This window comes from Talpa europaea (assembly GCF_964194135.1).
Source record: "Talpa europaea genome assembly, chromosome: 5".
NCBI classification, from domain to species: Eukaryota; Metazoa; Chordata; class Mammalia; order Eulipotyphla; family Talpidae; genus Talpa; species Talpa europaea.
Genome location: NC_140071.1, coordinates 130770938 through 130843026, shown reverse-complemented (window position 1 = coordinate 130843026; position 72089 = coordinate 130770938). Strand labels below are relative to the sequence as shown.

The 72089-nt window shown below is 41.8% G+C and overlaps 1 protein-coding gene across 1 annotated transcript; it reads right to left on the bottom strand.

The window, feature by feature from the left end:
* Positions 1–25799: 25799 nt before the first annotated feature.
* On the bottom strand, positions 25800–52266 carry SEPSECS (Sep (O-phosphoserine) tRNA:Sec (selenocysteine) tRNA synthase; the record flags this gene model as incomplete). The annotated part of the gene is made up of 11 exons (XM_084233020.1): positions 52135–52266; positions 51158–51312; positions 49381–49499; positions 48898–49056; positions 46156–46309; positions 43188–43290; positions 40628–40757; positions 40402–40493; positions 29753–29846; positions 28101–28191; positions 25800–26079 (listed from the first exon to the last, which is right to left on the bottom strand). Exons 1-11 carry the CDS (start codon positions 52246–52248, stop codon positions 25800–25802), a joined length of 1491 nt encoding a protein of 496 aa, XP_084089146.1. The 5' UTR covers positions 52249–52266.
* Positions 52267–72089: the final 19823 nt, after the last annotated feature.

Genomic DNA, 72089 nt, shown 5'->3' with positions numbered 1-72089 from the left:
TGTGAATGGCGGGTGCTGTTCCAGAGGCGCCTGAGAGTCGGGGAGCCTGCTTGGAATTTTGAGGCCCCTTAAATTTAACCTGTTGGAGCCAAGCAAGTTGGCTGAGGCTGACCTGGAGGCAGGTAGAAGAGCAGTTACGGGCATGAACTGTGGGGTGAGTCCCAGAGCCCCCACTTATGAGCCAGATAACTTGGACAACCTCCTTATCCTCTTGCTCCATGTGGAACATGGGGGTAACTATAGGGTAACTTCTCCTGGAGGCACAGTGAGAACTCTGAGCTGATTTGTGTAATGGACTCATTACAGAGGCCTGGCTCACACGTGCTATACGCTATACGTATCAACAGTCAGTACTCTCCAGGAACCCTGCTGGGAACCAGCCCCCCCAACCCCCAGGGGCTGCCTCTGGACGATTCTGCCCTGTTAACCCTCAACCCAACCCATGACTGTGCCGAGGCTTCCTCACCAGGCCCACAGCATTTCCAGGTGACTCCTGGCTCTGAGTCCTGGGAGTCAGCTGGCACTCCCGAGTCACAGAATGGATCAGTGGACAGATAGGGAACACGCCCTGTGCACCCAGTAGGAGCTGTCCCCTGAGGTGTCCCCTTGGTCCTCAGGGACACAGTTCCAGAGGGCCTGGGGGGCCAGAGGTGGGCTGTGTGTCCCCCCGCAGTGGCGCCCTCTGTGAGCATTTCCAGAATCAGGGCTTGCAGCCAAGACAGAACACAGCTTCTGAAGAAATCTCTGACCCCCAGGATATTTCCTCAGAGGGGAGAGCTACAGCTTCTTAATCAGGGTGGAGACGGGGGTGGGGGAGCTACACTGGTCCTCTGTGGGGTTTCTGATCACCCCACAGTGAGATGAGACCCCTTTCTCAGCATCCAGGGGGCCGCCCAGCCTGTCCCCTGCATCTCTCCAGGTCGAACGTCCAGCAGTGGGTCCTAGGGGCCGAAGCTCACATTTCCTGCACCAGGAATGAACAAGATTTCCCCTCCCTACCTTCTGAGGGCCCTCAGGAAGGGAGTGGGGAGGGTGAGACCCCTCACACAGCTCCACCTCCCAAGCAGGAAGGGCATTTTCTGAAGCAGCAACCTTGAGCTTCAGCACATCTGCTCCTGGCGTGCGCATTCCACAGCGCGCAGACACGCCGGGATGGGTCCCAGTCATTAACTGGCTGTCAGGTTCTTCAGATGATGGAGCTAAAAATAGCGCGCTATAGATAGAACCTTCTCCCACGCAGGCAGGCTCAGGCTGCAAATGGAAGCGGGGAGAGGGGCTGGAAGGCTCTCCCTCCCCTAAAGGGAATCGTGCCCATGCCAGCCCCCCTTCGCTCTCTGGGGGGGCCCCTCCCTGCCTCCTCCCGCAGTGTCCCTCCTCCGGAGCCCGCAGATGCGCCCAAATATTCCAAATGCGAACTGCAGGGCCCTGTGCACGGTGCACACCAGCGGGTGCATTTGTATGCCGCACCCTGAATAAAAGTGATAAGGCCCCAAACACTCCAAGGAGACCGCGCAGATGAAACCCGGCGCTGCTAGCTTGGGAGGCGAGCTATTTATAGAATCCAAATATCAGCATTTTCCACCCATTTACACAAAGCAATTTCAGCCTTTTCAGATGAGAAAAGAGCGGCCCTGGCCGTCATTCATTCCGTGCGGGAACCACATTGGGGGCCAGGAAGCCCTGATTTTATAGGAAACCTCGAGGCAGCCTCGGATTAAAGATCAATGGCGACATAAAATGTAGGCTGTCATATTTTCGCAGCGAACATGTCCTGGTAATAAAAAATGTTGTTTTAGTAAATAAACTCTGGGAGATGCATTGCCGCTGCTGTTTATCCCCTGGCCTCACCCTGAGAGCTTGGAGCAGTGGCTGTAGAGAGAGAAAAAAATGCAGAGTCATGTCGTGGGAATGCCACCAGCCTGGGACACCCTGGGCCGTCCGCGCCGGTGCCACCATGTGTGGGTATTTCTCTGCTGAGAGGCTCACTGTGCTGCTTCTTTAAGAAATGAGTCCAGATTTCGGGGATCCTGGCAGCTGGGCTAGCTGGCCACCAGCACAGCCCTAAGCACAGCCCCAAGCACAGCTCCAGGGGACCAAGAGACTGGGGGGTGGGAGTGGGTCAAAGCAGAGCTGGGCAGAGCCTTGCTTGGTGTCTTCAGAAGCTACCAAATCCGGCTAAAGCTCAGTTTCTCATCTATTTAATGGGGATGGGGTAGGGTCTCCCTTTGGGCACTGGTCCTGTGTATTCAGATGCAATCCTGTGTGGCACATGTCAAGACATCCCTGATTCTGACCAAAGCAAGCACAGAGGGAGCTGCCTCACTCCCCAGATCCCGTGCCCTCAGCCCCTGCATCTCTGCCCCCTGCACTTACTCACCTTTCTCCTCACTGTCCAGAGCTGCGGTTCTCAAGCTTCCATGTCTTCAGCATCAAGGGATAGCTCATAGCTTGATAAACCCCAGAGGGCTGAACGCCATCCCCAACGTTTCCCAATTAGTAGGACTGGGAGGACCCAAGAATTTACATTTCTAGCCAATTCCCAGATGACTCTGGTCCCATCCCATGGGACACACTTTGAGAACCACTGATCTAGAGAACGGCACAAAGAAGTGAGGGACGAGGAAGTTCTGCTTCTACTCATCATGTCTGATGCATAAGCTCTTCAGGTTTGGCTGAGCCTGGACGGTTGAAACACAGAAACAGTGATTCAAGATGGAGATGAGTGTTATGTAGGAAAATCCAGCATACCTTGAGAGAGCCGGCAGGTGCCCTGGCTTGGGATACAAAAGGGCTTCTCTGAGGACAGCACCACAGAAGCTGAGCATGGGGCTGTTGCACTAATAACAATGACTATTATATATGTTAGAGGATCTATTATTATAAACAATATATACTATTTATCTACAATATATTAGCTGTGGCATATAATGTATGTATTGTCAAATAACAATAATCCAACAGCTAATGGTAAAGATCTAATTGCTTTTATTAAATGATTCATGGGCTTGGCAGCATCCCATCTAGCAAGCAGCAAGGGAGCAACAATGTCATTCAAAATGGAAGGTTTTTACAACCACGAAGAGGATGAGATGAGGTTATTACCAAAGGAAAAGAATTACTACAGGTAAAGCCTGGCAGGGGAGTCCAGTCACACAACGATCTGAAGAGGCAGAAGGCGCAGCCAGGGTGGGAGTAAGTCTTGGTGGGCCCGGCACGAGCCACTTCATTTCGGGCATGTTTCTTTAACAGTATGCAGTATTATATTTGACCTATAATATGTACATTGTATGTTTTATATATATATATCTATAGAACATGTGTGTTGGATGCAGCACAGTTACTAGGTATAATGCATATTCCATGTAAACTTCTACACTCTTTGCTTATTAATTCATCCATCTTCCTAGCAGCCCTGAGGTTTGCCCCGGGCCCTGGAGTCAGTATAAAAAGAACTAGAATTCTAGCACTGCAGCTGTCTGGATTTAAAGGTACATTCTGAGAAAAAGTTTTGGCTATTTGGGTTTGTAAATCCAAACAGGTGGGGGTAGATTCCTGTTATTTATTTGTTTTTATAAAGATTTATTTATTTATGCATACAAGAACTGGGGTACAGGCCAGAGGTGTGAGGGGTGAGAGGATTCACCAGAGACAGAGTGGGGAACAGAACAGGCAGATTGATCGAAGTACACTGCTGAGGGGAGCAGAGGGTGAGTCAGGAGAGGTCTGCTGCGCCATGTGGGTAGCTCCCTGGCCAGGGATGGAACTCGTGCTGCAGCGGCTGCGGACAGTTTCATAGGTTGTGTCTTAACCTCTTGCGTCACCAGGGAGGCCTGATTCCTGTTATTTAAAGGAGGCCCGATTCCTGTTATTTATGTTTTCATGGTGAGAGCAGCAGGAGAAAAACCAGAAAGAGTAGGAGATCCATGGGCCAAGCCATTTGCCCTTTCTCTTTTCTGACTCATCTGGTTTTAAGTCAGTGAACTTGAAAGAGTTATTTATTTGGCTCCAGGAAAGATGGTTCCACTGAACCTCATCCTGATATGCATCCTCACTGCTGCAAAAGGTGCCTGGTTTCACATTCCAGATCTTTCGAAAGAGTCTATGGTCAGCTGTCAAGGTGCATTTGTGGTCTGCAGTCCACACTAGCCACAGGCCTTCTCCATCTGCATAACTCCCGGCGCTGTCCGTCGGCGTGACAGGTGTGCACTGAACCTCTCGCCGCCATCTGGCAGCCTCTTTGAAATCACAGCTCCCCCTGGGCCCCCCGCCCCATCCTCTACCAGGAGTGGGGTCCTGAGCCAAGACTGTCGTAGAGCAAGATCAGGTCATATGGAGGCCTGCATGGACAGACGTGATTCAGCTGCGTCCATTGCTTTCTGGCATTTCTGTAGCTCTTCCTGGCTTTACCTCTGCACTGGCCAGTACAGAGCTGCAGGAGGCAACAAGCAGAAATTGAATTCTCCACAGGACTGTCAGAGGGGAGGCTCATTTCTCAGTCCACAGGCTGCTACCTGGGAAGGTTCCAAGGCTGACCACATACTCTGCTCTGGTTAACTCCTAGGGGCGTCTGCCCCCACCCAGAAAGGGACACCTGGCTGGAGGACTGCAGGGGGATAAGAGTGTGCCTTTCTGTATAGCTACTGGAGAGAGCTGCAGGGGACCTGGCTGGGTGTCCTGAGAAACCCCAAGTGAATTTCCGATTCTGCAGACACCAGAGCCACACAGAGGTTCCCAAGGGTGCTGTGGTGAATGTGATTGTGGGAAAGACTCATCCGCACCCATACTTAGCACATCAGCACCTATACCTGGCCAACTCTCTAAAGCTTCAGATGAGGAGCCTCCCTGGTGGTGCAGGGGTTAAGTCTCAGTGCTATCAAGCTATCACCAGCCACTGCAGCCTGAGTTTGATCCCCAGCCAGGGAACTGACCCACATGGCACAGCAGACCTCTCCTGTCTCCCCACTGCTCCCCTCAGCAGTGTATTTCAGTAGACCCACCTGTTCTGCTCCCCACTCTGTCTCTGGTGAATCCTCTTACCCCCCCCCACACACACACACCTCTGGCTTACACCCCAGTTCTTGTGTGCATAAATAATTAAAACAAATCTTTAAAATAAATAAAAAAGTAAAGCTGCAGATGAAAGAAACTTCTCTCATGGTGAGTTACACAACCACAACCACAGGGAAGTGGGAAAGAGGTTGCCTTTCCTGTCTGCTTGACACCAGAACAGTGGTGAGGGTGTGCGGGAAGCAGGGGTGCCAGACAAACTGGTTATTTGCTTTTGTGTGAACCCTAAATCCTCTTTCTCTGGGCATTTCACTCTAACAAATACTGGGGGGGTGTGGTCCTGAGAAAGGAATTCCCTCGTTGGCAGGTTGAGACCTGCCAGGCCCCAGAGATTCTGCCTTATTTGCTCTGAGATGGAGCCAGGGAAATGCCTTTTGAACAAAGCAGTCTGTGGGGTGCCTTGTAGGTGGTTCTCAGCTGTCGTCTGGGTTGCAGTCTCCCCTGTGGGCCAAGGATGCCCATCGGGGTGTCTGGTGCTCCCTTCTTCCTGTGCTCAGACACAGTCCCACATGAGGTCCCCATGTGGGCAGCAGCAGAAACAACATCACATCCCTCCTCGCATCCGAGGGTGCCCAGCATGGTCATGGCCTTTGTAAATATTCTTGAGCAATTGCATTTCATATGTGCTAAATATATACCTTGCTTCAGGCCCGAGGCTAGCATATCATGGGAAGAAAGCAGACAAATCATTGCAACTCACACTGATAAATGAAGCTTAAAGTATAAATCACCAAACCTATTGGATTGGTAAAGCTTGAAAAAAAGGAAAAGACCTCTTGGCTGCAGTGATGAGAAGCTCTGACAATGTGTGTAGGTTTGTAAATCGGTTTGACGGTTCTGTGATACGTGACTAAAATCAAAATGTCTATTCGCTTTCATCCTACAATTCTAGTTCAGGGAACTTTTCCTTAGGAGATACAGAATGAGGACACAAAACTGTTCATTTGGGATATTCCCCCCAACACCTACTGAGAACCTACCCCACACATGCCTGGAGCTAGTGGGGGGCAGGCAGGAGGATGTCAGGGTGTGCAGGGGGCAGAGAGGGGGCACTTCGTGGGGTTTATCACAGCAAAAGTCTGGCAGCAAGTTCAACGTCCACCCAGAAGGTCGAGAGAGCATCTTGACAGTCACGTCACAGAATCCGAAGCAGCCGTTCCCATGCTGACGGGCGCCGGCAGTTGCTGAAGGAAGCTCCCGTGACATTGTTGAGTGAAAAAAAATGCAAATTGGGAAACAGAAAAAGTCTTATTATGTCGAGTGACACGTCAATGTCTACATGGGTGTCTACACAGAGAGAGATGTCGAAAACCTCACTGTCACATGTCAGACTGCTCTAAGGATTTGTTTCTGGTTGATGGAGAGTTTCATGTTCTTCCATCTCTCTGTATTGAAATGTTCTACAAGAGCGTGGACCCAGAATGTAAATATTCTCTTCGCAAACTGGATGAACGAACAAATGAATGAATGAACGAATAGGAGAGCAAGGGGAAAATTAAACCAGCATCAAAGCTCAGCCGAGGACCTAAGTGCCTTGGCTGAAGGCCTGGCTCTCCCTCGCCCTTTGACCCCAGGGGGCCAGGACGCCAGGCCTACATGACTTTTGTGTGGCTGCTGCCTCCCCTGTGTCTGCAGGTGAAACACTCTCAGCCCAGACAGCCTCACGGCTCTCCTCTCACCCAACAAATGTTGGGCTCCAGATCCTTCCTGGCTATCTCCCAATTTGGATGCTGTCGTGAGACTACACGGGTGGAGGGCAAGTAAGAAAGCGTCAGGCTTTTCTGCCCTCCCGCCATTAGAATTGCTGATAGATCCTTGAGGTCCCGAATGCATGCCTGATGGCGGGCACCTGGAACAGGGTGTGGGCATAGGTAGATGGGATTCACCTGGGCTGAGACTGGGCTTTTAAGGGTGGCATCACGGGGACGCCAAGAGAAGCTGAGAGCAGAGAAGAAGCAGAACGAATGGAAGAGAAGAGCAGCAGAGACCACCAGAGAAGGCCAGACAGCCCAGAAAGAGTGAAGACTTGCTGGGGGCTGGGAGGCCTGCCAGCCTCCCGGCCCCCTTGGCACCCCTGCCTGCTGTGTACCCAGTAAAATCCCAATAAAAGCCTGAAAAGCCACCGGGGGCTCCAGGACTCCTCCTTTGCTCCGTCTGCTCGGGTCATAGGGATCCGGCTCCGTGTCCTCCTGCCCCTACAACGGGAAATCAGTCCCGGCCCGCGTCGTCTGGCCCCGGCCTGGGCTGTTGCTTTTCGTCTGCTGAGGCGCCGTTGAACTGGCCCAATCACAAGGCACAGCTGGGGCAGTGAAATCTTCCCTGACAAAGCCTGTGCTGTCAGGATTACTCACAGTAGCTTGAGTCCCCTGCCTAAAACCTCTTTTCCCCAAAGATACCCTTCCAAGCCTGACTTCTGGCCAAGAAGCCCATACCCAAATTGACCTCACAGCTGTTCTGTCAACGAGGTGCCAGCGCTCGCCTCTGAGCCAAGCTATTTGGACGTGCACTGTATCGCGGGGTTTGTCGTTGGTTTCTGAAACTGGTCACATTCAGAAAAAGCTTTCTTCTCGTAAAGACTTAAAGACTTTATTTTGCTGAGAGCAGATTGGCGGTTACAGTAAAAGTGAGAGGAAGGCACCGAGATCCCCTCTCTGCCCCCTGCCCGACACATGCAGAGCTTGCCTTAAATCCCTCCCCCAGTGGTGCATTTGTTACCAAGAATGAAGCTGCTTGGACACATCATAATCATCCAAAGTCCACGGTTTACCTACAGGCTCAGGCGCGGTGTTGGCCATTCAGGAGGTTTGAACAAATGAATGAAGACATCTGTCATCACGACAGCACACGGGAATCTTCCCTGCCCTAAACATCTGGGCTTTGCCTAGTTACTCCCACTCCTACTGGTGACCACCGATCATTTGAGGCCTCCATAGTTTCAGTAAAGGCTTTTTGATGGAGACAATAACACATCGTGGCAACATCATGAGTTCAGTGAAATGACTTTCTCCGACAACCAGGTCTACTGGCTAAAAGACCTAGTTGTCTACACAGTTCAGTTCTTCTGTGGCTGCATGTGCCTATAAGAAGGGGGACAATGAATGCATCGTCTCCCCCTCCCAACCTGGCCTTTGTCCCTCAAGTCGATATACAACCTCAAACAACATGGCCCGGATGTGAGAGAGAGGCAGGAAATTAAACACCTGCTGTGTATCCAGACAGGGGTAGCCAACTGGGGAAAAAGGAGAGGGGTAGTTATTTGGAACAAGATACCTGGTGGCTCTCGAGGGCAAAGGCAGCAGACACTCTAAGGCACACAGTGTGTCAAGGTCTAGAACCACCGCCATGGTGGTGGTGACGGCAGTGAGGGGAGAGGTAACCCTTGTAATAAGAGACAACTGCGTGGAGTTTGGCCCTTTGGAAAGTGTGTTTCCACGTGTAATCTCATAAGATACATTTGAAAATATGGATTTTCCCTGAGAAGCACAGCACCAGTGGCCACATAGTCTCTATCTATTTGTTCGCTCGCTTATTCACAAACACTAATTGAGCTCCTACTATTGTCCAATCACTCCACTGGGTAATTTTATTTGCAGAGTTGTCCAGAAATGGAATCGACAGGAGGTGCATACATAAAGGGAAGAGGCTAATTTTAAGACAGTCACTCACAGGATCATAGAGGCCAGCGAGTGCAAAATCTGCAGGGTGGGCCAGCAGGCTGAAGGTCCAGGAAGAGCTAATGTTGCAATGCAAGTCCAAAGACCACCTGCTGGCAGAATTCCCTTCTTGCTCAAGGGAAGTGAGTCTTTTGTTCTACTTAAGCCTTCAACTGATGGGATGAGACCCACCTACAATGAAGGGCAATCTGCTTCACTCCCTGCCAATTAATTTAAACCTTAATCTCACCCAAAATCACTTCACAGAAACCTCCAGAATTTGACCTGCTATCTAGGCACTGTAATCCAGACAAATGGATAGGTAAAATTAACTGTTTCATAGTAACAAAGGCACTAAACTAAATAAACCAAATCCTTGAGAACATCACAGACTAGTGGGAACAGAGCTAATATGTACTAGAAGAACTATACAAGATAGAAAGTGATTCATCTGTAAATGCAGGGCTAGAAATTTGAATACATAGCCTTCTGCCATGTGGAAAAAGGAGCAAAGAGCTTTCTGGAGGGGGTGATTTGAAGAAGGATGGGTAGAATATGGATAGGCACATATAGAAGGAAAAACATGGCACCAGGTAGATGGAAGGATATGAGCAAAAAGAGAGATGAGAATCTGGACAGGATGAGGACCTGTCCAGGAAGGTCCTGTCATTGTGCAAAAACTAACAAGCGATAAGGCAGCCAACAGAATAAAAGAAGGTCATCGCACCCTATTTGAATGTTCTTTCTTACTCCTTCCACTTTCCTCTTCACAGTGGTCTTATTTCTTTGCACAGTGATATTTAGCTTTGAGTAAAACAGGAATGGGGGGGGGCATGTGTCTACTGTACTTGCATAACATCCACTAAACCCTGCGTGATGTCTCTGGGGCACCACCCCCTGCCCAGTCTTACCACTACAGTGATTGGTCAAGGATGGACATGTGACACCATCAAAGTCTGTTACACTCTGTGAGCTGGATTTTCATTGGTTTACACTCCAATAAGAGGTGACAGGAGCAAAGCCATGTCCCCCAGGGGTCTGAGACTGAAGGTCATACATTGGTGAGCAGAGCAGAGCAGGGAGAGGTGACAGAAACCAGTGCCTTCAACACACACCAGAGGCCGTGGAGGAGGCTATGGTGAGAGAGAGCCCAGCATCCGCAAGCATCCAGCGTGATGAAGACCCTGGAAATAATATTAAGAAGCGCCACATGCTGCATGTTTACTTTGAGTCAAGCACTAACACGTGACATCTCATTTAATCCTCTCAACCTCAAAAGAAACATGATCCCCCATATTAGAGCTGAGAACAGGGCTTCAGCAAAGTTAAGAAACCTTCTCAAGGATACTCTCAAAAGGCAGTGGTAAAATCTAGTTTTGAGCCCTGGTTCAGCCCTGATGTTGAATCCTGACATTGAACCCTGAGCCCTTGCATCTCAGTAGCTCAGAAACAGCTGATTAGATTTTAAGAAATTACAGAAATCCAACCTCTAGGGATTTGGTTGCAGTAGGCAGCAGACTTTGCTATTTTCCCCAAGTCCCCAGTGCTGTACCCGGCCATGTGGGATGCAGTTCCCATTTCTCTGAAGTCGTTTCAGTCACTTGCACAAACCATGGGACCCCAACTTCCCAAGTCCCAGCAGCTCAGGGCAACCCTACGTTCGACTAAACAGCTCCACCGGGACCATCTCCGCCAGTCTGCTCAGTCTCTGGCCGATGGGCCGTGATCTGATTTAGAGGGTGCAAGGGAGGGGTGGGCTGGGCAAGGCAAAACAGGAGACTGAGACTTCTCTTTTTTAACTGCTGTTTTTAGAAAACATGCTTTAGAGTACTATTAAGGCCCCAAAAGCCGCTGTGGTCGGGAACGCTGGGGGGCGGTGGCTCCTGGTGGTCACGGCTTGTGTTCTGTTCCACACACTTCGGGACCAGACCAGGACGGAGCCAGATGCCACATCGGGGGTGTAGGGCCAGGAATGGATACAGGGCAGGTTTTCTGATCCAGCAGACCGGGTGAAGGAGGAGTCAGAGTCCTCAGTGGTTTTTGCAGGTTTTTATTGGGATCACCAGGTACACTGCAGGCAGGGGTGCTGGGGGGCCGGGAGGCTGGCAGGCCTCCAAGGCCCCAGCAAATCCTCACTCTATCTGGGCTCTCTAGCGTTTTCTGCTTCTCTCTCGGCTTCTCTTTCGGCTTCTGCTGCTGCTGCTGGCGTCCCCGTGATGCCGCCCTTAAAAGTCCAGTCTCTCAGCCCAGGTGTACCCACTCCAGGTGCCCGCCATCAGGCATGTGTTCAGGACCACAGGGTTCCCTCATTTGTCCTGATGGCGGGAGGGCAGAAAAGCCTGATACCTTTCACCTTACCCTACAGGGGGCTATTTGGTTTTGTAGCTGTTTGGAGTGGTGCAGGTGCGGGTGAAGGTAAGATTGGGGTGGTTTGCTTGTTTTCTGGGATTGGTTAAATATTATCAGGAATTTCTTTCCAAACATTTGTCTTATGTAAAAAAAAACAAAAAACCCTGAATTGCAATTTTGCTTTCATGGCCTCTCCCGTGAGATCAGTTTTTATTTCAAAAGTAAAACCCCAGCAGAGGGTAAAGAAGATTGCAATGTTTTGGGGAAGACGATACAACACAGGTTTTTATTAAAATGCTTCTGCGACTCATTTGCTACCGGAAAATGCCTTCTGGGTGTCTAAAAAAATCACCAGATTCCTTCTGATTTTTTTGTGATCCTGTGATTCTCGGTTGTCCAGCACAGTGCCTGGAAAAAGTTGCTGTTAAGCAATGTCTTTTAGAGAACAAGAGCAGGAAAGAATGCTCATTCACCAGCTAGCTTCCTTCTTCCCTAGCAAAAAGAGGCTTCCAGGGTCATAAGAATTATATGAAATGTGTTATGATGACCAAACTTTGAATTTTAAATTTTGTTTTTAATCCCATTGGTTCACAACACTGTGTATGATTTAGGGGTACAGGTTCATACTTCTTCAGACATAGTTACCACCCCATGTCCATCACCAAGGTACCCATAGTCCTCCACCATCATGCAACAATGAGGCTGACCCATGCAGTGGGGACAGCTGAAGACAGGGCCGACCTTTTTCTTTTGCACGTCACCCCAGTACTTCACCTGTTATTGATGGCTCTGGATGGTTCTTACCATCCAGCACTGCAGGCTGCAAGGGTCACCTTGCACTTGGGCAGAGGAATCAGCACTCCTCTGGCAGGTGCAGAGATTCCAGCTGATGATCGGGGAACTGCAGGCCAAAAGGGGCAGGTGCCCCACTGGCATCTTGGGTCCCAAGAGTCCAGCTCTTACCTCTGGACTTCATCTTCCCCTGCTCAAGGGTGTGGGACCATCTGAGAAGGTCTCTGGAGGGTTCCGGAAACAGTGCCAAGTCATAAGCATCTTCTTCAGATAGTGGGGAGCAGGGAGTCAGATTTGGGCAAATCTAGGCCAGGTTCACCCATGCTGAGTGGACAGACACAGTACTTTTTCCAGCACTCAGCTCCTTGGCAGCCTGTGCTCACAGATGTCTTCTACTTCCACCTCAGTGTCTTCTGGTGTTGCCAGAGATCCAAAGACCACGGTCCTAACCTGGGCTGAATTTTTTGGGTGCTAAGAATAGAGTTTCTGAAGTTCAGTCTCTTGGTCCTCAGGAAGAAAGGCTACATATTTGACTGACAGACAATTTCCCATCACACACCACCATCACTTCCACCACCACCAACATCAACATGGCATCACCATCAGTTCCTTGCTGCCACCATCAACACTGGCTTCTCCAGAACCTGAGCATGGAGGTGGGCACTGCTGATGTGCAAGACAGGAAGTTCATCTGCTCAGAAGTGTGCTGAGCCCATACTAAGCACTGTGTGTGCCCTTAACACCAACGATCCTATTTCATCTTCTCCCCAGTTCTCTGAGGTAGAGACTATTGTTACATGCCCATTTTACAGACGAGAAACTGAGGTCAGAAAGCAGACTCTTCTCTTGATTTCAAGTCAGCAGATCAACTATGCAGCCTGTTTTCATTAATGAGGACTTTCTGGTCACTGACAAGTTATTACTTTTTAAAAATTTACCTTTGGTTTAAAAAAAAACAACATTCTGTCCTGTGGGCATGTCTGGATTTCTCTTCAACACACAAGTTTTCATTTGCCCCATGTTTAAAAAAGGCTGAAGTTGTTTTAAAGTGACTCAAACCCCCAATTGATATATGTTGGGAGGATAAACAATTACCCAAGCTTAGCACCATGGAAAGATGCTACCTCCTTTCTACCGAGGCTGTGTAGCGACGGTGATGCTAATCCTTTTACAGCAGTGTTTCTGCCTTCAGTCCCTGGGTGTGAAAATCATCCTACTTTTGGGATCTTGTAGTCAATGACACTGAGGCTGATCTGTTACAATTACATACTTAAATAACAGAACCAACTTCCAAATTGGATCGGCAAACCACAGTCTGTGAGCAAAATCCAACCAGCCCCCTATTTTTGTATAAGTGATAGTTTTGACATTTCTAAATGATTTGAAAAGTTATTTCACAACTCATGAAAATTTTGATGAAATTCACATTTCAGGGTCCATAAAGTGTTGTTGAAACCCAGCCACGCCTGTTTATTTACATATCATCTGTGGTTACTCTTGAGTAGTTGCAAGTGACACCATAAGGCCTGCAAGGCTAAAATACTTACTGCTTAGCCCTTTGCAGGAAAGATGTGCCTGTCCCTGCTCCAAAGCACAGGACCTTAACTCCTGTCCCAAAGTTCCCAAGAACATCCAGAGACCAGCGTCAGATCCTTACACCCAGGCTTTCTAGACCCTACCCCTTGGAATGAGGCCAGCAGAGCTGTAGAAGTCAGCAAAGCTCTCTGGGGCTTAATGGCAAAATCAGGATTATCATCATCACGCCCTGCCAGACTTCAAAGGCTTTCAGAAGATGCAGACGAGATAATGTACATGAAGGCATCTTATAATTCTGGAAAGCCCTCTATAGAAATGGGAAGGATTACTGTATTATTGGATTGAAAGAGAGGTGATTGGTGTGAGACAAATAATGGAACAGCCCCTTGGGTGGAGGGAGGGATTTCGCGTTGCTTTGGCGTGATTCATGAATGAAACAGACCAAACCTGCTAGAAATGGCCTTTGTCATCAACCACCCCTGGACCTCGCTCACGTAGTTTCTGGGCCCTGAAAAACGGAATCAGCCCCTATGTTCCAAGTTGGGGCCAGGCTTGTGGGGTCTCCCCAGGCTTGGCTTTCTTCACAAGGATCGTGGGTTCTTCCTGGAGAATCTTGAAGTACCAGACAGACTTCCCTGCCCCCCACCACACCATACACTCTGTTTTGCAAAAATTGGTCACTGATTTGCAAAAATTCTGCAGACTCATTTCTATCTTTATTTATAATTATTATTAAAACAAATATTTCTGGAATAGACTGATGTAAAACAAGTTGGTGTGAACAAGAGAGTGGATCATTTGTTCAATGCATATTTACCAAGGTCCTCTGACGCCGATAGGAATAGGAGGTAAACGTAGGAGGCCAAAGGAGGCAATCCCAAGGGCAGGGCAGGGGAGGCTGGGAGGAGTACCTGGTCCCCTCTCACCTGTCCAGATGCCATTTTTCAGGATGTCTATGAAAGTAGCAGGTGGACAGAGAGATGCAGTGGGAGTGCCAGGAGGTATGGCTAGGTTTGGAACAGTTTTGTGACAGTGAAGGGAAGGGCGTGTGGCACGTTTTGAAGGGCTATTTGAACCCTTACAGGTAACGCGGAGGCAGAGGCCACTGCTGGAGCCACCCTCCCCCCACCAGGGCAAACCTGTGGCCCTGTGGTCTTTGCCCACACAAGCCTTCCTGGCGCCTAGCAGCCTCCGCGCAGCCCTCCGCGCCCCGCTGCCCCTGCTGGCGCCCTGGGACGCCTGCCGCCAGCCTCTCTTTACAAGAGAAACTGAACTGTGCAGAATTGGATGTTTATTTCCACCATCTGCGTGGCGATACAAGTTCAAGTTATCATGGCATGCGCTCTCCATCAGTATTAGGGAATCATTTGAACATACACAGCCATTTACTGATTATGAACACACACTAAAAAAACAGGCAGCGAGGGGTGCCCGGCCCCGCACCTGCGCCTTTGTGTGCCTCAGTCAATTTCATGCCTAGGAAGCTCCGGGCTGGGGCGGGTGGCTGGATAAGCAGTTTGGTTCGTTTTTCTTTTTTCTTTATTTTTCTTTTTTTCCCCTGAGTAACAACAAACCAAGTTGGTTGCAAAATGCACTTATGAGGACCTCCCTGGTGGCGCAAGGGGTTAAGATATCCACAGCCACTGCAGCACGAGTTCCATCCCCGGCCAGGGAGCTACCCACATGGCGCGGCAGACCTCTCCTGACTTCACCACTGCTCCCCTCAGCAGAGCATTTCAGTCAGTCTGCCTGTTCTGTTCCCCACTCTGTCTATGGTGAATCCTCTCACCCCCACACCTCTGGCCTGCACCCCAGTTCTTGTATGCATAAATAAAACTTTTAAAAAATGCACTTATGGTAAATAGATGGAAGCAAATGGAAAATAGACAACGATCAGAAAGGCAAACTAAAAGAAAAAAAAAAAGCAGTTTCCGATTGTTAAAAGATCCTTTTGTCTATAATTAGTCGATTGAAACAGGAGTATTTGGACTGGCATTCAAGAAAGCTAGCAGGGATCCCTGTGCAAAACCGCCTCTCTCCCCGCAGCGCCCCTGCCCTGGAGGGTTTGAGTCACCCTACAGATAGGGCAAAGATTGAAGAAAGTGAGAACAGAAGTGGGAAATTGAAAGAACAAAAAGAAAGTGATTCATTTTGCAGGCAAACAGGATAGAACGTCCACCCAAATCTGCAAGTGTTTTCTGGATCAACTTTTTAGCCGGCGCCTCCCCCCCAGCTGCCCCACCCTTGTCCTGGGTCCACTGGTGGCTCCAGGCTCCTTGTCCCGCCTCAGTTCTGACCTTAATTAACTGCATGACTTTGGATAATCATTTTCAGGATCTGTTTTCTTATGGGGGAGTTTTATCCCCAGGCACGTTGGGATCACACATCTCCAGGTTAAAGTCTCCAAAGAGTGGTTTCATGTAACTTTGCTTTTTGTTTTGTTTCCTGACAGCTTCCAAATTCAACATACCTCTACTCTGTGGTGTAACGGCCCCATTTGTTGCCTATGAGCCTGTGACCACATTGCTTTTTTTTTGCAAGGGGGGTTGAGGGATGGGTATGGAACTTGGAGCTTCTTGTCCATTCAGAGCTCTAAGGACTTCCTAAAAGTTCCTTTGTCTCTCTCTCTTTTTTTATTTAACGATTTATTTACGCATATGAGAGCTGGGGTACAGGCAAGAGATGTGGGGGGTGAGAGGATTCACCAGAGACAGTGGGGAACTGAACAGGCAGACTGTCCTTTGTCTAACAGGCTCCTGGAGATGCACCAGGCCACCTTCCCCGCAGGTATCACACTCAGAGCTGGGTCTCTCCCAACCGGGGAGGGGCCTTCTGCCTTGCTTTTCCTCTGAAAGCTGGCCTGAGACGGCACCGTCTCTTCCTTCAGCCTGGCTGACTAGAATCTGATATAATTGCTGGATTAGCTTTCATGCACTTATTTAGAATAAGGGCGTTGTGCAACCATCCCAGGGCGGGTAGGCTCACCATAGGTTCCAACAGTTTAAAAGAGAACTTTGGAGCCCTTGGCGTCATCTTCACAGGTTTTAATAGCACCCACGGGATTCAGGCCAGCAGGGAGACAGCAATTGAACCCTCCCTCCCCCACGATGGTGACTTGGTCTTTTTAGCTACCCCCCCCCTCCGCCCCCAGGCACAGTTGTGCACACTTGCACAAGAACACACACTCATGCTCAGGTGTCCATAATCAGGCACGTGTGCCCCACACCCACTCGCCTTCTACGTTGGCAGGATGAAGGCCACAGGTGAAGCCGCAGAGGCTGGAGGCCTAAAAAGCCTGATTAATTCATTTGCCCTACAAAGGGTTACCTCTGTCCAGCTAGAGTGATTATCCCACAGCCTTATAGACCTAATCCAATTTGGCGTCTCATTCCCAGCCTATGTTAAGAAAGCTGGCATTAAAATTGAATTATTATACACAATGATGGACCTAGGTCTATTTTTAATGGCAACCAGTGAAATTTGGAACATGTCAAATTGTCATTTACCCACCCTGGGAGACCTTTAGAAGGCAATGTGGAGTATTAACATCCTCCATAAACCTAGTACTATTAACCCGTGGAAAGTTGTTAGGAAAATACCTTATCGGGTGTTTTAAATCTCTATCTCTCTGCACTTGTCTTTCATTTGTTCCTGTTGCTCAGCTCTTCCTCCTTCCCCACTAAACTTTACCCTTAAGGGGTCTTATTTGGATCATGACTTGACTGTGAAAAGAAAGGTAATTCAAAAAAAGGAATACCGAAAGAATATTTGATGCTATCAAGACATTATTGTTGATTAGATTTTAGCTATAATCATAGTAGTGAGACTTTAAAAAAAAAAAAATCCTTTCCCTTGGCAGTACATGCTGAAATGTAAACTGCACCTTAAAGTGATGCCTGAGAGTCTCTATTTTTTTTTAAATTATTATTTTTTTAAGATTTATTTATTTATTTATTTATACAAGCACTGGGTACAGTTAGAAGCGCGGGAGGGTGAGAGAATTCACCAGAGCCAGAGCGGGGAGCAGAGCAGGCAGACTGACGAAATACACTTCTGAGGGGAGCAGCGGGCGTGGCAGGAGAGGTCTGCGCACCATGTGGGACCCTCGCCCAGCAGCCGGGGATCGAACCGGCGCTGCAGAGGCTGCGGGCAGCTTCGTCAACCCAGCGCTCAACCGCTGTGCCACCAGGGAGGCCCTGAGAGTCTCTTTAAAATAATAGTGGGGAAGCGCTGTGACTGCTGGCGTGAGTGAAACAGAATTGGACTAGAGTTGGTAAGTGTTGAAGATGAGAGATGGAGACTGGTTTCATGATATGGTTCTCGACTTTTGTATACATTTGAGATTTTCTATAATTAAAAACGTGGGTTTTTTTAAAATAACCTACTTTTAGGAAAATAACAGATGAGCTCATCCAAACTAAGATGTCACCAAACTGGTAAGGATAATAGGAGTTATCTGTTTTGTGATGCATCTGCATTTAACAGGAGAAAAGCCTTAAGAAATCAAAACGAGTCAGACAGGAGCAAAGGGGAGACGGGAGGGTCAGGAGGGAAAAGGCTGCTTAACCCAAGAGCTCTCAGAGTCCCAGGCTGTTTTCTTTCTTTCATAGGACTGAATAGGATTTAATAAAGATCAGACCCATAAACAGTTACATTTTAAAACGACATTCAGTGCTGCTTTAGTGAAGATCTTTTCCATATTTTTTGGTTAACCAGTGTTTAATAATGACTATTTTCAGAATGTTTGCTATGTATTAGACCCCTTGCTAATGGTCTAATACACATTATTATTGTGTATTATTGTGTATTATTGCTAAGTATACACATTAATTTGATCTTTACCTTAATGCTTTCAGATATTACCCCCTGTAGGGAGCAGGAATGGCCACCGAGCAGGTTTTCTAGGATCCCATGCAGACCAGGTAAAGGAGGAGTTCTGGAGCCCTCAGGGGCTTTGCAGGTCTTTTATTGGGGTTCACCAGGCATATGGCAGGCAGGGGTGCTGGGGGGCCGGGAAGCTGGCAGGCCTCAGCCCCCAGAAGGTCTTCCCTCTATCTGGGCTCTCTGGCGTTCTGTCTGCTTCTCTTCTCTTGGCTTCCGTTCGTTCTTGGCTTCTGCTGGCGTCCCCTTGACACCGCCCTTAAAAGCCCAGTCTCAGCCCAGGTGAATCCCATCTACCTATGCCCACACCCTACTCCAGGTGCCCGCCATCAGGCATGCATTCAGGACCGCAAGGATCCATCATCTGTCCTGATGGCGGGAGGGCAGAAAAGCCTGACATTTTTCCTTACCCTGCACCCCCATTTTACAGGTAGGTCAACAGTAACCTCTGCAAGGTCACTTGACCACTAACCAGCAGCACATTGAGGGACAGGTGGGGAGAGTCTGGCCTCTTAATTACTCACAGTCACCTGGAAGGAGGCTCCCCTCAGCTTGGTCAGTGGCTGATTTACTTCCTCAGTATGTAGACCGCTCATCAAAGGTGTGTTTAGCCATGAAGTCTTGCCCCTTATTTAAGAAGAGCAATTAGCATTTAAAGTTGTGAAACACCCAAAAAAGATGTCAGACTAAAATAACAGTGATACCTTTTGGCGTCTGCCACACCAAGTAGGGGTTCCGGAGCTCTGTTCCCAAAGCAAGGAAAACCATAGTTTCCATCAGACTTGACAGCATTTCATGCAAGTCCATGAATATTTTATAATGCCTATTGAATCATTCATTTGACAAATATTGGAGTGTCTATCAGATACCAGGTGCTGTTTAGGTGCTTGGGATACATGAGTGGACAAAACAAAGACCCCACTCTGGTGCAGTCCATGGGCTGGCCAGAGGGAGACAGAATACCCAGAGATGTGACTTGCATAGGATGTTGAACCTTTGTCCTCAGTGCGATCCCTGGGCCAACAGCATCACTATCACCTCATGCTTTGCTAGAAATGCTGGCCTCCTCCAAGATCTACTGAATTCAAGTCTGCATTTTAACAAGAACCCAGGTGATTCTTACACTTGCAATTTTCACCCAGTGTTAAAATGGAGGAGAGAGCTACAGTATTTAAAAAAGAGTAGTCCAGGTAGACCAAGTTGTAAAGGGAACCTTTGATTAAAAAGCTGGAGGGAGGGCCTCCCTGGTGGCGCAAGGGGTTAAGCACCGCACTATGAAGCAATCCGAAGCCTCTGCAACACGAGTTCGATCCCCGGCAGGCCAGGGAGATACCCACATGGCACAGCAGACCTCTCCTGTCTCGCCCGCTGCTCCCCTCAGCAGTGTATTTCAGTCAGTCTGCCTGTTCTGCTCCCCACTCTGTCTCTGGTGAATCTTCTCACCCTCCGCAACTCTGGCCTGCACCCCAGCTCTTGTTTGCATAAATAAACTTTTTAAAAAGATGGGGGGGAGGGAGGACATGAACCCCGCATGTGGGTTGAGAGGTTCGCAGGCAGAGGGAAGAGTTGGAGCCGAGGTTCTAAGGCAGGTGCCTGCAGCAGCGTTTAAGGAACAGCAGATTGACCAGCTGGGCTGCAGCAGGAGGAGAAAAGGGTGACACATAGGGGAAAGAGTCAAAACTAGAGGGGAAGGGTAGGCTGGCCAGAGGCTGAGGGGCCTTGGGACACAGCAAGGACTTGGTTATACTTAGCGATGGGGTGGGGGAGCCAGAGAGACACTGAAAGAGTCTGAGCAGGCCAATGACTCAAGCATGTTTTAAAGGATTACACTGGATGTTGTATTGATAATAGACCAGCAAAGGGCATGAAAGGAAAGCAAGGAAATTTGGTGGGGTAGGGGGGCGGGGGTTGCGTAGGGCGTGCAGTGCAAGTGTGCACAGGGCAGGCAGGCTCCCTGTGGGTGTGGGCAGAGTCCGCCGCTGTCGGCGGGATTTTATAGCCCTTTAATGTTGAATCAGGGAAGAAGTTTCTCTCAGCCCTCTATCCCCCATTCTCCCTGTCAGTCTCATAGTCTCGCCTCAGTGACTCCGCCCTTCTACTTCAGCCCTCTGGGCAGAGGTGTTCACATCACAGGTGCACCTGCCCCATGCTCACGCCTCTTGGCCTGGGCATCTGAGCACTTAGGAGTGCAAGACTGAGGTGCTTGCCACAGAGATTAGTGGCAGGAGGGTGGAGAATCTCCTGACTCACTTCATTTACCCTGCAGGGAGTAACCTCAACTATGATCTGGACATGGAATATTGGTAGTTCAGACCTGGTTGGTAGCAGAGGAAGAGGTGACATGTGCTTTAATTTTGGGTAAGTTTTTAAAGTAGATCCAACATGATTTCTTGATGAATTAGAGGCTATGAGAGTCAAGAACACACAGGTTTTTGGTCTAAGGAATTAAAAGAACAGACGTGTGATCAGCTGAAGTGAGGAAGGCTATGGGTAGAACAGGGTTTTTGAAGGAATGAATGAATCACCTTGGGCATGTGAATGTCGAGATATCAGACATTCTAGAGATAAGTTTCCAGCATGTGGCATTCAGGAAAAGGGTCTGCTAAGGATGTAAATGTGGGAACCAGGATCAGCTACTATACGAAAAGTCATCTAAGAATAGGGCTAAATATAAGGAACTACTGTTATTCTTGCACCAAAAACTTTGGCTAGTATTGCTGGTCACATGAGAGAAACCACAAAAATAGTGTGACAGACAAGAGGGCACTACAACTGATATGGAAGTCACATCAGCGATGTGGAAGTTATTAGGACTCAAACATTGCTGTACATTTCTTCTGGGTTGTGATCTAAAATTTCAGATGCATGAAATAGCTAGTGCACTTTAAATGTTTTTTTCCTGAAATGTAAATGCAAAATAAAAGGAAACATAATTATGAACTTTTTAATTTCCACTGTAGAATGGACAAAATACACTGATGACTGCCTTGCAAAAAAAGTTAATCACTTGACATATATCTCATTTAATCCTTGCTTCTCGAAGGCTGTGCACATTGTGCAAATAAGAAAGGTTAAATATGTGATCGCATATGGTTAACAAACACCAGCGCAGAGCTCTAACTCCAAATCAAATGAGAATTACTTGGAAAATTCAAACAGCATAATTTGAGAGTGATGTGAAAGGAAGTGGTCCTTATTTTCCAGCATGATAGTGTTCCTTTTAGAAAAGATTTAAATACTTCTAAGTACACCTCTATACTCAGTAGATTCTTCTGCAAAATGGTTGCTAAAATGCCATCTCCTTCCTTTTTAATTTTTGCATAGGTTAATTCAGTTGACTTTTTAGTTTCAACATGGCGATTACAGTAAGTTTATTTTTTTAATTAAATGTATTCTTTAATTGAAGTAACGTTAAGATCCTTTTTTCTTTTTTAAATAATCTAGCTTTCGCTCCCATGACTCATGATTCTCATTATGCCTTTTCTTGCTGATTTCTGGCAAGCTGATACCAATAACTAATCACAAAATGGACAACTCATTTTAGTGTTATATATACTTTCAGATTTTACCTGTGGCAATGATTAGATAAAATAGTATCATAAACTGTCAATGATTAAAAAATTATCTCATGTAATATATGATACAATTCATCTTTATTTTTAAAAATGTATACCAAAAATATTTTTGGAAACTAATTTTCTTGGTTAAACAAATTAGAAAGCTGACTTGCTTCGATTCTGGAATTGAACTAAACTACTTCCATTCTAATTGCAAAAATCCCCCACAATCATAAACATAGCCTTTCTTCACATCTGTAAAAGTTCAAGTTGATACCACTTAAGACAGTACACGTGTTTCCAGATATTGCCTGAGGCCGTCTTACACAGATCCGTAGAAAGCAGGTGTGCAATTATAAAGATAGGTACATTAGCCTTGGCTTCTTCATCATATACTTCTACAGGAATAACAGCCAAAAGGAGCATGAAAGTAAAAAAGCAGGCACAAAAGGATGCAGAGGGTAAGTCTCCCACGTACCTGGTAAAGTGGGCCACACAAGAGAAACCAGGAAAATAGTGTGACAGACAAGAGAGCACCAAGCGTCTGTGCGTACAAACTAGATTGCTTTTAGTTACAAAACAAGGTCAGCCTCATGAATGCAGAACACAGCAAAACCATTTAGGGACTTGCTGGCAGTTAGCACATCTTACAAAGTGAGAAAAGAAAAGCCAACTTTTCTATGCACCAAGTGTTTGTGTTCAAAAAAATGTCTCCGAGTGTAATATGGATGAGACTCATCTGCTCTATGGCTGTTGGCTGTTTTCCATGGGGAAAGAACACAAGGATGCAACTATCGTAATGAGCTACTAATTCAATATTAAAGAAACATTACTGTTTCAAAAAATGTTCCTTTAAATTTCACTAAAACCTATCAAAGATAGTTTAAAATTACAGGCATATCCCGTAGGTTGTCTTGGTGACAGTTATGAGGTGGTTAAAGAAACAGCTGCAGGGCCTCCCTGGTGGAGCAAGGGGTTAAGACGTAAACTATGAAGCTATCCGCAACCTCTGCAACATGAGTTCGATCCCCGGCTGGCCAGTGAGCAACCCAGATGGCGCAGCAGACCTCTCCTGTCTTGCCCGCTGCTCCCCTCAGCAGTGGATTTCAGTCAGTCTGCCTGTTCTGTTCCCCACTCTGTCTCTGGCAAATCCTCTCACCCCCTACATCTCTGGCCTATACACCAGTTCTTGCATGCATAAATAAATCTTAAAAAAGAAAGAAAGAAAGAAAGAGCCGCAATGTGCTGGGACAAAATATTGGGGAAAAAATTTAATTTATATTTAAATTTACTATTTTGTGTATCAAGTACCTATTGGCTGAACAGAACGGTATTCAATAATTCATATTCTGCAACTTCAATTAATAGAAAAAGCTAAACAAAGATTTATAGTTGGACACATGGTTCCAAAGGCTCTGGTCACCTATCATTCCCTGATAAGAGAATTCATCATTGGACAAAAGAGCCAAGTGGAGAGCTAGACTGAAAAATGCCATTCGGTACTGTGCGTGTGACACACTGTATAGTCATCTAAGGAATATCCTGTGTTATTTGGTTTTCTTTTCTGGGCAGACCATCACAGCCCCGTGACTTTAAAATCAAACTCCAAAATCCTACCTCATCACCTCAATGAGGGCAGTTGGATCATAAAGATTCAAGAGATCGTCTTAGTCAATGATCAGAAAATGTATCACCTGTTGTCCCTCTGCCTCAGTTCAAGGATAACTCAGGGTGACTGTGAGGCTTTCCAATCAGAACAAACAATTTAATAAATAATTGCCTGTGCAGTTTTTTGCGTTTTCTTAACCTACATGTGGAGATGAGAGCAAGTGAAAACAGTGCTGGGGTGAAGACAGAGAAAATCCTGACTATGCGGAACCCATAGCATTCCTCCAAAACTCTTGTGAATTCCATGACCTCATGGTCAAATTTAAACCAGTAGGAATAGAGCTGGAATTCCAAAACCCCAGAAGAGCTAATAATAAAAACTGCAGCTGATTTTATGTACCAGGAATGAAATGTTATATCTATCATTCACATGTGGATTCATGCAATTTATCTTCCATTAGAATTATCTATTCAGCAGCTAAAGCCAGAGAACTGCTGATACATTGCAGACAAGGAAACATTTGCTAGTCTCTCTGCTCTGGCCTTCCTTAAGCTAAATGATGATGGCACAATATAGATCACTTGTTCCATAAAACAATTTTGGCTTACGTGTGGAGCGAGCTCCACTGCCAGCATTTACATTTGCAACATCACTTCATTCCTTCTGGCAAGTTGGAGGTAGGTGTTCTTTCTGCTTTTTTCATTCTACTAATTTGAACCCCAAATTCACACAAAAACAGCATACAATTTTTCATTCCAGAACTGACTCTTTTAGAATGAATTAAGAGCTATTTTCAAAAATCAGATATTTAAAACATTTTAACTCCAAAGACATCATGTTAAAATAATTCATATATTTATAACTAACACCTTTACCTCAATACAATCTTGACTTCCAAATTTCTCAAGCCAGTGTCAAGTATACTACCTTACGCAGACAGTGGTATCTGAGTTCAAGTTTAACACGGTTCACACTGCCAAAACAAGCAAACACAACTCAGAAATCAATGTTGTAGTCTCTACTGTGGTGTCTTCGAAAGTATGTACAAAGGGAAGCCAGCAAGTAATTCACTAATTTTAAAAGCAGTTTCCATTTTTGATAAGGATACATTCAAACTGGTTTCAAAGGAATCCTTAGAGCCTTAGAATGCCAGTAGGCAGGTTTGTAAAGTCCCAAGTCTATCCGTGGAAACTTTGATGCCATAAGCATCTCTTAGGAATAACACTCCACAGAAGACTTGAGAAACAAGTTAGGCATTTTGGTGCATTCAGAAGCTTCACTAATTCCTCAACCTGTATCAGTTAAATTTAACAACAAAAATCATTTTTATAGCCAAAAAGTCCGGAATTTCACTCAGAAAGTGGGTATGTGTACAGGGACACTGGGAATATACCTGTTTTCACATTACATCATTTTCACCCCCCTAGCAAAAATATGGTCAAAAACACCCATGTTAGTCATGTTTGATGATGGCTGCACAAAACACCTGAACAAACTAAATCATATACAAAGGCTGTGGAAAGCAAAAACAGTGGAAGAGTTTTCACTTGCCCAAATGGAATAATGCACAAATGCCACATGAAACTTTCAATAATTACATGTTTAGAACTGGTGACTCTGGTTATCACAAGAGTATATTGTTTATAGTTTGGCAACAGAGCTCTCTACGAAGCATCCTCAGCACTACTGCATTTGGGGCCGGATGATGTTTGGGGAAGGTTTCTGGTCCATTGTAGGACGATGCACAGCACCACTGGATTCAAGTTACCAGATGTCGATAGCACCACCATTTGTGACAACCAAATGTCCCCAGATGTTGCTCAAATATAAGAAGATCATCCCCAGTTGAGAACTATTTCTGTTGAATGAAAATTAAAGCTTACACCTTGACCCTACTCCCCTGTAGAATGTCCATACACATACCAGTACCTACATGCATCAATAAACATCTAGTGATTAGCAGCATTAGAGACCTTTCTAAATTCTGCATGAGCAGAAACAAAGGTAACTTGTAGATGGTAGAAAATAGCTAGGAGGAAGCAGTCTACACATTTCAAAGAGAATCAGAAAAAATTTTACTTGTCATCTTAGCAACAATTATCTGGATCATGCTTGACAAATATTTTAACCATTAGAAAAATGTTAATTGCATATATCCATTATGGAGCACAAGGATTGAGGCAGTCTAAAAATAGAAGACAGAATAATCATTAAAGGTAAGCTCAGACCATATTCTATTCCTTGATCAAATATTGTCCATGAAATTCTCAATCTAGAAATCTCAAGTTTTGTCTACTTTCTTATACTGCAGCCTCATCATTTCTTTCCATTTTTCAAGAAGAAGCCCTTCACATGTCAAGAAGAATCCTTTAGTTTTAAAGCCATTTCATTCATATCCACTTCTTTGGGTTGATCAGGATTGTCAATTCCAGACACACCACTCTCTTTATTTTGTTCTTTTTTGACTGTCTTTAAACACTTGTCAAGTCTCTTGATGAACAAGTCCACATCCTGTGTCTTCATTCCAATGGCTGATGCAGCATTGAGGTACGCACAAGGGTAATTATTTGAATGTGACATAAAGCCTGTGAAAGTGTAGCCACTCACAGTTTGAACAGATCCAAGAGGCACAACCCTGAAAGGGAAAAAGATTTACCAATTTAATATGTTTGGTGATATTAAAAGAATGTCACCTATAAACAAAAGCTATCTGTATTACTAAGTCTTACATCTATTAACCAATAAATTCGTAAATAGTCATAAATCACGACCTATGAAAGCAGACTGTGTCAACCTTAGATTAAAATTACATGACACACAGCTATTTTATACAGGAATGTACTGGATAGTGATTACCATTTATCTTTATTTTTTTAATACTGATTTGAGGTAAAATTAACACATCATTGTATTAGTTTCAGGTGTACAACACAGTTCCGCATCTGTGTACATTGTGAAATGATCCCCACAGTAAGTATAGTTACCATCTATCACCAAAGTTGAACTTTTTAGGACTTAGTCTCTTGGCAACTTTCCGGAGTGCTCTACGATGATGCTGGCTGTAGGTATCACACTGTGTTTTACATACCTATTTATTTTATGACTTAATTTTATATGTCTGCCCCCCCTTGACTCATTTCCCCCACCCTCCACACTTCTATCAGAGTTATAAGCTCAAAGAACTGCAAACACCGGTATATCTTCTTCAAAGAGGTAAAAAAAAAATCATTTTTTTGCATTAAATATGAAATCTGACTTCACATATGCACACTTCAATGGAAATTTCTAAGCCAGATCACTCTGATTAATTGCCATGTGTCATGGAAAATCATCTACATACTATAATTCTACCTATCTGATCAATACCACCAATGGTGACTTTGAAAGGAAGGATCCAGAAGAAACTATGGAACTGTTTACAATGAAGGGTCATCAGCAATCAGTAACATTCAGCATGACATGTGTTTTTAAAGCTGGATTTCACTGGCATACTTGATAATAAGCAGATTTCTAATGGTACTTTATTTTTTTAAGAAGTCAATTAAGTTCAACCCAGACATAAAGACAAATATGACAAGACTAAAAGAAAGGTAAAGAAAACCACTTAAGAAGTGGCAACACTATGCTGTATACATATGTAGTTTATCAAGGTAACAGTTGAGTTACTCTAAGATTTTTTATTTTAAAAAGTTGTCCTCTGGTGTGAAACCCTAAACTCTAGGAGTCAGAGAGAAATTCCTTGGGAGACGCTTGCCAAGAGGAGTACTTAGAGCAAGACATGTCTTCCCCATTCATTTTTCTTTGCCTTCATCAATATAAAATGAAAAATAAGACTCATTTTTAGGCTATGTACATGTAAGAGCAAAAAGTACATTTTTCAAAGGCAATACTTAGATAGGAATTGCATAATCTTTTTACTTTAGGAAAGAGACTTTTCCTTAAAACCATTTTCACTCAAATTTAGTAATGAAGACGACTTATTTCTCACACTACAAGGTAATACCACTGAAGATTATCTAACAAAGAAAAATAAAGATAAAAATTTGTAGAGAGTGGTGATGAAACTCTGTGTGTGTGTGTGTGTGTGTGTGTGTGTGTGTGTGTGTGTGTATTAAAACAAACAAGGTTCAGGGCCTCCCTGGTGGCGCAGCGGTTGAGCGCTGGGTTGCAAAGCTACCCACGGCCTCTGCGGCACCGGTTCGATCCCCGGCTGCTCCCCGGCCACCAGAGGAGGGTCCCACATGGCGCAGACCTCTCCTGCCGCCCGCTGCTCCCCTCAGCAGTGTACTTCGGTCCCTCTGCCTGCTCTGCTCCCCGCTCTGGCTCTGGTGAATTCTCTCACCCTCCAGCGCTTCTGACTGTGCCCAGTGCATGTATAAACCAAAAAAAAAAAACAAACAAACAAACAAATAATAAATAAATAAGACATGCCTCTAGAAAATTAAAAAAAAAAAAACAAGGTTCATATCTTTCTGTGACTATTTCAAGTGCAGTCGACAGGCGGGAGGGAATCACAGCCTCCCAGGTGCTCATCGCTGATGATGAAAGCACAGGTGGAGCTCAGCACAGACCTGGGGCACTACTGTTAAGGAAAAGCTCTTTACCAGTGTCATCTACGAAAGGCCAATAAATTCAAATCTTTTTTAACATACTTACCTGGCTCCAGAAACGTGCCTGGTGAAAAGCATTGAGCCTAGCTGAGTGACAGCTTTGTCACGGTGTTCATCAAATGTCGTAAGCGTCACAGCTGGGGAAAAAAAAAAAAGTGTCCCGAGAAGCCATGGTTTACCAGCACAAAAATCAGTCAAAAAACATCCAGTGATGCCGCCATCACTTTCTTTTACTGTGTTAAAACCCATGTAACATGAATGTACCACCTCACCCACTTCAAGAGTACCAGGCAGCGGAACGGAACGGACACCCACACCGCCACCACCACCCACCTGCAACTCTCGTCATTGTAGAAAACTAATACTCTGTCTGTTAAATAACCCCACTCACTTCTCCCGGCAGCCCCTGCCAACCCCCTTTATACTTTCTGTCTCTCTGATTTTAACGACTCTGAACACTTCATTTAAGTGGAATCATACAGTAGTTTTCCTTTGTTACTGGCCTATTTCAGAAATAGACATTTACTCATTGTCAAGTGGCAAAATTTCACTGTAATGCACTTAAGTCATAGTAAAGATTTGTTTTTCATATCAGACAAAAATATGTTACTAGAAAATAACAGAGTCAGAATAGGAACAGAATTTTTCCATCACCCTTCCAAAGGGTAAACTTTCCAATTAAACTGGACAGTGATACGATCGAGCAGTTTATTCCAAATCAACCAAGTTTCGAGACTTGTAAAATGAGAATGTAGGATCTAGTTCAGCACGCATTCTTAGGTTACATGGATAAATTATATTCTAATTATAAATCTAACACCACTAGCTCCCGTTTATTGAGGACTGACTTAGCACTCACACTAGATACTTTACAACGATAATCTCAAACATTGTTTACATGTGCAGAATCATTATTTCAGAGAGAGAGAAAAGGACATCAGAGGCCAGTATTGGCAGAACTGGGATTCAAACCATCATCTACATCTGCATAGATGAGAAACCAGCTAAGAACTGGCTGGGGTGGCTTTTATTATGTACTGGTGGCCAAACAGTTTCCCATGGAAGCCCATTCCTAAAAAAAAAGCTTTTTTTTCTTTCCTTACTTTCCTCATATACACATGAAAGAAGAAATAAATTATACTATATATATTCACAAAATAAAAGGGGGTAATCATGAAGCTAAAAAAGGAATTAAATGCTTAGAAGTCAATGTTCACATTATCCTGTTTTGCAGCACGTTGCTTCATGACACAAACAGAGCCCCCTATACAAACAAACGGAGTGGTTGTGAATGCAGGCTTTTCTCTAGAGGCACCAGAAAATAAACAGCAGCAGCATTAGAAACAATATAAAAAGATTTAATTTCTGATATTAGGGTGTTTTATTAAGTGGTAGAAAATTTTAAATATTTACATAGAGTTCTCACTAGTGACCAAATTACTTTGATTAGAAGAAGTTAAGAGTTTATTTTCTGAATATATTCATTATAAAACTTCATGGGATGGATTCTTTCAGCATATGTGTTTTATCTTAGAAATACACTGAAGCATTTCTTAAGACTAAACGTTTTCAATTTACAGATTAATATTGGGATAAATTCAGAAATATTGTTTAACTAGAAAGAACTCACACTCTAGAAACAGCAATTTCCTGCTGGGAACAGTTCAGAGGTAAAAAATTAAAAAAAAAAAAAATCACCTAAAGATATGGGATTGTGAGGTGTATGTAACAGTCTTTCATTGTAGGCTTCTGACAGCTTCTTTAGTTGACTGGACAAATATGAAAACATTTCCTGTAACAACAAAATGTTAACATTTAAAGAAAGTCAAATACTTCAACATGCCAGATTTAATAAGACAAAACCTGACTGGCATGAAGTCTACACTATAAATTAACCCATTCAGGTGCCATAGGAGCAGACTTTTCCTTTGCCACAACAGAGTGAGATTCAAAGTGGCCACAATGGTCAGAAACCACAGGATTCAGGTAAAGAAGGCTGAGAACCAGCATAGCGCCCCCCCCCTGGGATTATTATGGAGGTGTCACAAATCTACCCCCTTTCCAGAACCGCCAGTCCAAACAGACATAAACCTCTTCCCTGGACCACAGCAACTGATACCAAATAATTTCTCATCCTCCTTCCCCACCTCTCCACAATCTGTTCTACACGCAGAGGTCAGAGTGGACTTCTAAAAGCATAAATCAGGCCTCATGACCCTTGAAAACACCAAACTCTTCCCACTGTGATGCCCCTCATGATCTGGTCCGTACCAAACTCGGCAAATGCCACTCCCCCATACACTCATACACTTGCCATTTGCCAGTTACATCAGTCCTCTCCAGCCACTGACCATCCCAAGCTCCTTCTAGTGTCAGAACCCTTGTGCTTGCCGTGGCCTGGAAAGCTCTTCTCTGTAAGAGGTCTCTTTCTTTCTTTCTTTTCACAAGTGCTGGGGTACGAAACACACTGCTGAGGGGAGCAGCGGGCGAGACAGGAGAGTTCTGCCGCACCATGTGGGATTCTCGCTGGCTGGTTGGGATCGAACCCGCGCTGCAGAGGCTGCGGACAGCCTCAGTGTGGCGCTCAACTGCCTGTGCCACCAGGGAGGCCCTGTAAAAGGTCTCTTTCTAAGAGACTGTCCTTTACTACTCTCGAACTCGGCCCACCCCCAACTCCCAACCTCTGCTCCAACACCATTACCTACTTTGGTTCCTTCATTATATTTATCACAACCTGAAATTACTTGTTTATTGGCTTAAATGAATACAGCCTATCACTACTTACTAGCATGGAAAGAATCCTTGAAAGCAGGGACCATTTCTTTTTCATCAAGAAGAATGTGTCAGACTTTGCATAAATGTGTCAATATGTAACTGAGGAAGAGTTAGCTCAAAAATGTATTTCCTTTAAACTGTACAAACCTAAAATTAGCAATTTCCTTATCTCAATGAAAAGAATAAAGCAACTAAAAACTAAAATTGCATTATTGATCCTACTCTGAGAAATAATGTATATCTAACAGAAAATATAGTGTATGAGTATAAAACTTCATGTGCAAACCTGTATATAAGTGGAAGTTTAACAAAGTTACAAATAAATATTAAGTCGGCAACTATTTGACCTAAAATTATACTTTCTTCTCCTAGTAAGCATTTTAAAAAGTATTAAAATGAAAATCTGCGCAAGTGGGCAGCTAAGATCGCTTTGCACTGACCTCTTCCAGTCATAGTTAAAACATATGAACTCTAAAAACACAAGAAGAGCCAAAGGCTAACAGAATACTCAAGTGAACACAATAGGAAATGATACTTCTCCAGCTTCAAAGACCACAAAAGCTGCTTTCATGTGTTTTGAAGGTAAGGGGGATAGTCTGATCTCACACTGGGACCTAGAGAGTGGCTTTTTCACCTCTCACATACAAAGGTGACTCACTTCATCTTTGTTAGGTAGAGAGGAAAATTCCTACCAGACTTAAAAATGGAGCATTGAAGACCACAAATATTTTACCAATGCCAACCTAGTATATTTTATACTCTGACCTAAACAAATTTTAAAGTCATTCTTAATGTTTTATGAAATCAATTCTCAATGCCAGAATTATAAAGTCTTAGATCACTAAAATAAATGGATTCTTTTTGTATAATTCTATTTGTATTTTGTACTAAAAAAGTTAACATACATAGTGGTCATACCTAAGGGAGCTGTAAGTATTACTGTTGAATGTTATAAACCTTATTGTAGGCATATTTTCCTAGACAAACATTTCCTGCCCCCTCTTTTCTTAAGCTAATATTCTGAAATTCACTTCAGAAGGTAAAACAATATGATCAAAAGAAATCAAGAGTGTTTCCGGCAACTGATTCAAAATCTTGTATTACCTCACCAGCATTAATAAAGAGTAGAGCACCTGGGTTTTATTTATATATTTCCATCTACTATAAAGTAGTTAGGTTAGTAATTTAAATGATCTGCATTGTCTAAAAAAAAAAAAGGAAAAAGCAGCAGTCACATGTAGGTATTAACTGCTTATTTTTTTCAATCTATATCACACACCAAAGTGTTAACCTGTATCTGTCTAAATCTCTCTTGTTCTCATAGTATCAAACTCTCACATGTAGACACAAATATGACAGCCAGGAAGTGCCTTTTACACACGCCTTCATTTCCTTCTAACAGTAAAAAACACCAAATCTAATTCAATGGTGAGGATCAATTTCAAATAGTATTCTATCCAGCATGGCTGCCACAATAATCACCAATGTGGTTACACTTGTAGAGTAAGAGAAAACTGATGAGTAGTTAATTTGTACTTAATTGACTTCACTATTTCTGAAAAAAAAAAGAAATGTTTCCTTAGCAATACCCCTAGAGGGTACTTTTATTAAACTTACTGATGCATGCGCGGCTATTAAAAAAACCAAGATTTTCCTAATGTTCATTTTCTAATACTTTAACAAATTAGTTTAACCAGTTCTATCAATCACTTGCTTAATGCCCCTAGAATTTGGTTTTAACTGTAGCTAACATTAGGGTAAAAATCTTTCAGACTATGAACATAATAATAAGTAACTAAATCTCACATATTACCAGTATGGGAGTAATTAAACAAAAAAGAAAACATTTGTGAGTCAAGTTCACATCCATCTGCAGATATTTATAGCATCTCCATGTAGAAGTTTATGATAGGTAACCCAATAAGCAGAGCTTAAAATGCCTTAAAGCACAATACACTGAATCCTGTAATATTCCACATACTAAGGTCCTAGGACCTTGGTACTCACCCATCTCAAAAACATTGTTTGGGAGATTTCATCACTATTTCCTACGCTAATGCTTAGCTAAGCAGTTTTTTACCTAATATATTAAAGGTACATCAGAACCTGCACTATTTTTTGCTACAGCTAAATCTATAACTGACATTTATTATAAAATACTTCTATAGAGGGAGAAATTTATAAGCACCCCAAGCAAATGTATATAGAAAGATCTTACTTAAAGGAAATGAAATATTATTGATTTTCTATGTCTTTTGTGCTGTATTTAACTTAATTTTAAAAGACTTTTCACTAGAGATAAACTGAACGATATATTTGAATGCTAATGTCAGCTATATTTCTAGAATACAAATACAAAACTTTACAGCATAGTTCAAGATGTGAATGGAAGAGCAGTTGAATTATATTGCACACTATCTTTCCTACAGTCTTTTGCAAATTGATTTGCAGTCGTGACACCCAGCATCTAGCCTATCCTTTCCCGTAGCCAAAGGTGTGCATAATTCACTAAATTTTAAAGGAAAAGATCTTATGCAAGTGTGTCTTTGAAACATACTGTTTCATGCTACAGGATAAGATGAAAGCAGGACTTTACATATTATTAAAATCTGTCTCCTAAGATGGGTAATAAATCAAGAGGGAAACATAACCAATAGTCTAATGTTTCAAAGACAAACTGAAAGGGTGAATGGGCAACAGACTGAAGTGCAGATCCATGCACACCGACATCCATGTTTGAAGATAACAGCCACATGCTGCCATCTTTGATGGCGGCCAGCAGAAAAGGACGCAGGCACACTGGGCTGTCCTCACATCAGAAGCTAAAGCACTGCTTCCAAATTCTCCTGTTGAGGTTCCAATTCCAGGGTTGAAATCGGATGCTTTTGTGGAGATTTAACTACTCCACTTTTAGGGCTACAAATCTTCTAATGTTTCCAAATTTAGCTCTTGAAATTATGTCTGATGTTCTTTTTAGAACTTAGTTTGTCCTCTAAGCTTCAGCTCACAAATTGCAGCTACTGAAGCAGTCATTCTGCTGTCATTCCTCTTTCTGCACTTGTCCAATTCAGCAGATATTTGCCACAATGAAATGTGCCTGCCCTGCTCAGCAAAGCATTCTTCTATAAAAGGAGAGCTATGCAGAGGAACCATCTTCTCCAGAAGCAAAGCAGAAGTGAGGATAAACTTCTAAGACTGAGCATTCTTTTTGCATAGAGAAACTCTAAGGAATAGTCTCTGAAATCTTAACCCCTTTTCTTAAAGGCCTCTTCAGTTAAATCCATGGTCATTTCTCCCCTCAATGAAGCAGATGTGCTGATCAGGAAGGGGCTAAGGGCAAAGAAGTTCAATTCACTCACACAGTTCCACTCTCTCTGATCCTTTCACCCTTCAAAAAAGAAGGTTTGAGAAGGAATGGCTTCAAGCTGAGTTCTTGTCTGCCTCTACTGTGAAAAAGATAAAGCTTTTCTGAATAGATATATCTAGATGAAATAACCTCTAAAAATACCATTGTAGTGAATAAGAGCACAGAATAAAAAATCCTAAGTTTTCTTTTAACACTCCTTTTTTAGTACGCAATAACACCAATAATATAAAAAAGGAGCTTTCAGTGATATATATAAATAGCTCTGGCTGGAGAAAAATAGCTTTGCCTCAGCTTCTCCAGAGCTGAACCAATAAACTATCACGATCAAATTTTCACAGTTCAAAAGCAAGTCCATTTAAACAAAAGAGGCTCTTACTTCTGCAACAAATCCAATAAAAAAAAAAATATTTATGCTATATATACGCAATTATGGTTTAAGGGGGATATTCGCATTTTTCAACCAAAAAACTTGTCTCTTGAATGGAGTTGTTACAGAGCAAACTTGTATTCATTTACATAACAGAATTCTCAAATGAGCATTTTCATACATTGAAGATACTACTTATAGATAAGCCCTGTCCTAAGTAAACTCAACACAAAGAATTTTCAGTAAAACCAGTTAATACATTAGAGCCTTTGGGGTTTTACATACGTCCTCTAGAGAAGAGTAGGGAATCACAAAATCGTTTTTACAGTACAAATGCATCAGCACAGAGCTGGTAACCACTCCCTCAGCGAGTGACTGAAGGGGTGAGAGGAGAGTGGTAAGAGAAGGTCCAGAGGTGTCAGCATCACACAGAACTGGGCTCCCACTGGCAGTGCTGGCACTTACATATGGTCCTTGTGTAAGTACTTAACTTGTTCGAGCCTTAATTTGATCTGTAAAATGGGGATAACACCTCCTTCATAAATGTGCTAAATAGCACATGAAATAATGCATACAATGAACCTAGCAGAATTCATAGCATACAGTACTCATAAAAATGTTAGTTGCCCACCCACTTACTGAATGCCACATAAGAGGCATTCATTTGAATAATCGACTTAATTTGTTAATTAAATTTAACTACAAAATCACTCAAAACAAACTAGTTTATTATGGCAATTATTTAACATTATTAACTATTACTTGTGGCTTCAATTCAAGAACAAAAGCAGGAAGTTAGTGAATAGTATGTTTATATGACAATCTAACAACATATAAAAATCTTTAAAGTATCTATTTATATAGAAACTTTTTATATAGGATACTTTTTCAATGCCTAACTTAAAATTTTACATAATAGTCTTATTGTCGGACCGCAGACCTTATTATTATCATGTAACTATTTAGTTTAAAAATGAATTATAGGGCGGGCCTCCCCGGTGGCGCAGCGGTTGAGCGCTGGGTTGCGAAGCTGCCCGCAGCCTCTGCAGCGCCGGTTCGATCCCCGGCTGCTCCCTGGCCACCAGAGGAGGGTCCCACATGGCGCGCAGACCTCTTCCTGCCACCCGCTGCTCCCCTCAGCAGTGTACCTCGGTCCTTCTGCCTGCTCTGCTCCCCGCTCTGGCTCTGGTGAATTCTCTCACCCTCCCACGCTTCTGACTGTACCCAGTGCTTGTATAAATAAATAAATAAATAAATAAATCTTTAAAAAAAAAAAAAATGAATTATAGGGCCTCCCCAGTGGCGCAGCAGTTGAGCGCTGGGTTGCAAAGCTGCCCGCAGCCTCTGCAACACCGGTTCGATCCCCGACCACCGGGCGAGGGTCCCACATAGTGTGCAGACCTCTCCTGCCGCCCGCTGCTCCCCTCAGCAGTGTACTTTGGTCCTTCTGCCTGTTCTGCTCACCGCTCTGGCCATGGTGAATTCTCACCCTCCTGTGCTTCTGACTGCACCCAGTGCTTGTATAAATAAATAAATAAATCTTAAAAAAAAAAGAATTATAGCCAAATCTGCAGAGAAATTAATGATAAAAAATCAGTACAATATAAGAAAAAAAAAAAACCTGTTGACTATGATAATTAAAAAAATCAGAAATAAGTACAGACAACTAACAAGTTATATATCAAAGCTTTGCTATTTGGAGTATTTATGCAGTCCATCTCAAACTCCTTTTTATCAACCTACGTATAAGGATTAAAACGCTATGACGTTATGCCTCCTGTCCAAGTTTGTGTCGCTCCAAAAGGGGTGTGAAATTTAGGAGTGCATCAGCTATACTAACGAACGCTATTAAAAATGCAGTCCCTGAGCCTCACTCCAGACCTACTGAATCTGAACTTACATTAAAGGAAAGCTAATTTTATGAAGATCTAAAATATACCTCTCCACTCTCTGCATTGTACTTGGCTTTCTAGACTCGGTCTAAAATACCTCTAACAGCTCTGCAGTTATGCTAGTCATCAATTCTAGCTTATGATTATACCATGGGAGTCAGTTAATAAATGCAAGAGTTGCACCTTTGCAGAACAGGTGTCATTTAGGGAGGCCTTCCCTGACCCTGCCAGACCTGGGCTGGGGGACATGCTCTCATATACTCTGCTTATACTGTCATAACTCTTGTCAGATTTGTAATTATTTATTTAATATCTAGATTTCCCCCTGGCTATAGTTTCCATGAGGGTAAAAACTGTTGTCTTTGTGAATTTAACCTTAGGGCCTATGCATAAACATTTCTTTGCCTGAATAAAGCAAGGAGCAGGGATCAACACTACTAAGATCTGGTGGGACCAGACTATAAAGGATCACTGTGGCAGGCTAAGGAGTTTGGACTTTGTCTTGTCAGCAAGAACCCAAAGAGGGATAACTTGAAGAAAGATGTTCTTTCAGAATATTCATCTGGGCACTGCTCTACAACATGGCAAATTAGAGTAGACCAAGACTGGAGATCAGGAGATGAGTTAGCAAATAACTGTAACATCCAGGGTGATACGGGGTAAGGACTTGAGTTAGGGAGTTGTGGCCGTGGAAATGGAAAAGAAATGCTGGACACATTACAAAGGACTTTGAACAGAAGAGGAAAGCATCTGTGTTAGAAGTCAAGTTTAAGTTAGTAAAGGGGATTTATTTGTTCATCTAACAGTCAAGTCTACAAACAGGTCTGGCTGGATCCAGAGACTCAATCATCTCTTAGCTGTTTCCCTCTTATATTCTCTAATCTTGAGATTGCTTTCCTGGCATGGCCAGAAATACAGCACTGAAAGTCATTAGATTCTCTTTAGTTTACTATATGCAAAGTAACTGACCCTCCATGTCCAAAGGACCTATGAAATCTCCTTAGAAGGACTCTATCTGTACACACATCCAGAGAACCAGGCCAGCCAGATCATATGCACCCTATAAAAAAAGGTGGAGGAGATTCTGTGAATGACAGTTTCACCAGGACCACCAGGAGTGGGAGAGGATTATCTCCCCAGCAGCAGTGATTCTGCACAAACACACAGCACATATTCTTTCTGAAACATAGCTTTGTTTTTTGGGCCAAGGCACCTAAATTTATTCATTGTTTTTGCCTCTTTGGGATATTAGTAGACTTGAGTCTTAAGATTTATAGCTACATAGCTACTACCAAGTCAGATTATTCATCTATGTAAGAAGAAAGTGGTAGACTTTCGAAGTGAAGGTAAAGGATCAGAAGCACAACTGCCTGGACTTAAATCCATGTCCCACATGGACTTTACCACATACAGCTACTTCTCTGTCCCTCCATTTCCTTTGAAAATGAGGATAACGGTAATAGCTCACGGGGATAACTCATGGGAGGAGTCAATGAACACATGAAAGTCTGCTTAGAAGAGTCTGCCATGCAGTAAGTGCTCACACAAGGTGTTTCTATTTCATAAGCGTATGTACACATAAATGGTATTTATATAAACAACTCAAACACGGCATTGAAAGACGTCAGGAATAATTTACATGAAACCTTTCTGACCAATATCAAAAGCTTCCCATGGCTCCTACTTCACTCAGAATATGAAGCAAAGAATTCACTGAAGTTTGGAAGGCCCTGCATGATCTGTGTCACACCCATTCCCACCCTGCTGTCAACTTCCACCACACTCCTCCTTGCTCACTTTGCTCAAGTCACACCAGACTCTATCTTCTCCTCAGACACATCTGCCCTGTTCCTTGTACTGACTTCCCGCTGACACGCTCCTCTTCATCAGGCGTGTACACTCCCTCAAACCACGTCAGCTCAACTGTCACCTTCTCAATGAGGCGGGCTCTCACCACTGCATTCAAAACCTCATTTCCCACCATCTCCTTTCCTCTCGCCACCTCTCATCATCCCTTCCTTTGTTTTACTCTATTCTTCTACCATTGCACTTTTTACATTTATAATTTATGTATCATATTGCTTGTGTATTGCTAGTTTTCTCCATATGCAATATAAATTCCGTAAGAACAGATACCATTGCCTATTGTATTTTGATTACTTATATAGCTGACACATAATATATGCTCAGTAACATTACTCACAAAAATTTATCCCACACTCAACTATACCTACATTGAATTACACAGAAACACAGGTCCACTCTTTAGACGGTGCTCTTTGAGGGGGGCTTGTCACTGTTCATATGGGGAGCAGGGCAGAGAGAGGCGTGGCAGTCTGAGAGGATTAAAAATGGATATGAGGTACCACCTAAGTGAAGAGACCATCTTTCTTAAAAATTTCAAACTTACATAAGATATCTGACTTATAGATTACCAATATAACCTTTGCGCTAGATTGCAGGCTAATTCCCACGAGTATAATGCCCAAGGTCCAGGAAGTAGATCTTCTATTTAAATAAATATTCTAGTCTTTTAGAACTAGAAGTGGCCTCGGATACCAGTTGTTTTCTTCACAAATGGAGATAAAACCTGCAACTTGAAATGCCTTTTTCATGGTAAAACAACTATTATTAGAAGGGATTTAATTTGCATTTCCCTAACGACTAGTGATGTTGAGCATCTTTTCCTATATCCTATTAATCTTAAAAGATTTCCTTAAAATATAAACAATTACTTTCCCATAGACTGAACTGGAAGTGAGGGAAACTAAGGTAAAATAGGGCACCAAAAAAGCTTAAACTTCTGTTATATATTTATAAGGCTATTGAGAGGATCTACCAGATTAATATATTGAAAATAATTAATAATATGTAAAGTATCACTATGAACCTAAGGAACTATAATTGCTACTAAGTGTTAGAAAGTTAAAACTGCACCAGGGGCCTGTAGCTCTCCCAGCCGGGAGAACTTGCAATGAAAAATCCTACTCTGGGGCCTCCCTGGTGGCACAGCGGTTGAGCGCTGGGTTGCGAAGCTGCCCGCAGCCTCTGCGGCGCCGGTTGGATCCCCGGCTGCTCCCCGGCCACCAGAGGAGGGTCCCACATGGCGCGCAGACCTCTCCTGCCGCCCGCTGCTCCCCTCAGCAGTGTACTCCGGTCCTTCTTCCTGCTCTGCTCCCCGCTCTGGCTCTGGTGAATTCTCTCACCTCCCGCACTTCTGACTATACCCAGTGCTTGTATAAATAAATAAATAAATATATAAATCTTTAAAAAAAAAAAAAAAAAAAAAAAAGAGGCGATCTTCTCTGCCCAGAGTGTCCTAAGTGGACCACATCAAAAAAAAAAAAAAAAAAAAATCCTACTCTGAATCTGTTGCCATCATTGTGTGTCTACACTTTCAAAGTTGTCCAAAATTAAGCTGGCTTTTAAGTTGGATACCAAGTCCAGTTTTTAAGCATAAATGTTATTTTTCTTTCTTTCTATAGCCAACATAGCCAATGAGTCCAGCATTCCGGTAATAGCAAGGGACGGATTTAGAATTCTTTCTCATTTCAGAATGAGAATCTGAACAACTTTTGCTTCGGTTCTCCCATGACTAACATCTCACACCTAAACAAGCCTTCAAGCTTCCAAAAACTAAAATGAAAATTCCATTTGTCTTTCAGAAACCTCTAAGTGAAAAATGCACTGAATTCTACAAATCCCTGATGTAGGCATTTCTCAAAAGTACAAAAGCAAAAGTGCCTATTCAAGGTTCCTAAAGTATCTGGATAGACAAGATGACAATGATTAGTTGAAAATCACCTAGGATGGTTTCAGATCAAAGTAAATCACCTAGGCCCATACCAGATATCTACACTCACAGAGTGATAATACAAAACCACCAAAGAATTAAGAGTACTATTCTAGTCAGCAGTATTATTTTACACTAAAAGGAAGGACTTACCTTTCTTTCTTTTAAAAGCTTTTTATAGCCATTTGACCCAAGTGACAATAAAGTAATAAGGACATCTAAAGATGGAGAAGCTGAAGCTCTTCCTGAAATAAGGATGAGTAAGTTATATTCAGGAGGTAAAAAGTGTCTGAGAAATTAAGATTTATTACAGTAGTCTATGTACAAATGGATTTTTGTTTGCTAGTTACTTTTTTGGAAGAACAACTGATTTACTTACCTGGATACATCTTGCTAATTTCCTGGATGAAAGAATCATTAAAGCCAGCAATTATAGCGCCACCTACTGGAACCATAAAATTTTTGTCCAAGCTCTGAACAAAAGCATCTATTCTACCAACACGGGCCCCCTAGAATGAAATAAAATATAGTATTACATACCAGTTTCTAAAAGAAAAAACAACTATTGCTGTTAACCAATAAATACCATTAAAGTAATGCATAGAAATCAAACATTTTGATTTTATTTGTAACAGTGCCAGTAAAATATGTTTAAGTAGTAAACTGAGTTTTTTAAATGCTGTTCCTAATATGTGGAGCAGCACTTTGTAACTTATAGCCTGCTTTCACACATGAATCAATCCTCACAACAATTGCTTTCCTGCAGACTGCACTGGAGGTGGGGAAACTGCAGTAAGGAGGATAACAAGGTTTCAATACCAATTCAGGTGGGAATGAGATGGAAACACCTTTTTACTTTAAAACTGGGTAAGAGGATTCCTCCCATACCTCTCATCTGTTCTTCTTCTTAACAATAAATGTCACTGGTGGTTCCTACAACTGCTGAGTGATTACAAATACCCCGTGTGAGTGCAACAGTGCCCGCCATTACGTAGTGAACTGCAGCCACCCCTGCTGCCAGTCAACTGAGGTGCCTCTCTTCGTTGCTTGAAGCAGCTACTACCTGCACAAGCACTTTAAGCTACAAGTTCTGCTCCTACTACTAAGTGAATAACAAAATAGATTGTTCTTATTTTTTAATATCAACTAATGGAAAATTTTTATATGCCTTTGGCACTGTTTCTACATAGGTCATATAGCCTTATGTTATAATCTTAGATGATCTCATTCTATTGCAAATAAACTTCAAGTGAAAATCTAATATTCTGGCAAAAAGTTGAATACTTACTTACAAGAAATGTAAAACTGTTCTAGTACCCATCCAACATAGTCTATGACCTCTGTCTAATGTGCTTCAATTTTCTCCTCTTAAAAACAGATACTATCTAAATTTCAACTAAGATAGTTTTTCCCCTTTATCTGCAGCCACAGATTTTCAATCTGTATTCACAATCTACATTCCTATTAATATTATAACTGCATTTGACCTTCATCGTCATACTTTCTCTCCACATCCCTATCTCAGAGAATAGAAAGAGCAGATAGCTGGCCTAATCTAAGAGACCAGACCCGGGCAACAAGTAGAGGCAGCAAAAGTAGGGAAAAGGAGCAGACTACTCTGGAGGCTACTGCATATGATTGTTTAAATTGAAGCCTTCCCCTGTTACTCTTGTAATTTCTTTATAAACTATGATCAAAAAAAACAATCACCATATCAAAGGGAAATAGAAAGACGTAAGACTAATAACTGGAAAATATGCAAAGAAGTAGCACATAAAAGGAAACAGAACTGCCTATCTATTAACATTTAAGAGCTGTCCAAGGCTACTTGAGAGAAAACTAAAACAAAATTCGGAGCAGGCATAAATAAGAGAACAATTACGGCACCATAATTTGTGGGAATCCTTCATCACTAAACCACAGCAAACACTCAAAGGGCACATATTTGGTGGCAAGAAAACAAACAAGATGGACTCAATCTCAGGATGGTGTACTGGGACGTTCCCCCCAAGTCAGAGGCTATTCAATGGGAAGGAAGAAAAGGCAGAGAATGAAACCACATAATTCAAGCACCTGCTGTGTGCTGATGACTTTGTTCTATATTTGATACTTAAGGAATCATTTTACCTTTTTATTCTAGACTGCAAATGGCTTAATTTATAAACATCCTAATAGGCAACTAGAGAGTTGGTAGTTTTTTGATGCTTATAATAGAATTTTAAAAACCCTCTGACTCATTATAATTTTGCTGACTTTGAAGGAAATAATGTGACTTGAGGACTTGGTTTCACTATACACCTTGTTTTGCAAGAAGGTGCTGTTTCCAAGAATCTCATGTCCAGTGAGTACTTACTGTAATTTAAAAATGACTACCACTGGGTCTCCCCAGTGGCGCAGCAAGTTGAGCGCCGCGCTGTGAAGCTGCCCGCAGCCTCTGCAGCACAGGTTCGATTTCCAGCCAGCCAGGGAGCAACCCACATGGCGCGGCAGACTTCTCCTGCCGCCCGCTACTCCCCTCAGCAGTGTACTCGGTCGCTCTGCCTATTCTGCTCCCCACTCTGTCTCTGGTGAATTCTCTCACCCTCCCGCACCTCTAGCCTGTACCCCAGTTCTTGTATAAATAAATAAATTTTTTAAAAAATACTATCACTCAGTATATGAGAAAAATGAGAATCCTGGTAATGAAACATCCTCAGTAAGTTAAAAATTAAGCAACTGAAGACTTCCTATAATGATTCTAACTGAAGCTATTAGTCCTGTTACTATCACAGAACAAGGACTTTTATTGACAGAACATGGATACAAATTTCTAATGCTCCCAAAAGCAGAGAGTGTTAGGCAACTGTTTTTACCATATTAGGTTGAAGAAAACCACAGGATTAGTCCTATAATATGTTAAGACGCATTTTTTCTCGACATAATCTTTTTAACTCTCTTACATGCTGGATGAGGTGCATGCACTTTGAAGATTGTACTCCATAAGCATTGTTGACGATGTGTGGAATATCATAGTTGGCACACATCACAGCCAGTTCTCCTAATCTATAAACATAAATATTCAACAGAAAGACAAAGTTAAACTGCTTTATAAATTGCAGTGTGAAATTTTTAAAAAAAGTATCTCATTATCTTTAATATACATGCGGGGAAAAAAATGACAGAAGTGAGACTTCCACAGTAGTATTTTAGAATATAATGCAGCAATTTGGAAATACATAGCAGGCACTTTAGAATGAACTTAAAAAAAGCTTTTAAATTAATACTACCAATAAATGAGAAAATGTGTATCTATAAAAATCTATATAGATGGTTGCTTTTAAATCACTTTAAAATTTCCAATATAAAAAGCAAGAAACAGATTATTTATGATGAATCCTTAGAGGTGGTATGTATGCTGATTTTTTAAATGCTTCTGGTTGTTTATCATACTAAAGCTAATGTCTGCAAAATAACTAGCATATCTTGAAGTCTTAAGAATCTCACATTAAGTATTTCTAAAGTAAAAAATACATTTTCAAATTGACTTTAATGTATTAAAAAATACAGAACATTAAAATGTTTCTGTGCCAAAATAACATTTTCCAACAACTTGGATACTAAAGAATCTTTTAAATAGCTGCTACTTTTAAATTCACTCTTACTTTTTCATTTGACACTTATATTAAGGCAATTTCAGAGTCTAACTTTATGCAAAGTAGGGTAATAAATTTTAATTAGAGCGTAATAAATAGATGTTCCCTCAAAAACCAAATATTACTTATGACTGAGGTCATCTCCAATAGAAGTCTTTTCACTATGAAGACAAAACTAAATCATATGGTTTAATAAAATAAATTTTCTAAAAATTTTCTTTCTACCATATAGAGAATTTGGACGTAAAGCACTTTTATGCAATAAAAGTTGTTTTCTATAAGAACTTTTTCCAAATATAAACTATATAGTTTTACTATCTATTTATGCATAATACATCTTTTCTTAGTAGATGTACATTAATACATAACATTATTCTGTTTATCTGTCAGAAGTTTTCAATTTGCTTAGAGTTTTGTGAACTAAAAACTCATTCATTTTCATAAAGTTCACAAATTGACACAGAAAACCTTTGTAACAAACTAGGTCTTTTTTGTTAAAAGCAACAGGTAGTTTGTTATAAACTACAAGTTTGAACAACAAACTTCCTTGAGAGTGAGTCACCATAATTAACAAAGTATTATATTTAAAGGAAAAAAATCATGGTCATTACTTTAAAATGCTTTGAAGTCTTCTAATACTCAGAATGCACAAAAGTATTCAAAGGCAGAGTGCCACAGAAAAAATCATCTCCCAAGTGAATCAAACTGTATTCCAACATTAAGCCAATTAAGGTGTTAACAGTGAGAAGAAACGCTACCCCTCATATTTTAACATTTCTTTTGATTCTGCTCCATAAGACACTCTATCCATTAAAATTAATAAAGACAAAATAGATATACGCCTTTTCAAATTAAGACTACACAGGAATTAAGATCAATGTAAAGGAATCAAAATGCATTTTTAAATTTAATAAAATAAAAAATTCAAGCATATTACTATTAACTGTGCACCACCATTTTCCTAGTTTGCTCTTACCAGAAACATTCATTACATAACACTACTAACAAGAGGCAAATGAGGACTTTGCTAACTGACAAGAACTTTGATTTTTCCCAAAGGGACTAATATATGTCAAATTCTGAAAACTGCACCATAATGTAAACAGTCATAAAATGTCAAAATGAAACAAAAACATAACTATCCTCAAGAATAATATAACTAATACAAATACCCATGCGCTGTTTTTGGAAATGTGATCCATTAAAATTTTCCTAGATATCATTAAAATTTTCCTAGATATCATAAAATTTTCATTAAAATTTTCCTAGATATCATAATCATAAATGGAGAAAAAAATACTTATTTAATATTTCAATACAAATTTAAAATCTGGTTAATAATGAAAAAACAATGAAAGCATATAAAGTTTTAAGAGTAGAATTCACAGACTCACCAAGGAAGCAAGATAAATTTTCAGGAGCATTTTAAAATTCTTTTAAAATCTGTCTATAACTAAAGCTAACATGCATTCATTCACGCCTGCCAAATAACACGATTTCATGCATTAAAACCAAAGTATAACTTGACACTACCAAAAAAAAAAAGAAAAAAAGAAAAACAGACAGTAGTTATTACAAATTATTAGCATTTCTGTTCAAAATGTAGAACACCACAATGAGTTGCTGTCAAAACTAGAAATCTGTATTACTAGATCTAAGTCTATTACATTACCAGGGTAAGAATTTGTAACCATCCTCTGGAAAAGTAAGTGTTTGCTTTTTTCCTTCATTTTCTTAAATATTTGTATTTTTCTCAAAATGCAAGGATATCCATTGGTGTACACATAAGTTACATCTGGATTTCCCTTCCAATTAAAAACAATGCAAAGGATAGGGCATAATGCTAAAATTTTCTATTTAAAATCTGTTAATACTGATAGTTTGGACCTATGAAAACTATAAAATCAAAGAAGTGGAGATTGGAATGAAAACAAGTAAATCTAACATTTACTGTAAAAGAAAAACTCCCATTAAATAATGAGGGAAAAGATGCTAAGAGATCAGAAACAAAAAAAAAAAAAAAAAAAAAGCAAGAAAACTGAGATGCTTTGAGTCCATTCAGATGATAAAAGGATCTCCACTCATTATTAGCCACCTTTCCTTCTTCTGTATCAAATTTTTATTTTCCCAAGTCATTATGCTGTTTCTGCACAAGGTCAATCTATTCTCTTAAACAGCCCAGTCACATAATGTTAGTTAAGCATATTTGGGGTTAGTAGACCTACATTTTAATAACTGATGAACACTTAAAGGATGATGTTCACAAATCATTTACCTATCAGGCACTCTTGGAGCAAAACAGGAGGTAGTAGAATGAATACACAGAATGGAATCAGGCCCAAGTTCCTGGACTTTAGCCTCCACTGCTTTCAAGTCTGTGCGCAGTTCATTACCTTCTAAAACATTCTCTATCACCACGGGCTCAAAACCTAGCCAAATCAACCAGAAATCAAACTGTTAGTGTAAACTAAATTAAGGAACGCTGGAAAACTAGAAAGCAGACCTATTCTGCGCAAGAACTCTAAATGTTTATTTTTTTCAATGTACGAATCCCCCTCCCCCACAAAATAAAGAAATATCAGGCTGAATACTGGTTTAAGTCAAAGGCACCTCAAAATAATGTGGACAACTAGACCACATTTAGGGTCACAAATCTATTTAAACACTTTTCTATGACAAGAAAGACAGTCTGTAAAGGAAAATAAATGTTAAACAGTTAATACTATATAAATAATAACACAGGCATTGATGACAAATAGATCACTTAGTCGAGATCAATTTCAATCCATAGAAAAGTAAATCTTATTCTTTGGCAACATTTGAGTCTTATTTTTATTTGAGAGATAAACAAAAACAATACAATTCAAAGTATTAAGCAAATCATAAAACATCAACTTAATGTTTTACATGTAAAATATCATGCATTTCACAGACTCATCTCATAACCTTCTATAATTTAAATGTAAAAATTTTCAATTATCTACTGAATTAGTCCACATAACTAGCATGTGACCAAAGTTCCACTCACATAATAATTATGTAACCTATGGTAGATATTTAGGTACCCATAAATAAAATATTGTATATGCAATACATACACTAAACATACAAAGCACATACATAACTAAGGACTTTGTGTTCCTAGTAAATACTCAGCAGTAAAAGTAAAATCTAAGTATTTAAGCCTCAGAAATTGGATAAAAAATAAAACTGGGAAATTTCACACCATTATTATGTACTCTAGTCTTCAATCTTTCCAAATACCAAATCTAGCATCAGGCTAGATTCATGGTCTTAAGAGCTGAAGGGATTTAGAAACCATTAGCTCAACTCCCTCATTTTAAAGATAAGGAAGTTAAAGTTCAGGAAGATTAAGTGGCTTCCCCAAGGTCACACAGCAAGTTAAAGCAAAGTGAAGGGCAAGTAGTATTCTTTTGTGTTTTAGACTCCACCTCAAGTTCTCTGCATTCTATCTACAGAAATATAAAACCTCAGGCACTATAAAATCATCAGTTCAAATATACTCAATCAGAGATGTCCAGGTTTTATGCCTATGCTTGTACAGCTGTTAAAACAAACACAAAACTTAAATTCATAAGGACAACTAATTTTCTGTTATTTCTCAAATTCTCCAGCTACATCCCTACTTTTGCTTTTCAAACAACAAAATGCAAATTTTTTTAATGAGTACAACTATCTTGTCTCCTAAGAGTACAAACTATCCTAAAAAAAAAAAAAAAAAGAAAAGAAAGAACAACAATTCTAAATTGTACTCCAAACCATAACATTTTGAAAAAATTTTCTAGTTTTTCAAGATGGCAATCTTTTCCATACGTTATCAGTTCTTTGGTTAACAAGATATAAATTATGACTTCACAACTTATGCCACCTAAAATAAATCTGTATGCTTTTTAAATGGCTATCGGTTTCTATAATGTGTCCCTTTTATGAAACACTTTAAAGAGTTTTTATGAATTATTTATGCAGTTTAGAGTGCAATACTCTTCATTTCATATAACAGACTAAAGACATTCAAGAATATCTAAAAATTCTCAAATTCAACTTGACTTACTTAGGCCATGTACTAAAATACCAGTTGAAGATTTTTGTCTCATCGGTACTTCATGATGTCTGTATTCCTGCACTTTGATTTTTGGTAATAATGTATATGCACTATACTCAGGTACCCACAACATTCCTGAAGCACCTTTTATGCTCTAGGGATTATTGCTGGGCATTTTCAGATCATCCCACTTATTCCTCAAAACAATCCTGTGAGTCAAATAATCGTGCCCATCTAAAGAATAGGGACACATAATACAGCAAGTCCATTTTTGAGTATTTACCTAAAAGAATTCAAAGCAGGAACTCAAACAGGTATTTTACACCCACATTCATGCTTATTCAACAATAGGCAAAAGGTGAAAGCAAACCAAGTGTCCGTCAATGAATGAGTGAATGAGTGAACGAACAAAATGTGGACTATAAACAAAATGAACGAACAAAATGTGGACTTTTTAAAAAGATACTATTCAGTCTTTAAAAAGAAGGACATGCTGACACATGTTCTAATATGGATGAATCTTAAAGATTCATGAAAGCTAAGTGAAATCAGTCTGTCACAAATACACACACTCTACGACTCCTCTTATCTGAAGAACCTAGTCCTTCATAGTCAAATTCATAGAGACAGAAAGTAGAATAATGATTACCAGGAGCTGGAGTTAGTGAGGAGGGTGAGTTATTATTTACTGGGCATAGTTTCAGTTTGAGAAAATGAAAAGTTTTGCAAATGATAGTGGTGATGGTTGTACGATGTGAATATGCTTAATGTCACAAAATCATGCACTTGAAAATTGTTAAAATGGTAAATTTGGGGGATATACATACTACTCCAATTTAAAAAAAAAGAATAAGAAAAGACTCAGTTTCCATTACATTTATCTATCTCTATATGAAAGAGTTGGAATTTTCTGTGATAATAAAGATACTATACATGCAATTTCTCTCCTGTTACCTGCAGTGATCATAGATTTGAAGCAGGACTTCTGGTCTATTCGTGGCCATATAATATACTTTGCCTTTGGTCTTTTGTGTCGTAATGTTAAGAAACACAGGGTCAGACTCATACCGGTTGCCATAGGAACTACAAAGCAGTTGGTCACAGTATGGACACCTAGGAGTAAGAAGTACAGGAGAAATTAGTTATTCCATTGAAAAACTAGCACCTTCTTCAAGATGTTATACAATTTTTCTTTCAAATTGCAAGAGTTGTTGCTTCAACGTTTCTTCTTCTACACTCACTCTTGGGAGGTTCCCAGCCAAGTTTGCATTCCAGCCTTATGGCTGATTTTCTACCTTATTCCAAATGTTTTTATATGCATATATATTTTCAAAAGCCACTCATATCCTTTTTGGAAAGAGGCATTCAACAAAGAAACTAGGCAAAAGTATGCATAGCTGGTCAGGCAAAAGTATTATGATTACCCACAGTACTTACCAGCCAACTTTATGATGTCCAGTACCAAAGAATTGGTAATTTTGTTTAAAAGGCTAGAACCTGCAGCTTTTGGTTGCACAGCAGAAATATCACCTGATCGTCCAATTCCATGTATGAACCTAAGCAAAAAAGGGGCCAACAACTGGACAAAAATATTCAGTGTTCTAAGTAATTCACTGTATAATATATAAATAGCAAAAATAACACCAGAAGCAATACTTGAATATTAAAAGTTTATAAAACAGGGCCTTCCCAGTGGTGCAGCAGGTTGAGCGCAGCGCTGTGAAGCTGTCCATTTTCTGCAGCATGGGTTCGATTCCTGGCCAACCAGGGAGAAACCCACACAGCGTGGCAGACCTCTCCTATCTCGCCTGCTGCTCCCCTCAGCAATGCTTTCAGTCCATCTGCCTGTTCTGCTCTCTGCTCTGTATCTGGTGAATTCACTCACCCTCCTGCGCCTCTGGCCTGTACACCAGTGCTTGTATAAATAAATAAAATCTTTAAAAAATATATTAAAAAATAAATAAAAGCTTATAAAATATTAATAATGTGAAAATATTGACTTGAAACAAATGTCAATTCTGCTGTGGTAGCTAGCTTCCAAAGATGACTACCATCGATTCCCTTTTTCTCCTCACACCCATAAGCTACTGCTATACCACCTGGAGCTGGAATCTAATTCCTTTCCACTTAAATCTGGGCCAGACTTACTTGATTAGAGTAAATCTAGCAGAAGTGATGGGGCAGAACATCTGAGTTAGGTCTAAGAAGTCTTGAAGTTTATACTTGGCTCCATGAATGTCTTTCTTTTGAGGATCTCCCTCTTGCAATCCAGCTGCCAGGCTGGGAGAAGCCTATGTTACATGGAGAAACCATCTAAACTCCCAGTCACCTAAGGGAGTCATCCTGGATAAACTACCCAGTTGAACTCACAGCCAACATCCGACTGCAACTGTATGAAAGACCCACAACAATAATCTGAGTCCTGCTCAGCCCAGTTAACCTACAGAATTGTAATAAATGACTGCTTTAAACCACTAAATTTTGGGATGATTTGTCAGGCAGCAAGAGAAAAACAGAATATCTAGAAATTAAATTATCTTCTTTCTTTTCCTTACTCCTAGGCAGCACAGTTAAGTTCTAATGGGGATGAGCTGCTTGCTCAAACATTGCCTTAATTTTTTAAGAACCACATGCTCTTTGAAAAGCGGTACATAAACCTATTCATCTTAAATTAGATAATGTTATATACTATCTAATGATACCTCTGGATACTCTTCAAAATAAAAAATCTATACCTTATAGCTAGATAGAAAAATCTGTACACTGGGATTATCACAGATTGCTAGTGCCGCACTGTCACCACTGAACCCTTATGTGCAAAACATGTTTTTATATATATCATCAACCACATCAGCATCCCATTGCTGAACATGAATTTTTCATCCAAGTTATACATTATCATTAGCTTTCACTGGCATGATTTTCATTAAAATAAAGTTCTACTATCCTTAGGAAAAGTCATGTGTTCATACTATAAAATCAAGTAAAACTGGGGTTTTTACAAGGTAACCACCATATCCTAGAATTTTTACCCTGCCTTGAAAGGCACCTGCTCAAATCGTTCCTTTCTGGAAGATCTAGTTTCTATGCCATTTAATTAGGAAAGAAATGGGTTACCAATGGACATCTTAGAACTGAACATGACAAGTACCACCACCTTTGTCAAACAAAAAAGGAAAAAAGAAATGTCTTGACAAGCTACTTAAAAACCTACCTGTAATGTCGACGGGCAACTAAAGAAGATGCTACTCTCCCTTCCCTTTCTCCCACACCACAATTGCCCAGGAAATTGTTGCTATCCATGATGGCAAGCTCATGTAGAAAGAGCTCAAGTGTACTTTCATCCCAACCATCTTCTGGACACTTCCCCTTTAAAAAAAAAAAAGTTTATAATTATTATATTAAAACAAAAAACAAAAAACAAAACTTTGTTCCCCAGAGCCTTACTTCAACGAATTAAACCTGTCTTAACATATATTTCGCCATGCTCCCTACTTTCAAAACATCTGACAAAAATTCACTATGAGCAAACTTGGACTGGACAAAACACTTGTGTTACATTTTACTACAATTATCTGCAGGATGCAGATGTGCTTACAGAGACGTTTAGTCAGATCTGCAAGTTGCAATAAGTCAAAGTAACTGAAAACCCGTAAGCCTTATCTTCCAGGAAGATTCGGCAAATCACGGTGTTAGAACTGGGGACTGCCAAACTTCAGTGAAATTAAAATTCAGGAACGCTGGCAGTCAGGAAACCTGCGGGGTCCAAGAGGCTCCCTTGGTTCAAGTTAGCATTTCGTTGAGTAACAAAATGTGTTGCCTAAATCCCTGCAGCAGTGAATGGTGGACCGCGCAAACTTTGTCCTTCCCGCAAAAAAGTAACCTGTCTGGGGCCTCCCCTGATCATATCCCTGAGAAGTTAGGGGAAAATGGAGCTCAACATCCCTACCCCAACCGCACCCCCTAAAAGCCCTCTGTACCCCAACTGCACCCCCTAAAAGCCCTCTGGCTCTTGCAGGCTCTCGGGGGCTCAAAGGGAGCTGAGGGCAGCAAGTGAGCAGAGGGCAGGCCCCGCCGCCGCACTGTGGGGTCAGGTCTCCCCGGCAGGAGCCGCGAGCCGGGCGGGGACAGGGCCGCGGGGCGGGGCCAGCCCTTGGGGGGCGGCGGCGAGGGGGGGCTGGCAGCTCGTACCTTCTCCAGGAGCAGCCGGATGAGGTGCTCGTGCGAGCGGCGAGCCTCGCAGCCCTGGCGCACGTAAGCCGGGGACACCAGCCGCTCGCCCGCCGCGAAGTTCTCGGGGTTCATGACCGCGGCGGCGCCTGTAGCGGGCACACGCGCCTGCAAGCCGGGCACACGCGCCTGCAAGCCGGCCGCACGACGGAGCCCGGAAGCAACTCGGCCCCTGGACGGTACGGCAGAGGCTTGGGACAAAATTCTTCCTTTCGCGCACACACTCCTGCTAGCCGGCCGCACGACGGAGCCCCGACGCAACGCGCCCCCTGGACGGTACGGCAGAGGCTTGGGACAAAATTCTTCCTTTCGCGCTCGCACATGCGCAACGCGCCCACCGGGAGCGCTCGCCGCCGGAGACTTTGAGCATGCGCAGAAAGCCAGCGCTGGCGCGTCAGGTAGCTTAGCAACGCCTCCCTGCAGCTGATTGGTCCAGTCCGGCCCGCGAGCCCCTGGAAAGCAGCGCTGCACCTGGGCACAGGAGCTGCGGCAAATAAAGGGCTAATAGGTGGGCGTTTCGGGGGAGGGGGGGGTTGTGAGCTACTCAGTGCGCCAGTCCTTTTGGACGGTGAGACGCGCGCTGTCTGTGCCTCAGCCTTGTTTAGACAGGGTTGCTCAGTTTCCAGAGGATCCTATTTCTACTTTCGAACTTGTCAACATTAACGTGCCTGACAAACTCCTCTGAAGCAGCAATCACCCGCTCCTTTTCTCTTTTTCACTACAGAATTTTAGTCACACGTGTCACCCACCACCTGACATGACAGTTTGTTTAACACACACACACACACACACACACACACACACATGCACATGTCCATAAATATAGATTCCCTAAGGGCAGGTCCTAGATTTTTGCTTTCCCCTAAGCGCCAGGAACTGTACCCAGATTACAGAAGAGAGGCAAAAAAAAAATTTCTTTTAATACTTATTTAATGAATTACTTAACCTAGCTGGGTGCCAAGAAACAAATGAAAACGCAGGATCCTTGCAGACTTCACTTTAGGTGAGCCTACAGGAATTCCTGACATGGCTCTTATCAGTGGGGTGGAGCGGGTAGACCCCCGCTTGCACGGATTCACACTCACTGGCTAGAGCTGGTTGCTAAACGTTCAGTAATTTTGTAAGCTCATTTTTAAATACAGCTGCTTTTATAAACACATTATATAAATTTATAATTAAGCAAATTATATTAAAAGCAAAGATAATACTCATGATGATCATAATTATTTTACTACCTTTCACTATTATCCATATCTGCTGAATTTGTATGGTGGAGACAGGGTAGAATGGTGTATTGCTATGCATTTCTTTCCCACCCCCTTTTCAGTTGCATCATGTTTTAGTTTGAAATTGACCGGGTTGGGAATATTTACACCACAGAAACTAGCAAACACTACAAATCTGGGTCTTACCTGCCCTTCCCCTAGAATTCAGTTGTTTAACCTATAACAACTCACCACTTTTCCTACTACATATTCCCAAGGCATCCTGTCATTTATCAACCAAATTGGTACTTGTCAAATTACTTTTTTTTAAGATTTATTTTTTATTTATACAATAGCCGGGGTACAGGCCAGAGGTATGGGAGGGTGAGAGGATTCACTAGAGACAGAGTGGGGAACAGAACAGGCAGACTGACTGCAGTACACCGCTGAGGGGAGCAGCGGGAGAGTCAGGAGAGGTCTGCTGTGCCATGTGGGTTGCTCCCTGGCCTCCCAGGAAGCTGCAGATTGCTTCATAGTGCACTGCTTAACCCCTTGCGCCACCAGGGAAGCCCGAGAGTTTATAATTCTTTTGGGTACATATGATTCAGGTTACCTAACCTAGTCAACCTGTACACCTTGGTTAGAACTTTAGATGCAAAATTTTGACTGGCAAAACTGACTGAATTGACCTGGGAAGGGAACTGTATGATTCTCTTCCACAATAAACCTAGGATCCAAGAAAAAAAAAAAAAAAAAAGGCATGACATGCTAGATAAAAGTCTCCTAAAAGTAGTATCCCCAAACATTTCAAAAAAAAAAAAAAAAACAATTTGAACATAACTCAACAGTAGTAAAAGGAAAAAAGATAAAAACATAGGAGATTTTCATGATAAACTGGAAAATAGCTCTGACAATATTTAGGAGCATTAAAGTGGCCTTATTTTATCTCACTTCATCAAAGGAATTAAACCTTAAACCGGAAGCCTAATTCAAAAGTAGAAATTAGATGGAAAATAGCCCATGCGCCTGAAGTAAAACACCTGTCAGAACATTTTGAAAAGTAAAAATGAAACAGGGTACAAAATAAACACTGACCTTGCAGATCAAACAGCTAGGTGGCCCACTTCCCAAGAGACCATTTTTGACAAGAACTCTGTAGAAATTGTCAACAGAAGGAATAATGGAAAACAGAATTTCCCATTGTACAGAAGAAAACTCAGGACAAAGAAAATCCCTCAATTCTGATCAGTGAGGGTTCTCTGAAGAAAGAAAATGCTCCTGATAGCCTGACCTACCCTTAGGTAGGTATTCACGTTGAATCAATATAGATGCCAATTTTATCAACTCCTAATAGATACTGGCACTACTCTCACTACATTAAGCCCATCTTTGCTCAGCATCTTCCTTATAGTAAGCACACACATGTGTGATAAGTCTTTTGAATAACCCAGAGAGTACAAAAAAAAATTAACCCCTCTCTTAAAATCAAATTGGTCAGAAAACTTTAAAAAGACAGATGAGGTTATATTTAGGGCTTGTGGCACCTGTCAGTAACACAATCCTGGAAAAATTATAAAAGTGTGACCTGGCCTGGAACCAAAGTCTGCTAAGCCTTTTGAACAACTTCAGATGGATTTTTTTAAATGTTTTAGTTATTATATGTGTGTTTGCAAGATGAGTTGCAGCATTTCCTCGTTAAAAAATTATAGCCCTTATAGTTATTAAAAGTTACTGCTTCATTCTGTCTTTTTAATCTAGGGTATAGCAATTTCATCACAAGTGACCAAAGCACACATTTATGGGAACTATAATAGAAGAACTTGGTAAAGCACTACCCCTTACTCCAAAACTACATTGTCCTTCTCACCCACAGTTTTCTGGAATGATCGAAATAGCCAGTGGCATGCTTAAAATTAAATCAATAAAACTCTCAGAGATCCTTGGCCAATTTTTTGACCCTCCCTTGGTCAAAGGTCATCCTACTCCCCCTAGCCTTTCTGGTCTTACAGTCTCTTCCCTTTGGCACACATTACTTTTCACAATATGAGTTGGTAGTGAAAAGCCTATGCATTTAGGATTTCACCTTCAATAATAGACTGTGTCCTACTGCACACAGATATGGCAAAATATTACAAGGACCCATATACTATACCCAGTCCTATCACCAAGGTCATTAGGTGATTATTTCCACAACTTTTTTTTTTTTTTTTTTTTGCATAGAACTGTAGAGTAGGCCAGAGGTGCAGGGGGTGAGAGCATTCACCAGAGACAGAATAGAACAGGTGGATTTACTGAAATACACTGGTAAGGGGAAGGCAAGACAAGAGAGGTCTGTTGTGCCATATGTGGGTTAGCTCCCTGGCTGAGGATCAAGCTCAGGCTGCAGTGATGATAGCACTGAGACTTAACCCTAGGCCAACAGGGAGCTCCCCTCAATACTTCTTTTTTTTTTAAAGATTTATTTATTTACTTATTTATTTATACAAACACTGGGTACAGTCAGAAGCGCAGGAGGGTGAGAGAATTCACCAGAGCCAGAGCGGGGAACAGAACAGGTAGAAGGACTGAAGTACACTGCTGAGGGGAGCAGCAGGCCGCAAGAGAGGTCTGTGCGCCATGTGGGGCCCTCGCCGGTGGCCAGGGGTCGAACCGGTGCTGCAGAGGCTGCGGGCAGCTTCGCAGCCCAGCTCTCAACTGCTGCGCCACCAGGGGAGGCCCTCAATACTTCTTTATGATCCTTGACAAGGAGATTTTATCTATTGGAAGAGATATCACAGATTTTTTTTAAAATCTCATTAGAAGGGACCTTATTGTATTTGTTAATTACAATTACAACAGTGTAACTATAGATGTAATAAGTAGGATCAGCTGAAGAAGCAATATAGAATTCAATAAAAGTGGAAGACTAATCTAATAAAAGAACTCAAGCTGAAAATTTCTCAAAGGTCTAGAAGTAGTTAAGCAGTAAAGCAGTTGACGGCCCACCCAAAATGTTTACAACAAGCAGATGAGCTCAAATGGTAGATAGCTCTTTCCCAAAATGTTGGACCAGGAAACATGCCTTATTCCTGTTTTGTTTTTGTCTGTTAACTTGTAATTATTCTTCTTGTTGTTTTATATAGATCCCTGGCTTTGTCCCTTTTCATCCTCTTTGACGTAATTATAAGGTCAGAACGTATTTATTCCAGTGCCATTCTTAGGTTATCCCAAATAGCAGTCACCTCCTTCAGTCTTATTGATTACTTGATATGTCAACCATGATAAAAATCTCTGAACAATTCTAATATCATTAAACAAGACCATAGAGAATTATAGCCAATTATGTTCTACTTGCAATTACATGAACAAATGACCTTAACAAATCAACCTCTGGCTTGCTAGGGTCACTCTCTCCCTGAAATAGAATTGATTATTATAATCTATTGATCAGAACCTGAGTATTTTTTAATTTGAATTCAACAGCATTAGTGGGGCAACAGGCCAAATACTAGCCAGCTAGAGAAGACTAATTGAAATCCAGATATGTACCCAGCTATGTAAGGTTTTCCTTCCAGCCTTGTATCAAGAACAACTCCTTTTTTTCCCTTTATCTCCATATATGGGTACACATATTTAAAAAAAAACCATATAAAGAAACTACAATAATGTGTTGAGAGGATTAAATATAGAGAGAATTAAAGTACATAATTAGCATTTAAGTAGGGAGGAATTAATAGAGCAAAGTGAGTTAAAGTGTTCTGAGGACTTTGTAATCAGAGTAGCCCATGGATCTTACTATAAGGCAGAATCTTGGGTCTCTCCCCAAACATGGAATCAGAATTTCTATTTTAATATTGTCCTTTGTGACGTGCCGCGGACCATCCGGACGTACCAGTGAGGATCCTATCCCTGACTGTTTAAAAGAGGGTATTTTAAGGGAATCACATTCACACTCACACACAAGAAGGGAGATAGCTTACCCAACACAATCTCTTCGTTACTCACCTCTTCTTTGGGTGGAAGACTCAATGAAATGAAATGAAATGTTGGGGCCCCACGTTTGGGCGCCACCTGCCCGGACCAGCACAGCAGTAGACGATGAGGCCACCTCAGGGTTGAGAGAAGCGTGCAGGGTGGTCAGGGCATCGGTGAAAGAAATGACAAACAGACACACTTCAAGAGTGAAAATCTGAGTGTAATTTTCTTTGAGTTTGTGACCAATATATATATGTTTTCCAAAAGCACAGGGACAATGAATATCAATGAAATCAGCTTGCTCATGGGCTCAGTCTATCACCATCAGGGAGGTGATCTACATAACAAGCAATGACTTTTATAGAAGAAAGAAGGAAGTTTAGAAAGACAATAAGGGATTAAAGTTTGTAGTTCTAGAAAGATGGGATAAGATTTTTAGCATTCTTGTAGTGGTTCCTGGTGGTCCTTAACTTTTGATAAGCTTCTGTCTTTTCAGGGAACTTGGGCTGTACTTCCTCTGCTTCAGGGTGTTATGCTGTTCTCCCCCTGCTGGTTGCCCAGCCGGACCTAGGGACCATTAGCCCTAAAGCTCACTGCAGGGGGAGGTGCAGCAGTGACGCATAAGTACTTTAAAGTTTGGGAAATGCTGTTCCAAAAGTGCATTGTTTCAAAAAGCTCAGAGTACCAACTGATACTAGATTTTTGCAAATCTGTAGTTTATTTTGCTATCTCTAGGGTAACAAATGATGGATTAGTTAAGAAAAAGTATATATTTTTTTTCATTTTTTTAAATTGCAACCCCCCCATTTTGACCCCAATCCCTCCCCTCCCGCCACCAACCCCCCCAAAAGTGTCTCTGGTTCATAGTTTTTTGTTGATTTTGATTTTCACTTTCTTATAGTTATTCATTTTCCTGGTCCCTTATTTAAGTTTTCTAGATTCCTGCTATGAGTGAGACCATCCGGTATTAAGAAAAAGTATATTTTAGTCTAACATAGGGGAAAGTAGAATAATAAAAACTAATCCGTTCAAAATAAGGCAGGAAAGAGGGAAAATGAAATAAAATGGGCAGGAAACATAGAAATCACATTAAAAATAAGTGAGCTAAATACTCCTTTTACAAGATAATGATTTACTGGGAACACATTTAAAATAAAAGGCTATTGGAAGGTTGAAAGTAGAATGCGAAAAGTTGTAACACTGAAATACTAATAAAAAGAAAAATGACATAGACTGTTAATATTAAACAAAATAGACATTAAAACAAATCACATTAGTAAACATAAAGAGGAATACTTAATAATAATAAAAGATTCAATTCAACAGAAAAGATATAATAATTCTAAATTTATATACCTCTGATAACTTAGTTTCAAAATATGTAGTCAAAACTGACAAAGGGGAAAATAGACAAATTTACAGTTATACTGTGATATAATAAAATTCCTTTGAGGAACTGATTGAATAAGTTAACGTAAAAAATTAATAAAGATGTAAAAGTACTCTGTTTAGTAAATTTAACTTAATGTACACTCACAGAGGCCTGCACTCAACAACAGCAGCGCACACATTCTTTTCAAACTCACACGGAACATTTAGAATTGATGATATCCTTGATCATAAAATAAGTCAGAATAAATTTCAAAACAATGAAATCATTCAGAGTACACCTTTTAACACAATGCAACTAAGCTAAGAATCAATAACGAAAACAAGGTTTAACTGGAAATTAATCACTATTCTAAGTATTCCATACAGCAAAGAAAATATTACAATAGAAATTAGGAAGTTTTTTGAATTGAATGACAATACCACATATGAAGACTTATGGGAGGGGGCCTTATGGTGGCGCAAGCATTAGCACTATGAAGAGATCCGCAGCCACTGCAGCATGAGTTGGATCCCCGGCCAGGGAGCTGACCCACATGGTGCAGCAGACCTCTCCTGACTTGCCTGCTGCTCCCCTCAGTAGCGTATTTCAGTCAATCTGCCTGTTCTGCTCCCCACTCTGTCTCTGGTGAATCTTCTCAGACCGCCCCCATACCTCTGACCTGTACCCCAGTTCTTGCATGCATAAATAAATCAATCTTAAAAAAAGACTCATGCAGGGCCTCCCTGGTGGTGCAAGGGGTTAAGCACCGCACTATGAAGAATCTGAAGCCTCTGCAGCATGAGTTCAATTCCCGGCCGGCCAGGGAGCAACCCACATGGCAAAACAGACCTCTCCCGTCTCGCCGACTGCTCCCCCCAGCTTGTGTTTCAGTCAGTCTGCCTGTTCTCTTTCCCACTCTGTCTCTGGTTAATCTTCTCATCCCCGTGTCTCTGGCCTGTACCCCAGCTCTTATATGCATAAATAAATAAATCTTTAAAAAAAAAAAAAAGACTCATGGGAAGCTGCTAAAACTGTGCCTCAGGGGGAGCGTATGACTTTAAAAGCATATAACAGAAAAGAATAAAGGCTAGACAATTTGAGCTAAGATTTTGTCTCAAGAGTTAGTAAAAGAACAGAAAAGAAACCCAAAGGAAATAGATGGGAAAAAATAATAAAGACCAGAAATTGGGGAAACAGGTAAGAGAGGATTAGCAAAAACAATAGTGATTTCTATGGGGGCAAAGAAAAGGGTGGGAAGAGCACTCCAGGTCCAGAGGCCAGGAAAATTCTAAGTGGCAGAGGGCATGGGGGTGGGGGTGGTGGGAGGAAGATATACAACAAGTGACCAAGAGAAGAGAGTAGTCTGGGGTTCTCAAGGGTACTTTGGGGTGGGGGGTGCTGTATACTCTGAAAAAATCCACAGCCTCCACCTTTCTATGAAATACTTAGTAAAACAACTTTCTCTTAATAGTCCATTAGGTGATAGAGTTTATTTTGAATTTATCTATTATGGGGTTGGGTCTGTTTTGGGTTTGCCTTGAAGCTCCAAATCCTACTGTAAGAATGGGTACGACGTGATATAAAGACAATTCTAAAGTATCTGGTCCCCTCGATCCACATTAAGAGCTAACTCTGAGTCTGTGTGTCAGACACTGTTCTGAGACCTTTACCTGCAGGAGCTAATTCCACCCTTCTAGCAACTCTAGTAAGTAGGGTATCGTTACCCCCTTTATAACTGAAGAAGCTAAGCCTCAGAGAAGTCAGGTGAGGTGGCACCATTCCTCAAAGGCAATAGCATGTTGTCCTTGCCGTCTTACATGATCTCCCCCCTCCTGTTTGGATGTCTGACGCCCACTTTCCCTTCCGTGTATATGTGAGACGTTCTCCTTAATTATCTTATTCAAACCACGAACCTAGTTTGAAGTAAATAAATTAAATTCATGTTAAATTCTATGATCATATATAGAATTTTTATGAGTTAATTGTGTAATGTCTGGATTGAAAGCTTCTGGAAGACAGGAATACTATTTATATACCTATTTTTCCTAGCACTTAGCACAGGGCCTGGAATGTCACAATCATTCACAAGCTTTTTTTTTTTTAAAGATTTATTTATTTATTTATACAAGCACTGGGTGTAGTCAGAAGCGCGGGAGGGTGAGAGAATTCACCAGAGCCAGAGCGGGAAGCAGAACAGGCAGACTGACGAAGTACAAAGTACACTGCTGAGGGGAGCAGCGGGCGCAGCAGGAGAGGTCTGCACGCCATGTGGGACCCTCGCCAGCGGCCGGGGATCGAACAGGTGCTGCAGAGGCTGCGGACAGCTTTGCAGCTCAGTGCTCAACTGCTGCGCCACCGGGGAGGCCCTCATTCACAAGCATTTTTAAAAGAATAAATAAGTTGAGTTCTAAAGATTGCTTGTCATTTGGTGGTGGTTGAATAAACACAGATGTGGACAGAGGAAATACCCCATGTGATGAGGGTGTTTCATATTGAGGAGATATTTTCCAATGGCAGGTGTAAATAGATGAATAATGAACAGGACACTTTTCCATTCCACTCACATATGTTCTATAATGTTTGGGGTAGGGGAAATGACAGTCTCTTAAGAGGCATCACAGGATCTGGCTGTCGTCAACCTCATTAATGAGGCCTCTTAAGCAATTTGAGGCAAAATAACTTCCATACCAGTGCCAAGCTTCAAAGAGCAGTTGGAAGGAGGAAGTGAGGGAGTAGTAGAATCAGTAACTAGATTGCTCAGAGAAGTCTCCTGTGATTAGAAAAAAAAAATGTAGTAATTACACTTTGCAGAGACTCAGAATTCAGCAAGCATGATGTCGCATTCATCTGTCTATTTCTTTTTTTTTTTTTAAAGATTTATTTATTTATTTATACAAGCACTGGGTACAGTCAGAAGCGCGGGAGGGTGAGAGAATTCACCAGAGCCAGAACGGGGAGCAGAGCAGGCAGAAGGACCAAAGTACACTGCTGAGGGGAGCAGCGGGCGGCAGGAGAGGTCTGCGCGCCATGTGGGACCCTCCTCCGGTGGCCGGGGAGCAGCCAGGGATAGAACCGGTGCTGCAGAGGCTTCGCAACCCAGCGCTCAACCACTGTGCCACCGGGGAGGCCCTCATCTGTCTATTTCTAATGGTAAGAGATGAAATAAAAATAAATATGAATGGATGTAGCAGAAGGTAATTTAAGACCTTCCCTGGGATGAGTAAAGAAATTCTCTCTCCAGAGGGAGAGGTAGATAAAGTGTCCTCCAGCACAAAAACTGCAGAGATTGTTATAATTCCCTGTAAAAGTAGGAGCAAGAGAAAAGCCGCAGAAGACGTGTCAGGAGTTTGTGAACAGTCTCAGAGCCTGGGCCTGGGTGACGCTTGAAAGAGATCAAGGAAGCACTCTGCTGGCCTTTGACTTACAGTGATGGCGAGTGGAGGAGCTCTGATGAAGGGAAGTGGTCAAGGGGTGGTGGGGAGGGTGGGCTCTGGAATCAGGCAGGTGGAACGCAGAGCCTGCCTCCTTTCCTTCCTCCAGTGTAAGTTTGTGCAACTCCAGACTCTCTAGGCCCCAGCTTCTCCCCTGTGAAAGGGACACGATAGCTTAGAGGAAGACAATGATGGATGTGAAGCACATGACACAGAGCAAACACTCAGCAAATTGATACCATAATTTCTGCTCTTACAGCTACTCAAGACCATGGTTGTAAGTCAGTCATGGGAGTAAGTCACTTGCCTTGGATATGAAGAGCGTAGATTGGTTCACTCAGCCTCCTCAACTTGGGCCTCACCAGAATCTAGATAACTACAAACTGCATTCTCCAGACTCCCTCTCAAGTAACACTCTAGAAACAAATTAGGTCTGGTCAATTGGATGTACTTGCCTAGACTTGGAAGATGGAGGGTATTTCCTGCTTCTTTTCACTGTACATTGTCATTAACAAGCAACACAGTGGAGACATGAGGGTTTTTTTGCCTTTTGGAGTTCATTCTCCAACCTCCTGGCTGTTTGGAGGCAGTGTGGCTTCCTGGTATCATAAGCACAGTCTCACCAGTGGATTCCTGCACCCAGTAACCCTACCAATGGCCTCAGAGGTGGTAGCTCCCCTAGTGGGTCAGTTCTGCAGTATTTTGGGGTCATCTCTGGAAGCCCAAGTCATCTCTGGAAATTCGAAGTTCTAGAACCCCTATCAGTGATATCATCAATACCTCAAGCCCCCTCTAGAGTCACTGTGTTTCCTGCAGCAATGCAGGACTGAATCACTAGATGCTTGCATTTCTTCTCTTCACAGTCTCAATTATACATCACACTTTTTACAAGTGGTTAAAAAAAGTTTAAAACATCATTCACTTCACCTGGTAATATTACTTTTCCTGAGTTATTCACATCTGCAGAAAGCCCAATCAATCACCCCATCTTTATATAACTAAGCCTAAGCTGGTGACAGTTGCCCAGACTGCAACTAAGATCCTGGAAAGGGAATAACCAGAGTGGGAAGAATCAGAATAGAGCAGACTCCAAACTCTCAAGCCAAAAAAGTGAAGCTCAGTCAATACTGATGTTCTTATAGATTATCTAAAAATGGAGAGGCTGAGAGAAAAGAAATTCTCCAGTATTGCCCCCAGAGAGATGGAGCTCTGATGACTCAATATGAGTCTTCCATTCAATTTGGCAGATTCAGCTTTTTAATCAGGAATGACTCACCATACCTCTTTGGTGACTGCATTGCTTAAAAAATAGTCACCCTCTAAAATGGACTCAGATCCTACTTGGAAAGAGTCAGGAAAGAAACATATTGTGCCACCTTCTCATCTTAGCTTAGCTTCCCTTTTGATAAAAGATCATGCTGATCATCTGATAGCTATGCTACTGTGGTTATCATTTCTCTAGCTCCTGGGACGCTACTAAGTTAGCATTCTAGGCTGGTTATCATTTCTCTAGTTCCCTGGATGCTACTAAGTTAGCATTCTAGACTTTATTTTTGACCTTTTGTGAGTCTGAAATCATTTTATCAACGGCTCGGTTCTTCAGAGCCTGACAATGATTCTACAGAGAACTGAGAGGAGTTTGTGAATCTATACACCTGAGTCAAAACCGTAGCTCACTGCTGAGAAGCATGTCAGCCACGGAGACCTTCTTCTACCCCCAAAGCCTGACCTGTATTCCCAAGTGGATGAACACATTCCCCTTGGCCAATTCTTCATTATTTGCAGGTGGCTTCTTCAATACCATTTATTGGTATTTAATCAGGAGACAAGTTGGAAAAGCCACGGTCTTGACTTCAAGAGTTAGAGCTTCAGATCCTGACTCTGGCTTCCTGGCTCTGTGATCTTCGACATTTCATTTCTCTGTGTTGCACTTCCCTAATCTATAAAAAGGAGCCAATAAGAATACCTGCTTTGTATGGGATGAAAGATATGCAAGGAAAATACACTCAATAAATTGTAGCACTCAATAAAATTTGTGTAGCCACATTGTTGTACTCATCCTTATTTCACACACCTACTTTTTTTTTTTGCTTGCTCCAAAACCAGACGCCGCCCCTCAGCCTTTTTTTCCTAAGGAGACCTCCATTTTTAGAAGTAAGAAGAGAAAGTTCTTTTGATTAGACAACTTTCCTCAACCACTATGTAGGCAGATAGGGTCATGTGACTGAATTCTAGCCAATGGAACATAAATGAAAGTGATGTGTGCTATTTCCTAATCAAAGCTTGAAGAAGTATTTTTGCTTCTTCCATTCTCTCTGTCCCCTTCCATTAGAGAGATGCAGCTGCAGCTATGTCATGCCTCTAGAGGGTGGCTGTATTAGTCTAGGTTCTCCAGAGAAACAGAACTAATAGGATGTATAGAGAGAAAGATATTTGCTATCGGGAATTGGCTCACATGATTATGCAAGCTATAAAGTCTGAAATTTGCAGTTGGCAAGCTGGAGACCCAGGAGAACCTATGGTATAATCCATTCTGAGTCCAAATATCTAAGAACCAGAAGCGCCAGTGGTGTAAGTCCCAGTCCCAGACCCAGTTCAGTGACAGAAGACTGGTGGTTCAGCTCAAAGTCACTCAGGCAGAGCGAAAATTCTTACTCAGCCTTTTGTTTAGGCTTTCAAGGGATAGGATGAGGTCCACTTTGAGGACAGCAATCTGCTATACTCTGTCTACTGATTAAAATGTTAATCTCATTCTGGAACATTCTCAGAGGTACACCCGGAAATAATGTCCTACCTGTAGCCCAGTCCAGTTGATTTAAAATATTGATATAAAAAATATCCCTCAAAGTGGCAGAATCACAACATGACAGGAGTCCAGGTAACATGATGGCCAATCAGGAGAAATGCTTGCCAGACAGAGCATCTTCCCTGGACTCTTCTGTGGATGAAAAATAAACTATTATGTTGGAGTCATTATCCAGACACTTCGGCTATCACACAGAATAGACATTGCTGAGAAACCACTCATTTAGCAAAATTGTGCATTCAAAATAATGCTTTTAGGAATATTAGGATTATAGTCAAACCACTAAAAATTTATATAACTTTGTAACGAGAGCAGTAACAAAAACAGTAATGGGCACCTTGAGAGACAACTTGGACTATCCAGGCAGGAAGCTCAGCACGGTTAGAGGTTGCCTCAAGGCTATTAAAATGCTATTAAAAAATAATTGTGGGAAATTATAGAGACAGAGAACAGATTAGTTTTTGCTAGGGATGAGGGAGGGTGGTGGAAGGGGCTGGGCCTGGCTGTGGAGAATAGCACCAGGGAGTCTCGGTTAATGGAACAGTTCTGTTGCTTAGTTGTGAAAGTAGCTACACTAATCAACTTGTGATAGAACTGCATGAGTGTACACACACATACACACTCACACGCACACACAGCATGTAAAAATCTGGTAAAATCTGAATGAACTCTGTAAATTGTACCAATGACCCACATCAGTTTTCTGGTTTTGATATTGTGCTATAGTTGTGCAAGATGTCACCACTGAAAGCAGAATATCTGAATAGACACTTCTTCATAGAAGACATCCAGAGGACAACAGGCACTTGAATGAAGGCTCATGTCACTTGTTAGCAGAAAAATACAAATCCCAACCACAACAAGACAGCATCTCACACCAGGAGGATGGCCCATATAAAAAAGGCCAGCTACAACAAGTGTTGGTGAGGGTGTGGAGCAAAAGGAGCCCTCATACACTGTTGGTGGGATGTGGACGTTCTACCCCCTATGGTAAAGAGCAGGAAGATTTCTCAAAATATTAAAAATAGATCTACCATATGATCCAGCAACTCCACTCATAAGGTCTTATTCAAAGCATATAAAAAAACACTAAAATTTGAGAAGATCTCTGCACTGCTAAGCTGTATAGCACTATTCCCAATAGCCAAGCTATGGAAACAACTTACCCAACTTGCCCAACAGCAGATGACTGGATAGCGAAGCCAGGGTGTACATGCACAATGGAATCCACTCAGCTGTAAGAGGAAGATGGTGCAATTGTATGGGGAATATAACCAAAATGAAAATGCATACATTGTGCAAAGATGAAAAATGATGTAAGAATTATATAAAATAAAATATTAAAAAAAGAAGTAATAGATGAACTACTTCCTCTTCAAAAAAAAAAAAAGAGGAAGATGGAATCTTGCCATTCGCGGCAATATGGATGGAACTGGAGGAGTTTATGCTAACAGAAATAAATCAGAAGAAGAAAGACAAATCCAGATGAGTTTCTGTAGAATATAAAGAAACAAAGCAAAGGAACAACAAAACCAAACAAACCCTTGGAGACTGACTGCAGAGCTGAGGTGGTAGGGTGGGAAGGAAGAGTATGGAAGAAAGGACAGAGGCTGGTTTGGTGAGCTGTGGTGGAGGTTGTTAGTGCTCGGTAGTGGGTGAGGATCGCAGCACGCATTTGAGAGACGTGATAAGCACTCCCAAAACATATGCAATGTTTTAAGCCATCACTACCTCAATTAAAAATAAAAAATGTTGTGGCGCAAGGGGTTGAATATCGCACTATGAGGCAGTCCACAGCCTCTGCAGCACGAGTTCGATCCCCGGCCAGCCAGGGAGCAACCCACATGGCGCAGCAGACCTCTCCTGACTCGCTGGCTGCTCCCCTCAGCAGTGTACTTCAGTCAGTCTGCCTGTTCTGTTCCCCGCTCTGTCTCTGGTGAATCCTCTCACCCCCTGCATATCTGGCCTGTACCCCAGCTCTTGTATGCATAAATAAATAAATCTTTTTTAAAAAAATGTTACCATTGAGAAACTGGGTGTTGAGTATATATGGAAACTCCAGTACATTGTTTTTTGATTTACTACAAATTCATAATTATTTCAAAGTCAAAAGTTCTTACAAAATGGGCACAAATGATGGGTGTAGTTATAGAAATAAGGCAGATGGCAATGAGCCCAGGGCCCACTGCCCTGCATCTAGACGCCAGAGGGAGAAACGCCCTGTCCTAAGCAGGGCTGGGAGCATAGCTGTCTGGGAAGGAAGCCCCAGCTGCTGCTCTTAGTTTTGTTTCTTAACAAACACCTGAAAGAGTTCTTGACTGTGTCGCAGCCAAGGGCCGGGCCCTACCTGTGGAAGGTTATAATTCTGTTCCAGCTGTCCTAGCAACTCTTCTCACAAGGTATGTTAATATTTTCTATTTGATTTACTTCTGTTTTTGTCCAGGCTCTCATTAGCCTTTTACAAAGTTATACTTGATTGCAAGCGGGATGCTTTCAAAACATGAACCGCAACAGATTTAAGGGACAGAATTTTCTGGAAAGTTTTAAATGCTGTGGAGAACCCACCCTTTGTGTTGTTTAGGGGTATTTCTGCAGTTTGCTGATGTCCCTGTGCATAAAGGAATACAAAAGGCTCAACCAACAGAGCTGGTGACTGTGACAGCTCTCCACTCGGAGGGCTCAAGCATCAGTGCTTCAGAATCACCAGGGGCTTCTGTTTAAAATGCAGGTTGCCTGGTTTCCCATTCCCAGAGTTCCTGAAAGGATGGTCTGGAACTGAGGTCCAGGAATATGCATACAGCAAGCCCCCAGACCTCGGCACTGCCTGTCTGAGCATCACTTCTTGAAAAGCACAGGCTTAAATCCTCAACCAGGAGGAGTCTGGCACACTAGCTTTTAAATATTTAGTTGAGTTCCTGCTGAAATAGTGAGCTGTGCAAGAGATGAGTAGAGGCAATGCTTCAAAGACATGCTGAGCAAACTGAAAAGCAAGTTAAAGCACCGTGACATTGCTTCCCAAAGCCAGGGATTGACAGCAGCTGACAGTCATGCTGGTACCAGTGTCACCTTTGAATACAAAGAACATTGGGTATTTCGACTTATTTCAGCAGGGATAAAATGTTAGGGAGGAAAATATTCCCTTAACTAGTTTCCTCCTCTGAAAGTTATCAGTGTAGAATAGTAATGCCTTATATTCATGCATCAGCTTTCCAATCGCAACTTATTTGAAGCCATCACAAGAGAGATCTTTTAAATCATCTGCCCTTAGGCAAATGGTCCATCTCTTAAAATTCCTTGAATGCTGAAAAAGATACTTTTGAAAAACACATCCCAAGTCCTTTACGGCTTAGAAACAGTTCCTTCTCAGGATGTTAGATGTCCAGTTGAAGTAAAAGCGAATATAAATGAAGTCAGAAAGCTGGTTAACAGATGCTTAAGATATCAAGGAAAAAATCTATGCCCATGTGACACTGTGTTGCATTTGAATTAATAAATTTACCAAATACTATTATGAGCACTCATTTAAGAACACTCTGCCTGGTCCATTCTTAGAATTTGGGTTTAGGATATTCTTGGTTTCTCAAGGACAAAGACCAAAGTTCATTGGTTTTGTATATTCCACATTTAGTACATTATGCACTGTATAAAAGATGTTCAGTAATGTTGAAAGGATGTACATTCTCCTTCATAATGCACTAAGCAGGGGAACCCACAGGGTGGGAGTGAGGGGTAGTAAGGAAAAGCATCACCTCACTTCTTCCTCGTTTTACTCTGAAACCTATAGTACTAGTAATTTGTTCAAAACCAAAGAGTTATCTGAGCTAGATGACATGGTGATGGAACTTCTGTAGGCCAGAGGGAGCAGTAGGAAATCAGAGCCAACAAAGACTCTTCCACCTGAAAAGCTGGAGGTCTTCTGCAAATAAAAACAAGTTCCAAGGCAGGCTGCTCTAACTAAGCACTTGGATCAGCTATAATTTAAGGTAAATGAAAACAGTACCAATTGCACCAGATCCTTGATTTGAATTAGTCCATTGAATCTACACAATTATCCTATGAAATAGAAATTACTATCTATGAGGAACTGCATTTGTGCTTGCTCATTATTGCATCCCCCACCATCATCACCTCTTGATGCCCAAATAATAGTGTTTCAGCTTCCTTTCCCATTTAGACTTGACAGAATGGCTCCACCAAAGAAAGGTGGGGAGAAGAAGGGACATTCTGCCTTCAATGAGGCTATGACCAAAGAATACAATATCGACATTCACCAGCACATCTACGGGGTGGGGTTCAGGAAGCACGCCCCTTGATGACTCCAAGGGATCTGGAAATTTGCCCTGATGGAAATGAGCATCCAGATGTGCACGGACCCCAGGCTCAAAGCTGTCTGGGCCAAAGGAATAAGGAACATCAGTTCAAGTCTCACTTTTGTCACTAAGAAGCTTCCTGATCTAGGGCAAGTTACTTGTTCCTCTAAATCTCAGTTTGCTCATCTATAAAATGCCACTCATAATAATCATTTTATAGGGTAGCTTTGAGAATAAAATAAGATTACATAAAACACAGCATCTAGCACATTCTATATGTTCAAAACTACTGGTTATTATTGATTAAGGAGAAACAGGAGTTCACAAGCTTTTTCTGTAAACTAAAATCAACAGTTAAAGGGGTACCTCTCTCCCTGATCTCAACCAAGGGGCTCAAGCCAAAGAGCTAAGACACAGCTGGACTGGTCCTGTGAAGAAGATGCAATAACAACAAAAAATGTTGTCTCTTGGCACATCAGTAACTTCAAAGAAAGACAGACTGAAAGGAGTACTGTTAAAACTCCCAGTTCCCAGAAGATAAAACTCTAAATAGATAGGGTACATTTAAAAACCCTCCTGGTTTTCTTCAATGCATAGACAACATCAAATAGATACATTAACTGGACACCTGCCCAGACTTTTTCTGTAAAAGTCCTTGAAAATGTGAAGTGTTTTCCTTGCAGACTGTATGAAATTCTCATTGTGAGACTCAAGAAGTTGGGCAACTTTCCCAGAGCTATCCAGAGGCGGTTCCGGGTCCTGAGTCTTGATTCTTTAATAAACTCACTTAATTTTTGCTTGCCTCAATTTATTAAAGCCAACAAGGGTCAGATGGAGATATTTTTGACAGTGAGAGCTATGCAGCATCTGTCCTAACTACACATCTCTCTAATGTCATGGACACCCAGCCATAAGTATGTAAGTGACTGATTAATAATGGGAGCCGCGCTACTCATGTCCTCTAACAAAAGTCCGGGCATGGGGCAGATTTCTGAAAAATCAGGAATCTCGTTAGCTGACTCCAAGATTCTCCTCATTTGTTTATGGCTAGTTTCTACCATTGCTAAAAATATGCATTTAAAAGTAAAACTGCAAATACTGATCAATCACTGAATAACCAATTTGATGGCAAATGGCACTGCATAATACAATTATTACATTTTTTATAAAATTAGTCTTTCTCTGCCAAAAGGCAGTCAACATTTGGCCTTACATTAACAAGTGAAAAAACTTCTGGGAACAAAAGGCTGTAAACATCCCTTGGCCAAGTCTTTAATATGGAGATGTGGTCCTTTGAGGCAAGAGCTAATTGGAGAAGGAAATTCCATTACTTTAAAGATAGCAGTTGGGTGGCAGACGTGATCCATTTTCCAAGTGTAAGAAAATTCCTGATGAGCCAGGAGGCGCCATAGCTGACTCCTGCTAAATTCTTCCTGTTTGTTTAGGGCTGATTCCCCTGGAGGTGACAATTGGTATGGTAGCTGTTAGAGTATGCATTCAAGAATAAGTCAATAGCAATCTTATGACTGGTCCGAGCTAATAACCATGGCAGCACAAATAATGCACTTGGAAATAGCCAATGTTACAACTGTTATGTCACATGTTAACCATTCTGAGAATCAAAAGCTGTAACCATCTCCAACCCTGCCCCTGATGAAATATTTGTAATTCCCTAAAACAACAATCAACAATCTTACAGACAAAAAGGAATTTTCCCTTGATCTTAAAGTTAGATACAAAAACTAGGCTGACTAGATAAGTAGGGGAGTAGTAGGTAGAAAACCCTTTTGTTAAATTAGGAGAATTCCCCCCTTAATAGAGAGCTGGGGGCTGGGGAAGAGTCAGTGCAGCCTGCCTGGCATTAACGTCCTCCAGGCCCTTAGTTCTTTAAATATCAAATCAATATTAAAACAATATAGATGATGATTTCTAAATAAAAGCCTTCTGTTTTTTACTTTAATCAATTAGTTATATGTTGGTCTAAACTTTGTAGGTTAGTTAGAAAAAATTCCTTTGTCTCCCTTCCCCCAGTTAACTTCCTGCCCTTTGTTTCCCTCAGCCCATAGTTAATCGTTCACCATGGCAAACTTAGAAATGTTAATTGTAGACACATACGCTTTTTGCTAGTAATAAAATAACTGTTAAATTGTTTAAAGTAAATAACTATTTTGAAAACATTTGTTTTAGCAACTGTGCCTTCTTTAAGACAAAGAATAATAAATGTTACACCTCTGCCGGAAGGCAAACAGACCCTTGGCGGCTCCTGAAAAAGGACATGTGATAATTGTTATCTTCCTACCTTATGCTTGTGTACTCACGATTTGCTTAGTATAAATAAAGGGCTGCTGAGACCCTCAGCAGGATGATGTCAGCACCCTGATCAAGTGTCTGCGTCTCCTCATTCTCTCTCCCCCTTCCCTTACTATTTTTCTCTACAATTGCGCCAACGCCTTCCCATCCTTCAGGAACACCTGACACCCAGACTGCTGCGGCTGGCTCGAAACAGATTAATATGTAAATGAACTAGCACGGCTATGTTCCAATAAAACTTTAATTGTAAAACAGGCAAAGGACTAGATTTGGCCTGAGTTCATAGTCAGCATTCCCTGGACAAGGAAGACCTGGTTGGTTTCATAGCACTGTAATACTACTTTGTATTATTTTCCCTATTCTTTTGCACACTCTAATATTGATACTCAAGAACTGCAAGTTAGTATGCCTCTCCTTGCTTCTTCCTTAATGAACATGAAATATCAGATCTCAGGGTAAAAATGGCTTCCAACCCTATCCTTTCAAGCTCATGGTTTCAAACCCAAGGGAAAACTAAATTTGCCAAGT